General features: G+C 31.1%; 3 protein-coding genes across 3 annotated transcripts; 2 read left to right on the top strand and 1 right to left on the bottom strand.

The window, feature by feature from the left end:
• Positions 1–6,755: 6,755 nt before the first annotated feature.
• On the bottom strand, positions 6,756–7,984 carry LOC114180439 (blue copper protein-like). Its single transcript, XM_028066757.1, has 3 exons — positions 7,810–7,984; positions 7,268–7,684; positions 6,756–7,138 (listed from the first exon to the last, which is right to left on the bottom strand). Exons 1-3 carry the CDS (start codon positions 7,982–7,984, stop codon positions 6,756–6,758), a joined length of 975 nt encoding a protein of 324 aa, XP_027922558.1.
• Positions 7,985–22,377: 14,393 nt separating this feature from the next.
• LOC114182725 (WPP domain-interacting tail-anchored protein 1-like) lies at positions 22,378–27,112 on the top strand. Its single transcript, XM_028069657.1, has 4 exons — positions 22,378–23,201; positions 23,929–25,007; positions 25,831–25,937; positions 26,796–27,112. Exons 1-3 carry the CDS (start codon positions 22,676–22,678, stop codon positions 25,888–25,890), a joined length of 1,665 nt encoding a protein of 554 aa, XP_027925458.1. The 5' UTR covers positions 22,378–22,675; the 3' UTR covers positions 25,891–25,937; positions 26,796–27,112.
• A 22,847-nt stretch (positions 27,113–49,959) lies between these two features.
• Positions 49,960–51,765, top strand: LOC114182357. Its single transcript, XM_028069222.1, has one exon. The coding sequence runs from the start codon at positions 50,172–50,174 to the stop codon at positions 51,318–51,320; it is 1,149 nt and encodes a 382-aa protein (XP_027925023.1). The 5' UTR covers positions 49,960–50,171; the 3' UTR covers positions 51,321–51,765.
• The last annotated feature ends 20,324 nt before the right edge of the window (positions 51,766–72,089 follow it).

Here is a 72,089-nt window from a genome sequence, read left to right on the forward strand (position 1 = left end):
ACCCAATAATATACCACAAAGCATTCAATCAATACCAACGCAGTTGTAATGGCAAGTAGCACTCAGAAACATGCTTTCTACACATCTGGACAACCAAACTCGAATATGTAATCATCCATAGCCTGAAATATAAAAACCCTCATCCCACAACATATTACCCCTACATAATTATGTACCCCAACCTCAAATACTCCAATTCACAATATCAGTACAAACCACACGAATTTCTCAATCAAACAGAAACCAATTGGGCAAAACGCAGCAACATACAACATCGAAATACACACAAGTTCAGCACCCATAACCTGGAATTAGTGATCAAAAATTGAGAAGATAAAATCCTTGATTCGCACTCTCCCTCTTGGTCTAACCCTTGCACACTCACAACTCCACTCACACTCTCCAATTCGTGCTTCTCACTATAGCAGTCCACCACAATGCCCAAAACCCTTCCCTTTACCTAAATTTACATTCATACCACAACTACTAGTTAGCAAAAATAAAGCTTATTCTTTGCCCACCAAGGTTTGAACCTGTGACCTTCCACTCATAAGGCCAAGGCACAACCATTATGCTAATTCACATTTGGTGATACACACAAATCAACATAAGTTTACAATACCAATCACATACTCATACATATCCTTAAAAATCAATAACAAAACAATCACACATAATTGGCATACATAGGACTTGAACCCAAGTCCTTTCACACAATCAAAGTACACTCAACCATTTGAGCTAGCACTTTTCCACATCACATTAAACAGTAATTAATGCCATAAAGGCACTTTCTACCCGCATTTATTAATTAATTAATTATTTAATTAATTAATTTCACAGGTCTTACATTACCCCCACCTTTAAAAGTTTTCACCCTCGAAAATAGGACTTACCAGCAAAGAGGTGAGGATAAGACTTCCTTATGAGGTCCTTCATCTCCCAAGTCATCTCTTGGGTTGCCTCGTCCCAGAGAACCTTCACCGTCTTCAACTCCTTACCTCTCAGTTGCTTGACCTGAGTATCCAATATGCGCACCGGTCCAACTGGCATAGTCAGATCCTCGCGTACTTGCACCTCATCTGACTCCAAAACATGATCTGGACTTGCAATGTATTTCCTCAACTGTGAGACATGAAACACATTATGCAAGTTGGATAGGTGAGGTGGTAAAGCGATTTCATACGCCGTTGTACCTATTCTCCGTGTAATCTGATAAGGCCCTATAAACCTCGGAGTCAACTTCCTTGGTTTAAGAACCCTTCCAATACCTGTGGTTGGCGTCACCCGGAGAAATACATGGTCTCCTTCATCAAACTCAAGTGGCAGTCTCCTCTTATCTGCATAGGACTTTTGCCTACTCTGAGTTGCTCTCATCCGGTCTTGGATCAACTTGACCTTACTGGTCGTCTGTTGTAGAAATTCAGGACCAAGCACAAAGGCTTCACCATCCTGATACCAGCACAAAGGGGTTCTACACCTCCTTCCATACAACGCTTCATAGGACGCCATACCAATACTGGAATGGTAACTATTATTGTAGGTGAACTCCACCAAAGGTAGCACATCATTCCAGTTTCCCATGTGATCCAATACACAAGACCTCAATAAATCCTCTAGAGATTGGAAGGTCCGCTCAGATTGTCCATCCGTCTGAGGGTGATATGCTGAGCTCATCCTCAACTGTGTCCCCAAGGCTGCCTGCAATGATTGCCAAAACCGTGATGTGAATCTAGTGTCCCGATCTGACACTATGCTTTCGGGTACCCCATGCAATCTTACCACCTCTCGCACATACAACTCTGCTAACTTGTTCATCGACCACTTCTGATTCATAGGCAGGAAATGTGCACATTTTGTCAATCAGTCTACTATCACCCAAACTGAATCATGGCCCTTTGTCGACCTCGGGAGATGTGTCACAAAATTCATAGAGATACTATCCCACTTCCACTGAGGTACGTCCAGTGGTTGCAGTGTACCTCCCGGCCTTTGGTGTTCAATTTTGGCCTTTTGACATACCAAACACTGAGCAACAAAGTTTGCTACATCTGCCTTCATACCATTCCACCAAAAGGACTCCTTCAAATCCTTATACATCTTAGTCATACCTGGATGTATGCTAAGACGACTCTGGTGACCCTCTTTCAGTATTTGCCTCCTGAAATGAGGTCCTCCTGGTACACACACTCTACCTTTAAACCGTAGAATGCCATCCCCTCCTATCTTATAATCCTTCCCTTTTTCTGTGCCTAACCACCCCACAAACTGCTGCAGTTCCATATCGTGTCCCTGAGCCACACGAATTTCATTCAAGAATTCATTAGTAACTCTTAGCAAGCTACACTGTATTGAGCCTTGCCCAAACTACATTCCCAAATTCATGTCTCGGAGTTTCTCAATCAACTCCAACTCTTTTATCATCATGCAAGATACGTGTATCTTCTTCCGACTCAGAGCATCGGCTACAACATTTGCCTTGCCCGGATGGTATAGCAATTCAAAGTCGTAGTCTTTCAAATACTTCATCCACCTGCATTGCCTCATATTCAGCTCCTTCTGGTCAAACAAATATTTCAAACTTTTGTGGTCGCTGAATACTCGGAATTGGGAGCCGTATAGATAGTGCCTCCAAGACTTTAGAGCAAACACAATGGAGGCTAGCTCCAAGTCATGAGTCGGGTAATTCTTCTCATGCACCTTCAATTGACGAGAAGCATATGCCACGACCCTATTTTCTTGCATCAATACACACCCCAAACCTTGATATGATGCATCACAGTACACCTCAAACACTTTCTCGGTATCCGGAATCACCAGCACCGGAGCGGTAGTCAAACACTTCTTCATTTCCTCAAAGCACTCTTCACACTGCTCGATCCAAGAGAACGGCTGATCTTTTCTTGTCAGCTGTGTCAATGGGTTCACCTTCTTTGAGAACCCCTCCACAAACATCTTGTAGTAACCTGCTAGGCCCAAGAAACTTCGCACCTCCGTCACTGTCTTAGGCCTTTCCCAGTTAAGCACCGTCTCAATCTTAGCTAGGTCTACTGCAATTCCCTTAGCTGAAATGACATGCCCAAGAAATTGTACCTCCTCTAGCCAAAATTCACACTTGGACAGCTTCCCATACAACTGGTGATCTTTGAGTATCTGTAATACAACCCTCAGGTGATCAGCATGTTCTTCCTGCGTCCTCGAGTAGATAAGAATGTCATCAATGAAGACGAAAACAAACTTATCCAACCAAGTTCGGAAAATTCTATTCATATAATCCATGAATATTGTCGGTGCATTCGTCACTCCAAATGGCATAACCACATATTCGTAGTGGCCGTATCGTGACCTGAATGTCGACTTTTGCACATCCTCTGGCCACACTAGAATCTGGTGGTATCCCGACCTCAAGTCGATTTTGGAGAACACCCATGCGCCCTTCAACTGGTTCAGTAAGTCGTCTATCCTTGGCAATGGATATTTGTTTTTAATAGTCAGCTTATTTAGCTCCCTATAATCCACACATAGTCGCGAGCTCCCGTCCTTCTTTTTCACCAACAAGACTGGAGCTCCCCAAGGCGACGCGCTCGATCGAATGAATTGCTTCTCCAATAATTCCTCAATTTCCTTCTTGAGTTCTGCAAGCTCAGCCGGGGCCATTCTGTATGGAGCCATAGACACTGGTCCTGCACCAGGAATGAGGTCAATAGTGAAGTCAATGTCTCCACTCGGCGGCAACCCTGACACTTCATCCGAAAACACATCTGCATATTCGTTAGCCACCGGTATAGTTTGGATCACCTCCGCCGCACTTTTCTTCTCTGGCTTGGCCACCACCATAAAACACACGACCCCGTCTTGTAGCGCTTTCACGGCTTCCCGAGGTGATATTAATTCCAACCCTTCATGTTCTGGGAATACCAAACTGCGTCGTCCATAATCAATTATGATGTGATTGTTAGACAACCAGTCCATCCCCAATACCACATCCAGTCCCTCCAAGGGCAAGCACACCAAGTTCACCTTGTATCTGTGACCTGCCATCACCATTGAACACCCAACATCTAGTCGCTCAACACTCCAAAACCTCTCGCCTGGGCGAGATGTCGCGCTCAAAGCACCCAAGTTTTCTCGCGACCTCGCCTAGGTGAATCATTCTTGCCCAAGCGAGACTAGGCGTCGCTCAACTCTACACTAAGTCGCCTGAGCGAGCGGCGCGAATCATACCAGAAAAGAGGTTCTACAATTCTCGCTTAGACGAGATAGACTCGCTTGGGCGAGACTTGCAGAGTTCTCCCTCTGTGACACACACGTTTTACCCAAAATAATGCCAAACCAACCCAATAATATACCACAAAGCATTCAATCAATACCAACGCAGTTGTAATGGCAAGTAGCACTCAAAAACACGCTTTCTACACATCTGGACAACCAAACTCGAATATGTAATCATCCATAGCCTGAAATATAAAACCCTCATCCCACAACATATTACACCTACATAATTATGTACCCCAACCTCAAATACTCCAATTCACAATATCAGTACAAACCACACGAATTTCTCAATCAAACAGAAACCAATTGGGCAAAATGCAGCAACATACAACATCGAAATATACACAAGTTCAGCACCCCTAACCTAGAATTAGTGATCAAAAATTGAGAAGATAAAATCCTTGATTCGCACTCTCCCTCTTGGTCCAGCCCTGGCACACTCACAACTCCACTCACACTCTCCAATTCGTGCTTCTTAGTATAGCAGTCCACCACAATGCCCAAAACCCTTCCCTTTACCTAAATTTACATTCATACCACAACTACTAGTTAGCAAAAATAAAGCTTTTTCTTTGCCCACCAAGGTTTGAATCTGTGACCTTCCACTCCTAAGGCCAAAGCACAACCACTATGCCAATTCACATTTGGTGATACACACAAACCAACATAAGTTTACAATACCAATCACATACTCATACATATCCTTAACAATCAATAACAAAACAATCACACATAATTGGCATACATAGGACTTAAACCCAAGTCCTTTCACACAATCAAAGTACACTAAACCATTTGAGCTAGCACTTTTCGACATCACATTAAACAATAATTAATGCCATAAAGGCGCTTTCTACCCGCATTTATTAATTAATTAAATATTTAATTAATTAATTTCACGAGTCTTATACACACTACATCATGTTTTTTGCACTGCTTGTTTATAGAACTCTCAAAAAGTTATTTATAGAAAAATGATGTGTTTTAAAATAATGAAACTCGTTTATAACAATATTTATACGAAAACCTTTTAATATTAAAATAATCGAGTCTCATTATTTTTAAACCGTTATCACTTTTTAAGTCTCATTATTCCAGGGTCTTACATGAATCATGCTTACCTTACTATTTTCTTTTTGTCGTTAAGTTCAGATTTCCAGTTTTTGCCTCTTCTTAAATACTTAGGTTTTATTAGTTTATTTCACTCAAGTGAATCGATCTTGTAAATAGTATAGAAAAAAGAGTAAATTGACTTTTTGCAAATATGTGATAACAAAATAAATAAAATATTTTTCAAATGACTAAAAACCCAACATTTTGGACACAACGAATTAATATTTTAAATAACTCCATAGAGACATTTGAAAAAAAAAATAAAAGAAAAAATTTAAAAGTTCAAATATCAAATGTCAAATGACTAAACAAATAACAATCAAGACACTTATCAACAAAATAAACATGAGTAAGAAAGTAATTTTCCTTGTTCATTCTTTTCTTGTATTATAATTTCTTATATTATAATAAAAGTACCTTCTTTTCTAATATTATATAATAGATGACTGAAAAAAATGATAATTAGGACACTTGTAAAATAAACATGGATAAGAAAGTAATTTTCCTAATATCTTCTTTTCTTATATCATAATAGATTATAATAGAAGTACCTTCTTTTCTTTTATTATAATAGATGACTTAAAAAATAACAATTGGGACACTTATAAAAAAATAAAGATGGATAAGAAACTTATTTTCTTAGTATTTTTTTTATATTATAATAGATAATGATTAGAAATAGTAAAATTTTATACATATATAAATATATATATATATATATAAATATATATATATATATAAATATATATATATATAAATATATATATATATATATATAAATATATATATATAAATATATATATATATATATATATATATATATATATATAAGATCTGAAATTTTGGTATCACTTTTTACAATAATATATATTTTAAAAGTATAGAAAGAGAAAAATATACACTATAATTATTAGAACAAAATATTATTATTTAAAATAAAGATGATTTTATCAACATCTATCTAAAACAAATAATTATACAAAGACTAAAATAAAATTGTAAACCTATTTCAGGACTAAATATATTTAGTATTTTTTTATTTGAATTTTATTCATTTTCAAATGTGCTCTTTAGTTATATTTATAAAAAAGTAATAGTGATGTTTAATTCTTAGTTTGAACATAGTAATTTTATTTGTATGTGATAAACATCGTCTCTACATTGATAGAAAAAGAGAGTTAGAGAGGACAAAGTAATCACAAAGTATTTTATATTTTCTAAAGTGAAATAGTTTCTCTCAGAGAGGACAAAACAAGAAAGGAAAAAAAAAAGAAACAAAATACAATGAAAAAGCGAATTCATGAAATACAATGAAAAAGCGATAAGAATAGTGAGTTCCAAACACGGCTAACTACAAACTCATGTCTCTAATAGAAGAAAGCCGCGACAAGTGAAAGAAGGGTAGCAGAAACTCCAGCAAGTTCGATAGATGCAGCTTCAGAGTTCTGTGGCAGAGGGACGACGAGAGAGCTTGCGGGAGAAGGGGTAGAAGGATTGGTGGTGAGAGAGGGGGAAGGAGAGCTGGCGGTGGTGGCACTGCTACTATTTCCGGTGACATTGATGGCGAGTTTTTGGCCTCCTTGACAGTGCCCTGGAGCTCCACAGATGAAGTAGTGAGCACCAGATTTGTTGAGGGTCACTCTCGCAGGTGGAGTGGTGTAAGTGGCAAGAGGAGAGGTTGAGTTGCAAGAATCAAAATTCTCCTTCGTCACTTCCTCTACGTTGTGTCTGTTAGATCGGTAGTTGAACACTGTAAAACACAAACAATAGAAGATGTCATTAGTTATTTACTTCAAGCATTGATCAAACCATAAATGAGCTATAAATCTCTTAAAATTGTTTAAGTGTTTAATTAATGTAATGATGTATGTTGACTTACCTAGTATGTCTCCAACCCTGAAGGTCTTGTCAGATGCCCAAGATGCGTAAGTTGCAGCACCGTTAGTAGGAACGATCCAGCCTAAGCTCTCTCGAACAATGAAAGTAACTGGTCCAGTTGATGGACCTGGAGGAGGGGCTGGCACAGTGCTTGGTGCTTGTGTTGGTGTGGGGACAGGGCTAGCCCTTGGTGGAGAACCACTCCTACTGGGTCTGTTAACAACGTTAATTGTCAATTTCTGACCAAGGGAACAATGTGATCCGAAGGTGCAAATGTAATATTGTTCCCCTGTCTCGTTCAGCGCCACGGTCGCTGGACCGGAGGTAAGGGTGAAAAGGGTGCTCGCACCGTTGCATGCGTCATAAACTGATTTCGTCACCTTGGCTACGTCGTGATGGCCGTTTGTGAAGTTAAACACTGCAAAATTCACCAATAAAAAAAATTTGAGCTAAATATTCACCTACTGGGTCTGTATCCATTATTCCTTTTCATGACTTATCCGTATTAACGATTAGCGGAAGGATTTTGGGAGATTAACATACCGAGAGTATCACCTACGACGAAGGTTTTGTCGGAAGCCCAGGCGGTGTAGGTTGCAGCACCCCCATAAGGGATGGTCCAGCCGGCGGAATCACCCACCACGTGTCGGGTCTGTGCCATGGAGCCATGAAGCAAGGTGGCTACTGCAAATAGCATGAGAAACAAGCTTCTCGCCATGGATATGTGTTCTTGGAGGTAAGTCGCTCCTCTTTGTTTCTGGACTAGACCTCTGTGTATGCTACGTACTCTTTTCTCCTTCTTTTCCTTGTTCTCCTTCTGGTGATTCAATTGTAATGTGGAATGCCAATGCTTTATGTAGGTATTTATAGCTTTAGAGGAAATTATTCTAAAAGATTATTAAGATATAAGGAGATTATTTAAGATAATATGTAATATGTTAAAAAGATTATATAAGATGATAAGTAGTCTATTAAAAATATTATTTAAGATATAAGTAAATTATTTAGGATAATATATATAGTCTTTTAAAAACACCATTAGATAATATTTCACTAAAAAATTTATAAAAGATAATGTATAGTCTATTAAAAAGATTATTTAAGATAATAGATTATTTCTATTAAGAATAGATTAATTCTTTTTGAAAAGATAACGGGTCCAATTTATAGACGAAATATATTTTCATTTTTAATAAAAAGATAACTTAATTTTTTATGACCTGTATTAATAAATTGATTTAGTTTAGAGTCGTAAAACGGTGAATAGAATGGAAGTGTACTGAGCGGTGGACCTGAACACAGTTAGTTATGATTATTATAAACAAAATAACAAGATTTTAAATAAAGATAATTTTATCAAAAATCTATTTTCTTTAAAAAAATAATAATGAACCTGTTGCGGGGCTAAATATATTTAAAATTTATTTGTTCCTTTATTTGAATTTTAATCATTTTCAAATGTTTTTGTTTAGTTATATTTATTAAGAAAATAATAATGTATATAATTCTTAGTTTGAAAACAACAACTTTATTTTTACTTCATAAACACCACCTAAATATTGATAGAAAAAAAAGAAGAAAAAGAGATAGATAGATAGATGACAAAAGAGAGATCAATTTTTTTATACTTTTTGCGAAGCAAACACAAAAATATTTTATATTCTACAAAAAACTAATTTATCTCGTAGAATTATGGTCCAAATGAAATTGTAAGATTACGATTTCATCTTTGTAAATAAAATTAATTTAAAATAAAATATAATTAGTTTAAATTTTTTTAAAATAAAAAATGAATTATTATTCAAAATAACAAATTTGTAATTAATTGTTAGTGACTGTTTAAATAAAATTAAACTCTATGTTAGAAGTTCACTTAAATTAAAATCTGTTAAAGGTATATGTTTTATTTGATTCCAGTCCTGTGATTCTGGTCAAAGCATGTGCATAAATGCATACATGTATTTCACAGGTGCATATTAGTATGTAAGATATATTTCACATGAAGAGAGAGCAAGGCATGCATGGTCATAATCCGGTTTTTTTAACCAAAATGTGGTACTTTTGTATAAAATTACTTTTAAACATGTGCTTATATGCTAGGATTGATTTCATGTTTGTGTGTTTATTAAAAGAGATATAGAGTTTAAGAAAAGAAATAATAAATATGTTTAAGTTTATGATAAAGTTTTGAATAGAATCAATGTTAAAAATGATTTATAAGTTTAGAAAATCAGCATGTATGTAAAAATAATCAATAATAGGCTTTATAAAGTACAAAACATATGCAAAATTATAGAATAAACATTCTAAAAGTATAAAGGACACTAAAAAAAAAAATTGTAGGTAGACTCGTTAAAACTACGTATTAGTATATGAACAAAGTATAATATATATCATTAGACTCGTCTAATTAGTATATGTACACACTTGTGTAATATATATATATATATATATATATATATATATATATATATATATATATATAAACTCATATAATGTATATTGCAAGACACATTTAATTAGAGAATGGGTAGATGCGTATGATGTGTATTAGTAAACACATCTAACTTGTCCAATGTATACTGCTAAACTCATGTAATCAATATATGAGCAAAGTCATCTAATGTGGGGTAGCAAGACTTGCCTGATTAATGTATGGGCATACTTGTCTATTGTGTATGTTGTAAAATCTGTTTTAATTATTATTGCAAACGTATGAAAGCTGCAAACAATAGTTTTGATTTAGCCATTATTGTTGCAATAGTTTTGATTTGGTAGTTACAACAATAATTTAACCGTTGTTGTCATCTCAACTCCTCCATCCACCTTTAAATAGGTGTCTTATCCTTCCTCCAAAGATATACCTTCACACTCATATTTCTTCTCCTTACTTCTTTTTTATTTCACTCTCTTTTATTATTTTATGAGTTTATGTTCTCTTTATTTAAGATCCTGAGTTTATAGAGTTTATCTTGCTAGTTTCTGTTATCCTCGGAATATATCCGAGATGTTCATGTTGTACCTTGGGGGGTTTGCGCATACACTATGAATAAATCCTTAAGGCAGTGTTACACACCTCAGGAATTTAAGTGTTTGTGTTCTTATCATATTTTTACTATAGTGTATTCTTAGACTCGTCTAATTAATGTGTGGAATGACTCATCTACTAATTTTTGCTATATTCATCTATTCTGTGTATGGATAAACTCATTCAATGTGTATTGTTAGACCTATTTAATATTTTTTGCTATACTCATTTAATCAATGTATGAACAAACTCGTTTAATGTGTATTAAGATTCATTTAATTAGTGAATGAACAATGTTATCTAATGTGTATGGACAAACTCGTCTAATAGGTATTCTGATAACATCCAGTTTTACCTATTTTTGTGTGTTTACTATCATGAATAAATAAACTTTTTCTTAGCTTTTATCTTGTTATATTCTCAAGTTTAATGTATTTTGTTTTGTTTTATATTTTAGTTATTTTATGATTGTTTTACCTCTAATCTCTTTTTGAGTATGTTAAATAAGTTAATAGGAAGCATTTGTGGTGGAGAAAAACAAGCAAGAACTCAATGGAGCATGTTTTGGAAAAGAAAATATCAATTTGAAGCAAATACCCGCATCGGGCGCCACTAAAATCACGCCAGTGCTTCAAATACAAAATGCTATCAAACCTCACAAGGTTGAGTGATAGAAAGTGAGATTGAGCGTCCACAAGGCTAAGCAGTGGAAAGTGAGACTAAGCGCCACAAGGTTGAGCAGTGAAAAAGTAGGGCTTAGCATCATTCAATTCGTAAGACCTATCGCCGAGCGATGGAGGGGTGCCACCAAGCTGTGACTTTCTAGAGTTGCATGTTTCACATTTTACTGATACGACACTTGGCGGTGTTGAGATGGCGTCAAGCGATGACGACGCTGATGTGTCGAAAATGGGTATTTGAACATGTTTCTCGTGAGGGTTTTGGGATTCCTCATTTTGCACAACAGAGAAACACTTTTGGGTACTTGGAGAGCCTCTTGGAGGTTGCTGATAATGTTAATTTTTACCATTATCTAAGCTATATTTCATTAGCAAAATCATCTCTTCCAAAGCATTTAACCTACTTAATCCTCAATTTTACCTTACTTTTGTAAATAAATACATTTTGGGTTACATTGATCTAAATATATCACTAATCCCCATTTTTTGTGTCCTTTTTGTAGATGGGAAGCTTTGTCCAAAAATCCAGATTAATGAGTGACCCGAAATAGCAAGGAGAAGAAGAAAAATGTCAACAGGAAGCGCCTGGCGACACGAAGCAAGCGCCAGGCGGAACAGACCGCCAGTCAAGCGCCAACCAAGCGCCAGCCAGGCGCCCCTGCTACGAACCGCCTGGCGGTAACTGGACACCGCTAGGCGGTAGCTGCCAATTTTTGCCCCTGTTTGCCCGATACCGCATGGCGGTGAGACCCTGCCGCCAGGCGCCATTGTTCGCTGATGTGGCAAGTTGGCTCCTTTTCTTCTGTTTTCGCGAAGGGAAACTCATCTTTGGCATTTTGGAGGCACGAAGAACACATTTGGAGAGCTTGGAGGAGTGCTAGGGCTTGTGGGAACAGCTCCATCTTCCTCTTTGTATTTCTTTCTCTTCCATCTCTTCCATTTTTAAGCTTGAGCTCTCCATGGCAATGGAGAGCTAAACCCATTTTTGTTGGGGTTAGATGTAGCCACGAAACTCTTGTGTAAATGCAAATGTTTTGATTATATATATGACTCTTTCATTAATTGCTAGTCTTCTTATTTCTTCACTTAAAGCTTGCATTGATTTAGTCATCTCTTGCATGATTTTTGGTTCATTGGGTGTGGAAATATCTTTTGAAACCTAGATTTGAAATAAGAAAACTCAATGGAGCTTGTACCTAGGAATGGGGCTTGACCCATTGGTTGTCTTAAGCCCTTGTGCATAAAGCAAATTTGCTTATTAAGAGTTCAAGGAATTGACTTTTAATAAGGAAATTTAGGCTCAATCTTTTAAGGAATTAGGGTTTGAGTAATTTTGTGGGTTGGCATTAGCATATTAATGAAGAGGATGTTAAATTGTAGTTGCATGAGAGCATAGTTGGTGAATTCTAACCCCGGCAATATCAAGTCATATCATTTCTAATCTTTTCCACTCACTAAGTGCCTTTAACTTTCAAAGTTCAATTTTAATTATTTATGCAAAGTTTAATTTCATACATTAAAACTCAAAATATGGATTTATTCATTAGTTTAAATTAGTCACTAATTACGCAATTAATTAGTATACACGAGTCTCTTGGGAAACGATATCCCGGTCTTACCGGTTACTACTTGCGCGACTTGGTACACTTGCCAAAGTCTTTAACAAGTTTTTGGCGCCGTTGCCGGGGACCCGTGTCTAATACTAGACTATTGTGTGATTTTTGACTTATTTAGACTTAAATTCTTTTGTGCATATTTACTGTTTTTGTTTACTTATATACGCACATTATTTTTGGGCTAACTTGTAGTTCGAGCTTGTTTTTGTTGTTGCTCTATAGTTTATGCAGGGTAGGATCCGTACAAGGAGGACTGCATCTTCAGAACCACTCCTTGTTGATCCCGAGATAGAGAAAACTGCCCGCAGAAACAATAGTGCCACAAGGAGAAGACGAGCTCAAGCACAACAAGTTGCCCATTACTCTTCTGATTCAGACACTCTTCCGTCTACTTCTCAGAATCTTGATTCTTTGCCAGAAGAAGAAATGGCTGAAAATCCTCATGGTGATGGTAGGGGTAGTGAAAGACGCACTTTGGAAGATTATGCAGCGTTCACAGGCCATATCAACTTCAACAGTATTGCTAGGCCAACTGTCAATGCCACCAACATGGAGATGAAGCCAGCTCTTATTCATTTGGTGCAGAGTAATCAGTTCAATGGCCTGTCTCATGAGAATCCTTACACTCATCTGGCCACATTCTTAGAGATATGCAATACTGTGAAGATCCATCAAGTTCCTGATGAAGCCATACGACTGAGTCTCTTTCCATTCTCACTAGCAGGACCCGCAAAAGCCTGGCTGAATTCTTTTCCTGAAAATAGCCTCACTAACTGGGATGATGTGGTTGCAAAGTTCTTGAGCAAATATTTTCCCCAGTCCAAGGTTAACAAGGGAAAGCAGGAAATCTCGGCATTTCAACAAGATATGGATGAGTCATTGGGCCAAGCATGGGATAGATTCAAGGGACTGTTGAGGAAGACTCCCATTCATGGGTTTGATCAACCTACACAGCTCACTCTTTTCTTGGCAGGACTTAAATCCCAGTCAAAGCTTATGTTGGATGCCTCTGCCGGTAGGAGTATCAAGTGGAAGACGCCAGAGGAAGCTTATGAGTTAATAGAGAATATGGCCGCCAATGATAATGAAGCTTACACTGAGAGAGCCCATTCTCAAAAGAAGGGTATTCTAGAGCTTCAATCTCAAGATGCTCTATTGGCTCAAAACAAGATTATGACTCAGCAGCTGGAGACCCTCATGAAGAAACTGTCACAACTTCCTCAAGAGCTTCAAAATGCCTCTGTAGCTCAACTCCAACAAGTGCAAAGTTGTGAGTTATGTGGAGGGAACCATACTAATGGGCAATGTGCTATGCTAAGCACATCTCAAGAGGAAGTTAGTTATATGGGCAATCAAGGCCGACCAGGGAACTATAACCAAGGATGGAGACCTCATCAAAGCATGGGCCAAGCTGGACCTTCCAATAGGCCCCCACATCAACAAACTTACCAACATCCTTCTTTGTCTGATAGAACAAGTTTTAGGGAAAGTCAATTTAAAAGCTAAACAAATAAATAAAAGAGTAAAATAAATATCAATGTTAAATAAAACAAATAGATAAAATACTATGCACATTTGACAGCAAAATAAAAATAATTAAAAAAAGTAAATTAGCAATGTTAAATGACTAAAAAATTAACTTTTTAATACTTGTCAACAAAATAGATAATAAAGTAAATTGTGTGATATCTTTTTTTTTATATTATAACATATAATAGATAATAAATAATAGATGACCAAATAATAAGAAATCATAAAATGATAAACTTAAAAATGAAAAAAAAAATAGTATAAGGAAATTAATACTTAAAATATAAGTTATTCTTTAATAATTTATTAAATAATCAATTAATAAAAAATTATAAAAGTATAAAATTAAAAATTAAAACAATAATATAAAAGTAAATTTCAATTTTTAGGACAAATTATTTAAAATAAAATACATAAATTGAGTAAAATAACTTTTATGTGGTAGTAAAATAAATATAAATTAAAAAAATGGAAAATTAATAATTTTAAATAATTAAAATATTAACTTTGTCTACATTTATCAACAAAATAAACACAAATTATAAAATATATTTTTTTAGTATAATAATAAATAATAGATAATAGATATAGATTGAATAGAACAATGTTCACATATAGAGCTGTCAAAATGAGTTGGAATCGGTAATTCAATCCGGCACATCACGGATTCGGGTTGGGTTAAATTTTTTTTACAAATTTCAATACGGGTTAATTTTTGACCCGGCTGATCTAGAACCCGACTCACCCGGGTTGAATCCGTGGTGAGCCGGGGGGTTGGCTCACCAACCCGCAAATAAAAGGGTCACATAAGTGTTTTTTATTAAGTTAGGTTTTACATCTAGGTCATGTAAGGTTGTCTTTTTTTTTAGCCAACACATAAATAATTTGTATTTTTTTTTATTTTGGTTTGTATTTGGATTGTATTAAAGTTTATTTAGATTTTAATTAGAATTATAATTTAATTTTGACTAAAAAAATAAAAAAATTGTATTTTTTTTAATTAAGAGAACCCGTGAGCCAATTTGTTTAACTCGTCAACCCGTGGTGAGTCAGGCCGGATCCAAATTTTTTTGGCTCGCTAAAAAGTGAGTCGGATTGGGTTGGCTCACTAAATGATCAACCAGTGATGGATCAAGCCCGATAGAGCCAAATTATCCGTTTTGACAACTTTAATCACATAGTAAAATAAATTGAATTCTAAATACTATACATGTCTAATACATGCATATGTCCAAATACATGCATGTCATATTAACACACACCTTCTATGCATACACATTTTTTTTCCTTCTACAAAAATTTAAAATAATTGTTGCATGTAAGCATAAACTAGAAAAATTAAAACGTTTAAAAATGTTGAATTTCAAACATTTTTTAAATAACAATAAAGAATATATGTTAATTATAGAAAATACTTGAAATTCTTCAACCTTTTATAAACTAAAGATACAAAGACTAAAACAGATAAATATGTGTAACCTATAATATTGATGACATGATTTTGATAAGGATAATTACCAAATTTTACTGAGTATCGAATTTTCTTATTTATGTTTTCCAGTAATTTCTGTCAATATTAATTATGTCCAAATAAGATAAGGAATATTGAAAGTAAGCTTAAGTGAATCAATCTCATCACTATAAATATGATATATAATATATTTGTGTCACTTTATTTTTTTCATTTATCATATGATATTTTTTATTATATTATATCATTTAACTAAATAATATATCAGAAAAAAAAACCAAAATATTAAAATATATCTATTAATGATTATACAGTTGTATTATAATTAGAGATGACAAATAAACCCGTCTCCGTGGGTATTGCCCGAACACGTTCCCGTTTTGACGGAGAATCCCCATATTGACTGGGTATGGGTATGGGTATGGGTATGGAAAATCCCCGACTTTTTCAATTGGGTATGGGGATGGGTATGGAAATATATATATCCCCGCCATAATACTCGTCCCCGCCACATCTTCCTCCCTATTTAAATTATTAAAATGTTAATTAATTAAGTAACCATATATATATATATATATATATATACTTTCTATTTTTTATTTCTTCAAATTATTTGGTTTGTCATGAAATGCATTAGCATCTCCAATATATTTTTCATCTATAACAATATATAAAGAGGATTCCTCTTTTGTGTCCACATTTCAAAATACCAATTTTACCCTTTAAAATATAATTATTTATTAAATTTTTGAAAATTGACCGTTATTTTTATAACTTTTTTTTCTTTATTTATCAATAATTATTTTCTCATATTTTCTTATATATTTCACTTTATTTTTAATAAATATAATTTTATTTTATATATTAACTTAATAACATTATATTATCATCACCTATTAATATAATATCACGCATATTTAAAAAATGCATACACACATGCGCGATAGCGTTTGTGTGTCTGCTAGTCTTATTATAACATTTATGTAATTATGTTGAAATGATATATGTCAATTTAAAATAAAAAATATGTCTCACATTTGAATATTTCTATTATTTTTTAATATTTTTATTTCTTATATATTTTCCGTTAAGATGAGAATGTTTAATGCTCTCAATTTAATTGTTTAATAGCATAAACCTTTCATTTACCGGTAATATAAAAAAAATATTATTTACTTATTATTATTCATTTTTGTTTCATATGAAGAACTCTTTTATTTCCCTAAAATAATTTTCATTATTTCTCAACTATTGAGTATATATGTTAATATTTGAAAAGTTTTCTTAGATCTCTAAGATATTTTTTTATCTTATTATACCTTTAATTATACATTTGTTTTTCTTTGTGTGATTTCTCTCAATAGTCTCTCAAATTGTTTTTAAGACACACATGTGTTAATTTTTTTTATATTTTTATTTGTTGTTTATTTTCATCATGTAAAATACTATTTCGATATATTTTATCTAATTATTTTTTATTTTCTAACTCATTATCAATCATAATGTAATTTTTTTACTATAATTGTATAAATAACTTTTATTTACTACAAGAAAAATTTAATGTAATTGCTATGAATATTTTTTTAATCACCATCCAACATATATATATATATATATATATATATATATATTGGAGTTCAAAATATACAAGATCTATGTAAAAATTTATTATTATGTTTATTATTTGTTCTTTGCGTCATTTTGATCAAGTGATGTATTATAACTTTTATTAGTGTATAAAAAAAAGATTTATTAGAATTTAAAAAATTGAAGTAAACAAACATTTAAAATATATTTTAATTTGAATATTTGTTTTCCTTTTATATTTTTTTAAAAATATTTTTAAAATTTATCAACTAGGTTTCATTAATGTTTGTAAATTTAATAAATGTTTTAGTTCTTATAAAATTTTATTTGGTATTCTAATCTAAAATGTAAACAATTATAATTTATTTCAAAGTATTTGATATCGAAGAAAGAATCATTCTCCTAATATTGAATATTTGATAATATTATGTTTCCTTTACGTAATTTTTTACTGTTTTATAAAAATTAATTAAAATTAATATTTAGAAAATGGATACGAGATTATACCCGTTACCCGGTGGGGATGGGGATGAGACAAAAGTTTGATACCCGTTGAATTTGGGTATAGGGATGAGGATGAATTTTTTTTACGGAGATGGATATGGGATAGCGAAACCCGTCCCCGTTCCGCCCCGTTGCCATCCCTGATCATAATTTATATTTACTTTAAAAATAATATTTGAATATATCATGTAGGATTAAGTATATAACTCTTTAAACATCACGTCTAGTAATATATTATATTTTATCTTTATGTATACCAGAAACTCTCTTGTTAAAGTTATATTCTTCAATAATTTCTGCAAATAGTGACATATCATGACAAAAAATTTGAAGGGAACAAAATTAATTTTGAAATTATCAAATTTGATCATAGGATAATGCTTTAAAACAATGATTATTTTACTAAACAATTTGATCATTAGTATAATGCTTCAAAATATGTGAAAAAATATAATTTATCTTGTTTTCATCAATATTTTTTTTCCTCATTTTTAAACGATGAATTTATTCTTTTATTCTTTATCAATATACTTTTTTGTAAATAATCTTAACAAATAATTTATCATAATCTAACAAAAAATTTAGGCACATAACTATTAAAAGAAAAATAAATATTATAATCAAGTCACAATTAAAAATCGGTTATGAAAAAACACATGATACATTATTTTTTTTCTATATTCATAAAAAAATGAATAAAAAGCTAATGAGATAAAAAATAATGTTTTTATTATCAAGTGAGACAAGAGACAAGAAAGGAAGAGGATAAATGAGAAATTAAAGCAAAAATAATGAGTTTGTGTATAACTTTTTTTATTTTTCAAAAATAAAAAGAAAACATGTGAGAGTGAGAGATGATTACAATTTGTGAAAAAACTAAAAAGACAATAAGAATGAAAATAAAAATTATATTAATAAATATTTGGTTTAATTACTCTTCTGATTCATGTTTTCGTTTACAAATATTAAATTGGTTCTCTAGTTTTTTTAAGCTCAATTTGATCTCGATTTTTTGAAAAAATAATGCAATTTGGTCTTTTATGATAAAGTTTTTTAAATTTCTTGGAATAGATCAATGATTCTTTCACTAAAATTGAAACTCTTAATATGGATGATTTGCTTTATTAATGTAATTAATATAATCCTAGTATCAATTTTTTGACAAAAAAAAGACCAAAAGAGAAATTAAACCTAAATATTAGAGCTGTCAAAATGGATCACCCGACCCAACCCGGCTCGACCCGCGACGGGTTGGTCACTTAGTGGGTCAACCCAACCCAGCTCACTTATTAGCGAGCCAACAAAATTAGAACCCGACCCGACCCACCACGGGTTGGCGGGTTAAACGGGTTGGCTCATTGGCTCACTTAATTAAAAAAAAACACACAATTTTTTTCTTCAATCTCAAAAAACTAAATTATAATTCCGATTAAAATCTAAATAAACTTCAATACAATCCAAATAAAATCCCAAATTATGTTAAACTCCAAATACAAACCAAAATCACAAAAATATAAATTACTATCTAACATCAAATCATTTTTGTCACTTATTTTTTTAATATATACTTATATAATATATATATATATATATATAATATATATAATATACATATATTCATATAATATATATATATATAATATAATATATAATATATATACATATATAATATATATAATATATACATATAATATATGTATATATAATTATATATATATATATAAAATTTAATGTATATATCAATTTAATATTTAAAATTTATTGGCGGGTTGGTGACCCAACCCAACTCATCACGGGTTCAACCCGAATGAGTCGGGTTCATTTTTAACCCGTACTGAAATTTGTAATTTTTTTTCAACCCAACCCGATCCGAACCTGTGATGTGCCGGGTTGGCTCGCGGGTTATAACCCATTTTGACGGCTCTACTAAATATTTTTATTCTTTATTATCTATTAACATTAAATGGTGTGTTTTATAAAAGAAATAAAAAAATACACAATTTAATTTTCATCAATTATTTAAATATATTGCCTACAATTTTAAAAATTTAATAAATTTCTAATATAATATATATATATATATATATATATATAATTAAAAAAATTCAAAATTGGGAGGGGGACATGGCCCCTCCCTAATGGGGGTAATTTTCTATTAAAATAAGGCAAATTTCAATGAGACCATTATGGATCATTGCATGTAGCTATCCACCTCGGATTGAGGTCAATATCTCTTTGTTCTACTTCTCATATTTTCTTTATGAAGTTGATCATAAGAAATATTTTGTCGAAACCAAAATTGTTGTATTATCCGATCAATTTTATAATTTTGATTATTGGTTCCTTGACTTCATGTCATTGGTGTTGTGATTACATCGAGTTTCAAGCTCTACAACTACCTTGTCCTAATGTAATTGAATTTTCATTTTTATTCATAACCTTTTTTTTATTCATTTTTATTAAATAAAACTAAAAAAATATGAAGTATTAAAAAATTACACTATCTACAACACACTAAAGTCATGCTAAAATCTCACGACTTCAAAAATAAAGAAGTCACAACATTATACAACTTCAACATGTTCTCTAAAGATAAAAGTCATTCCAGTGTGTCATAACTTCAATATATTTCATAACAAAACTGAAATTTTGCCAACATGGTACAACTTCGCTTTTGGCTTAAATGTAATTAACTTTATAATTTTAATTAAAGTCGACTCAAGATGTGATAATTTTATCTTTTGAAGAAGTCATCCAGATTTGACATAACTTCAATTTAATTATAGTAAAAATCGCTTTAACATAATACAACTTATTTATTATGATGTTGTGTCAAGTTGGCACGATGTGTCAATTATTTTTTAAAATTTTCACCCTTTTGGTAATTTTAGAATGAAATTAACTTATTTAAAAAAAAAATCTTTGCTTTTAAGTAGGGATATAACTTTCATTTGCATGCTCCAAAACAATAATGTTTTTACTTAACACATAAAAGCTTTTGAACTTAACTAGTAATTTCACATATCACCGTCATCCTTTTCTTAATTCTTTTTTCTCTATTATTCTATTTGATCAAAACAATAGTGTTCATTATCCCGTATGAATTATTTGAGTTTCATATAATTATTGCTCCTTGAAGGAGGACCTATGTGAAAGAGAGATGTAGAAACAAAAAATATGGACTTGTCTGCTGATTTTTTAAAGCAAAATAATACCAACACACGTTGAAATGTTTGTTTGTCTTGGTATGAATTTATGAGCAATACTTTAACACTTCAAGTTATTGAGTGTTACTCTTACACACGTTTCAATATCTATTTTGTTTAATATACTTGGTATATCTATATAAACAGTTTTTTCTTTTTATCTTTTATTAGAGTGTGGTCATTCTTCAAAACGTATGAGATTTGGGTAAGTGTGAGTATTATAAGATTGACAATTTGGGTAAGTGACCAACTTTTTATTTTTTATTTTAAATAAAATTCATGATTTAAATGATTATTTCATTTATTTATTTTTAAAAATGTCATTTGAAGTGATGACTTCTATTTACTTAAAAAAAAGTATTACTTTAAGTGACGATCTCTATTTCTTTACTTTTTTTTTGTTTTTTATTATATATGTAATATATAAAAAATGAAGAGTTCACTTCAAATGATTTTTCTTTTAAAAAAAAAAGTTATATTATTTTAAGCAAGATTTCCAAATAAAAATGACTCGTTATGTTTTAATAGAAAAACGTCATATTTTATTAGAAAAATTTAGTCATTAATTAAGTAAGTCATTAAAACTGACTTCTTTTTAAAAAAGTAAACTTATCTTAAGCTATAAATATTTTAAAATATTATCCAAATCAATACATCCGGGAAATTATACTACTTTCATGCAAAAACCTATAGAAAACTTCAGGTGATAAAATAAAAATTCAAAACCTAAAGAGAAACATAAAACTACACATTTAATAATAGACTGTATTTGAACCGAAAAATGAAATAAATTAATTTCAACATATCAAAGCATATTTAATAATAAGTTCATATATATATATATATATATATATATATATATATATAGTGAGAGAGAGAGTATAAGTTACAGTATTTTAAAATAGTTAGTTCCAAATTTGTAATTACAATATTATTTTTGTTATTTAATTAGTGGAAACACAGGTGTGATTATGTTTAAATTTTTGTTATGTTTTTTTATAAATAATATATTGCATTATTTTTTATTTTATATAATTTTATTTATTATATGAAAATAAAGTAATTAAATATACTACTTAGTATATATTGTTGAAACTATGTTGTAATACATAACTAATTATTTTAAAAATATATAATTTAATTATACTTAAAATATGAGTATTTAATTTTTTTTTATTTGTGAGAGAGTATTTTTCTATTATTAATGAGTTTCTTTTTATCACCATTTTTTCTACTATATTTTAATGTCTTTTGTTTTAACTTTTTCTTTCTTAAATTAAAGCTTTTTGTAAATTTTATATTTTAATTTAAAAATATTATTAGGAATAAAATGAGAAAAAAAAGTATGTTATAACCATGTAAAAAACTTTATTCTAACTCACTGTAAATAAAAATTAAACTAATTAAATAACCCTCCGGTAGAAAAAAAAAAAACCTGTAACCAGAAAAAGAAACGGGTAACAGTTAACGCAAAAACGCTGCGTTGCAGTTAGGGCGCGGAGCAAGTGTAACTGCCAGTGGAACTTGCAAAATAGCGATCCGATCAACTGTATCATTTAATTTGTTATTCTCTGTGGAACTTTTTAGTTCCTTAAATTCTGATTCTTCCTTCACACACAATTGTTTTAAATCGTGAATTCTTTGGCTCTATTCTGCAATTTCCATTTTTCCAGTTCCTTTCCTCAAATTCAGTGCAGTCAACTTTCTGGCAGCAATTTTAAACTTTTCTTTTTCCTTTTTAGTACTTAACTTCCTTCCCACATTTTTAGAGCAAGTGGGGTGCTACAATGAGCACTGAAAGTGCTGAAAATGATGCCAGTGTTGTTCTTGAAGATGCTGTTGTTTCACTAACCAGTGGGAGTGTGATGGGAGATCTGGGTGATGTTTGCGGCAGAATGCTCACAAGGCTTGATTTGGACGTGGCTGGTTTCTCTGAAAAAGTTTCCAACTTGACCTATTTTGTGATGTATGTGGAAACTATGGAGTGTGAGATTGAGGCCTTGGTTTTGGAAAAGGAGAAGGATCACATTGATTGCTTGGAAAAAGGTTTGCAGTTTGATCTGTTGTCTGTGCTGTTGGATTCAGAGGCGAGAGAGTTGAGGGAAGTCTTGAACACCCTTCAAGGGTGGGTTGGTGAGGCTAGAGAGTGTGTACTTTCTTACACTCATTTGGGCGAGGCTTCTGTTGCAATGCAAGATAAGTTGGTTGATTATGAACAACAGTTGAATCAGTCTGAAGAGGAGTTGAATGACATCAAGATAAAGTCAGCTGGTTTCCAGAGGAGTTTCTCTACTTTTAAGAAGGCAGAAATTGGTATGTAGGAGATCTTATATTGTTCATTTTCTTACATATTTTTTTTTTATGTTTGGACAATATATGATTTTGATCATAAAAGAATCACATGTTTTTAGTTATTACAAAACTTTATTTAGGATCAGTTCCTGTGTTTAACAAAGTGATGTGGTTTTAATTCTTTACTTGGTAATAAATACGTGTAGTGAGGGACTAACATCACTTGATTTTGTTAAATGTTAGGATAAATACTTGTAAAATTTGAGCTTAACTAAGATGTACTAAAAGATTTTCCACTATCAACCAATGAAAAATTATTCTTGGTATGGCTGTTTAGGTAATTGTTAAGGAACTTCATAAATTTACCATACATGATAGTGTGGTTTGATGACAATTCAAAATACTTGTACACTGTAAGTCGCGTATTATTTATGATTTTCTATAAGAACAAAAGAAAAAATCCGTGTTATTTTCTGGACCTTAAGCATATTTTTAATGTTTTGATTAAGTTGTTAGAAAAAGGTCATTTTTTTTATGCGTGTCCTGTTTTCTGGACTTTCTCTTCAACTTGGCTGTGAAATTGGTTGTGTGAGAACAGCCAATACTTCTCTTTTTGGTTACTTTTATCACAAAATTGATACAAAATAAAAGAGGAAGGGAGAAAGAAATAACTATGGAGAACATTGAACTGACTGGCTCAAACTTTCTGCTTCTTGATTTATGAAACAGGGATTTTTTTATGATGCAGGCGAAATCATAAGAGAGGATGATAAATCTTTGAATGCAAAAGCAGAGATAAAACTGCAAACAGTTGAGCAACAAAGAAATATTCTTAGAATGCTGGAGAAATCATTGGCAAAAGAACTGGATCTTGAGAAGGATTTACTTGATTCAAGAGAAATTGAAGAAACTCTAAAACAAAGGATGTTCTTTACAGAACAAGAGCTTGTTAACATGGAGGAAGAAGCAATTGATGTTTGGGAAAGATGGCTTGAGGCAGAGAATGCAAGTGAGGTTCTGTTGGGAATTTCAAGAGGCCTTTTAGGTAGACTCCACATTTCTCAGTTCAATTTGAGAGGTCTTAGTCATCGTGAATCTGAGCTTCGAGCTAATCTGAAAGATGCTGAAGATAAACTAACCCTTGCCAATTCTGAGGTCTTCTCTTTAAGTGACAAGGTGTATTCACTTGAAAAGAAGCTAAAAGAATCTGATGTTCAGTTACTGAATGCAAAGGCCTCCAGTGATGAATATCAGAAGCAGTACAATATTTTGTGTTCTGAAGCAAGAGACATGAGGAGTATCATTGTTGAGCTGAAAGAATCTGTATCTAATGCAGAAAGTAGGGCTAACAGTGCAGAAACAAAGTATAACATACTGACAGAGACAAATTTAAAACTTAATGAGGAGTTGGATCTTTTGAGAGGCACATCTGCAAGAGCAGATTTGCTAGAGAGGCAGTTGAAAGAATCTGCTGTACGATTTCAGAATACGGTAGCATCTGCTAAAGCTAGTCAGGAGAAGCAAAGTAAGTTGTATTCCACAATTAGAGATAAGGAAAACGTGATAAAGGATCTTAAGTCAAAGGTTTTGAAAGCTGAGAGTAGGGCTGACAGTGCAGAGGACAATTGTATCATATTGTCTGAATCCAACGCTGAGTTGAATGAGGAACTCAGCTTTTTGCGGAATAGATTGGAAAGCGTGGAGGAATCCCTTCACCGCGAGGAAGAAATGAAAATGGAAACTGCAAAGGGCATTGGAAAGCAGGCCAAAGTATTCAAAAAATTGATTACACAACTGGCTGTTGAGAGAGAGCGTCTTAAGCAGCAGGTATCCTAAAATGGAGAAATTTTATTTTTAACTGAATCATTAATCTCACATACCATGCCATTTAGCTTTATTCCTCAACCTGTTCAACCTGTTTCTGTAAGATTTCACAAAATTTCATTTATATGTACACACACACACACACACACACACACACACACACATATATATATATATATATATATATATATATATATATACATGTATATGAATACTATAAACAGATTGATTCCTTGGTATGGGATGGTTACCTCAATGTTGCTGCAAACATGCTTGTTTTTACCTTTCCTTTGGAATGAACTTGACTTCTTCCATATTCAAGTGTTCCCTTGTGTGTAAGCATGGTTTGTGTTGAAAATTACACTCTGACCAAGATATGACCAAATTAGAATATGTATGTGGATGTAAATTTTATCCTACAAATTTGTTTAGTAGGGTTGATTTTGACAAAAAATCTATTTGTAAGCGAGGAAGTATGTTGGAAATCTTTAGCTAGAAATATAGTAAAATTATAGTATATTAGTAAGTATAAACCTTATTTTTACTAATTAGTTTTGTAAGATTAAGTTAGATGTAAAATTTACTATCTAGGCGTTTTTTCTTTTAGATTTTCCATTTGCTGTTTAAGATTTTTTTTATAAACTGTGTGATGCAACATGCATTTGGGTTCTTCTAATTTATGTTTAATTTACACGTAAGCCATTTGGATTGAAAATTCATACTAATGAGGTAGAAAAAGATCAACAGACAATAAGACTTTGATATGCTGAAACATAAGACATCTTCCCTCTGTGTGGCTTGCTGAAATTTTGTGTTTTATCTACAGATATCATCCCTAGCTAGTGAGAACAAAATTTTGGTAGTGAAATTAAAGCAGGCAAGTTGAGGATCCTTATTTAAGAAGCCAGTGAGACTTCAGCCACTGGCTATGAGGTTGGTACTTTGAACTTTCTTCATTTGCTTATTGATTGATTTATTACATATGCAAATGTATAATAAATCACAAACCACTGTGTATGATAAATTTGTTAAAGTCATACAAAACCGAATATTCAGAAGCTTTTATGCCGTGTATAACCATGAAATCATTAATATTATGTCTAATGAAAGACTAATACAATATTATCATGTATATCTTTTCTAAGAAGCAAAAACATAGACTTTATTAATATATATTAATATATTCGTACAAAAACAAAGTGTATAAAATTGTTCCACCAATGCATTAGTCTTACATAACTTATTAGGAAGATCTTCTCAGCCTTGCCACTATTAATATACCGAATTGATTTCTCGACCAATAGCATTATTTTATACTAGTGGAAACACTTACACGACAACTAGTGGAAAGGAAACACATACACGACAATGTTTGTTCATGCTTTTGTAAGATGATAGACATTAATTATCATCAGAATGAATAAGTAGTTACCAAAATATTAAAGGTAAGTTTGTATAACAAAATGTGTACACCAAAATCGGTTATTGGAATTGGTTATATTAGTATAGAAATAGAAATAAGTTATATGTAAACCTAGTTTACAAAAAATAAAGATAAAATTGTACAAAAAAAAAAATGTGTATATCAAATGTAGTAATCACTGTCAGAATTGGTATCCTCTTTATCTACTTAGTATAGATGACTTAAAGATTTACTTCTAGAATCAAGACAATAATAAACTTAAGGAAACAGAAAAATAAAAGGATGCATTATGAAGATTCATATTAATATCCCAAAATACCAAAAGAAAATCTTATTATTTCCCTACTTTTTAATTCTTCTTTTACCAGGGTGACAGGAGTCTCAGGACTTCAGAAACAAATCTGCAGCTGCTAATGAAGTCAAACCCACTGATTCAGTACCAAAAGTTAGGAGTGTGAGGAGAACTGATGCAGGAATTCTTGATTTTTCATGTCAATTCATGTTTTACTGGTTCCTCCTCATGAAGTTGTTGTGTCTATGTATCAATAGTTAACATGATTTTTTTTAGTTTCTGTTTATTTACCTTTTTGTTGTTGTATTAATTCATAGAAGGTAACTTAATACAAAGCACATTGGAGTAGTCAAACTTTGTTGTTGAATTCAATGAAGAATAATTTTGAACGAACTTTTGAACATTTTTAAGAATGAAAAATAGGAAGCAAAAATTTTTAAAAAATTATTCACAAAACAACATTTAACTTACATATAAATTAATTGGTACAAACCTCATAATTTCTTTAAATTATTAATTTAATTTACAAGATAATAGTTTTTTTTTTGTTTGTAAGTGTTTAGGAAGAAATTTATAATGTTTTCTTATTATAGATAGACGTAACAGGATTATTTAAGTTGGATACTTACCACTATTAATGATCACGACCAATTTATAGGGTAATTACTAATTAAGGTGTTTTTTCAAGGCATTATAACTATAGTATTCGCAACTCATAAATGGATGTTACAACGGGGCTAAGAAATAATGTTCCACACTTCAGAATGTAAATTTTTCTTTCCTTAACATGAGAATAAGAGTGGCAGAACATTTAGCCCTTAGTTTCAATACTGAGTGCATCATCACACTCACACATTTATTGTTTCAACAAAAGATCAATAAAGGAACTACAACATATTCCAAAAGACAAGTATTAAGTAAGTCTCATCAAATCAAATACTAACTGATGATTACCTTTTGATGATTAATTTTTACTCATTTAGAATATCAAACCTTAACTGTTTTGGAATGTATTTAAGAGTAAAGTCATTCTTTTTAATTATATTTGTTAGAGATATTATCTAAGCTTCAACATAAATTAGTGTGGTAAAAATCAATTTTCAAGTCTAACTAGACAAATCTTACTATAAAGTTCAATTTGTTGAATTTCACTTGACGATTTGACAAATTATATATATGTACTAAGTGACTTTTATGATTGAATGAGTACATGTTCTCTCAATGTTCATGTGTTTTGTGCAACCCGAGAATAAAGTTAAATCACATATTGTCTAGTTAGATGAGTTTCATCAATTGGTCTAGTATGCTAAATTGCGATAGACAAGCTCTGAACGTATTAATAGTGCATTTAATTTGTTAATTCAAATTGAGCAATTTTGTTCAAAAAGTTTGTTATAATCTAATCATAGAAAGAAACGATTAGTCTCAAATTGTGATATATAATATTGATGTCGAGACCTTGGATTTGAGACCAGTTGTTGGATTGAACACTTACTAGTAGGTCAAAAGTTATAGTCATTAGTTAGGATACAACTCTTTTTACTTAAGAATGTAACAATCCAAACGTTACGATTTGATTGTGACCCGGCCCACTTGACCTTTACTACGGGACAATTGATGTTAGTTACAACACAAAATACAAACTAGCTTAAAATATCATCTTAATCATTTCTCATTTCTCATCTAATTCAATCATATATCTCAATTTATACTTATTCATTAAAATCAATATTTATGATCACAATAGAGGTATTGATTGAGCTAGACATCCTTGTTGAAGAAGTCTTTTTCAAGTGGAGAGAAAATTCAGACTAAGTCTCTCACCTAAGTTTGGAAACAACACTTTTTATGGCGTGAGAGTGAATCTTTATTGCTTTAGTGACTAGATGGACACTTAAACAATCATACTTTGTTATATAATTGAATGTCATCACTTCAAACTTGGTCAATTGATCTTTTATCACTTTAGGAATATACCTCAAACATAATTCAATGTGATTCCTAATTAAATTGATAAAGATTTCTTTTTAATTAAAAATATTTTTTTAAACATAATTGTAAGATTCCACATCAATTTAATTAAAACTTTTCAATTTACATTTAGACAAAACTACCCACCACATCCAAGAGTTGTATAAACCATATATATCCATCAATAGACTGACATGTACAAATTTATCTCATCAACATAATTTTAATATTATAATTGGAACTTCCCAAAATTGCATCATCACACAAAATTCAAATAATGTTTGAGTAGAAAAGTATAATAATTTTCAAAAAGACTACATATATTGAAATTCGAATTGTTCTCATTTTAAATTTTTTAATAAAATAACTTGATATTTATCTCATCAACATGATTTTAATATTATAATTAGAATTTCTTAAAATTGCACAATCACATAAAACTCAAATAATGTGAGTAGAAAAGTTTCGTAATTTTCAGAAAGATTATATATATTGAATTTGAATTGTTCTCATTTTAAATTTTAAATTTTAAGAAAAATTTGTTCAACAAAGTAACTTGATATTCATCTCATCATAATAAATTTAATATTATAATTTAAACTTCAACAAAATTGAACAATCACACAAAACTCAAATAATGTTTAAGTAGAAAATGATTTGTAATGTTCAGAAAAACTACATTGAATTTGAATTGTTCTTAATTTAAATTTTTAATTTTAAAATTTTTTGTTTCAATAAAGTTACTTGATATTTTTACCTTTAATTTTTTTTAATAAAATATTTTAATTATTACGTTAGCCTATAGATATCAACAACACAGAATAATCTCAACAGATTTTAATTGAAAATTTTTTATTAACATCTAAAAAAAATAGTATAACTTACATTAGTTGAGAAAACTTCGGCATACTTCAATTGAGTACATCAATTGAGAAATAGATTTGGTTTAATGTTGAAGAATAAAGGTTATATTATGACTTTATTCTCATTCTTGTTGAAAAATATTAATTTGGTCTTCTTCTTTTTTTTTCTTACTTTAATTTCTATTTTGGAAAATTTGATATAATTAGATCATTTCTATCAATGGGACCATAATAATAATGTTAAAGAAGTGTCATGTGTTAATTTGTGTGTTTTTTTAATTTAATTTAATTTTTTTTAAAAGTAAAAAATTTGCCATGGGTCAAAGTGCTGGCGTGCCACATGATAGTAACAATGTTTATGTCAATGCAGTGCCACATGTCATTGTCACGCTAGATGTTATTGTCTCAATCTCAATATGATCCATGTATTTTTATTTTTTCCAATTTAGGCTCATTTTTTAAAAAACTAAACAATTTTGTTCCTCTCAAAATGGAAACAAAATTTAATTTCTATATACATGTTATACAAATATTTTTATTAATTAGAACTAAATTGAAATCAGGAGCATACAACCTACCACTTGCATCTTGTCACTTATACAAAAGTCCACGTTCCATATTCCAGTAAGAACAATAAATATTCATGAAAACTTTGATCCAAATGAAACATTCATCAACCTTGACAAACCAATTACATTTCAACCGAAGTGAAATCGATGATATATCAAGTAGGTTAAACCAAAGAGAGAATATGAAAATAGTATGAAAAATATCATATTCTTACTTTTTTTTATGAGAAATTTGAAACTATATATACGATTTTAATTAATGAATTTACTTTTCTAAATTTCTATAATTTAATTTTCAACAATAACCAAATAACATATTTTATCATAAAATATATGTTTTTTAATAAAAGTAAATTATCTCTAAAGTTCTCTATCCAAACACATTTATATATGCTTTTTCTTCTTGTTCAATAAAACTTATATATGAATATAAAACAATCCATTCCACATTAGCTCATCCACATATATCTAACCTAAGTATTAAAGGTGTCAATTTGGCTCAATCCACAGGACTTGGCCCTGACCCATGTGGGCTAGGGTCAAAAAAGCCCACATTAAAAAAAAGCCCATTGGGTCAAAAACCCCACAAAAGCCATGTGGGTTAAGGCTAGCCCATGGACTTTCTTCTTAAACATGAAAATTATATTATTTTTTAAAATTATTATTAAACTTTCCGACGACCTAAACGTGTATGACAACCCGAATTGGCCGAGGGGGCCCAACAACCCGGACAACATGATGACCCGGACAAGCCAAACGACATGATGATCCGAATGGGCCTAACGACTTAGACGGACCCGATGACCCAGAAATGTTTGACTTCCTAAACAAACCCGACTTTCCAAACAGGCCCTACGATCCAGACGGACCTGATCACTCAAACGTGCCCAACGACTCAAATAGTCCCGACGATACGAATGAGCCCAATGACCCAAAATCGGCCGACAACCCGGATGGGTCGGATAAACCTAATGGTCCCAACAATCCCAACAGGCCAGACGAACGGGACGGGCCCGCCAATCTAGATGAACCCAATGACCCAAACGTGCCCAACAACTCAAACAGTCCTGACGATACGAATAGGCCTGATGACCCGAAATCGATCGACGACCCGGAAGGGCCGGGCGAACCTAATGGTTCCAACAATCCCAACAAGTTGGACAACCAAGATGAACCTTCGACCCGGATAGGGTTGTCGAGTCTATCAAACTTGTTCGGGTACTGGGGCCTGTCTGGTTCTTCGAGCCTATCAGGGTCGTCGGGTTGTCAGGGTCGTCGGGTTGTTCGGGCCGTCGAGCCCATTTGAATCATCTTGCATGTCCGGGTAGTATGTCCCGTCCAAGTTGTGTGGCCCGTTCAAGTTGTTCCTCTGGTCCTTGTCGTCGTTATGGCCGTTCAGGTCTTCAGGCCCGTCCTGGTCATCAGGCTCCTCCTCCTCGTCGGGCTGGTCTTGATCATAGGGTCTGTCCGGATCTTCGACCCCATCGGGGTCGTTAGGCCATCCGGGTCCTCGGTCTCGTCGGACCCATTTGGGTCGTCGGTCTTGTCGGGTCTTAGGACTCGTCCGAGTCGTTGGACTTGATCTTTGACTCTGGCTTAATATAGCATTTTAAGAAGGCCTAACCCACCTTAGCCATGATCCTAACCTACTAGAGAGGGGGTTTTGGGGGCTTTGGGGGCTGGGGCTCTTGTTTGACCCCCTCATTTGGGGGCCTCCTAAAAGGGGGCTTAATGAAGAGTGAGTCAAGACTAGCCCATGGACTAGGGCCCAAATTGACAGCTCTACTAAGTATTAAATTCACCTTAATTATAGTCATAAACTTTTTAACTTCCCTTACTTAATATGCTCTTCAAGTCAAATATTTGTATGAAAAATATTAAAGAACGTCAAAATTATTTCCAAGAAACCTAATTAAAGAATCAAATATATTATTACACCACTAGAATAACCAATACTCACTTTTTTCTATCGTATTTCACCATAAATATTCCTAGCTCATACATACAAAACCAAAAGACAAATATAGGAGGAAAAAACCTTACTCAATAAAATATAAGTTTAATTATATTTTGAGTACCTGCTAAATTTTGAAACTTTCAATTGAGTTCATATTAAATTTTTGTGTGATGTATTTAGTCCTCAAAATACTAAAACATTTTAATTGTCGCATGTCATGTAACAGTTATATGTTATCATCCTACTTCAATGTTGCCACATAATACCAAAAAAATGTAATGATGAAGATCTACCTCAAAAATTTACTGTATTTAAGAAAAATTACTTTTAAAACAAATTAAAATTATAAAATATTAAATTAAAAGATAAAAATATATAAAATTATAAAATATAAATTTAGATAATAATAAAATTATTAAATTATTAAATATAAAATAAAAAATATAATTTCATAATTTTTTAATTATCTAATTATCTAAGTTTACAACTTATACTTTTTTATTATGCAATTTCATAATTTCATAATTTATAATATCATAATTTCAAAATTTATAATTTTTTATCATATAATTTCGTAATTTCTTTATTCTTGTAATTTTACAATTTTACAATTTCATAATTATATAATTATATAATTTTATAAATTTATAATGGTTTAATTATAGAATATAAAAATATTAATTATAAAATTAGATAATTTAAAAATTTTTAAAATATAAAATTATAATTATAAAATCATACTTTTTTATTTTATATTTAATAATTTAATAATTTCATTATTAACTAATTATCTAATTTAATATCTTATAGATTTTTTTTAATTTAATAATTTAATTTGCTTTAAGAATAATTGTCGTTAAATACAAGAAACCCTTGATTGAGATCTCTTCATTTAAATATCTTATAGTAAAATATTATGTGACAACATTTAAATAGAATGATAGTGTAAAGTAATTGTTACATCATACAATTAACTATGAAATCTAACTACATATACTTCATTCAAAGTTTAAAACGTTTGAGGACTTAATAGACCATAAAAATTTACACAGACACAGACACAAACATATGCACAAACACAAACATACACACACACACACAAACACGGACACAAACACACATAGATACACACACAAACACAAACACAGACACACACACACAAACACAAACACAAACATAGACACACATAGACATAGATACACATAGACACAGACACAAATACAGACACAAACACAGACATACACAAACATAGACACACACACAGACAAAAACACACACACAACACAAACACAGACACACACACACACACACACACATACACAGACACATACATACACACACAAACACAAACACAAACCACATAGACACAGACACAAACACAAACACACACAAACACACACAGACACACACACACACACACTTAACTTATAATAATCACAGATAGACACACAAACATAGATACACACACACACTCTTAACTTATAATAATCAAATATTTATTTTTCATCTGTTTTAAACCTTCCCATGTATATTAGGTTAAACATTGAAAATGTGAGTTAAATAAAGACATTCAAAATAAAAAAAAGCGAGAAATATTTTTATAATATGATGCACTGATACAATATGTGTATTGGATACAACATGTGTCCAATATGCCAATACGTTTATTTTAAAAATAATATGATATGATATGTGATATATATACATTGAAAAGTGTATAGTAATTCTTAAAAACATTATAAAAATATAATTGTTATTATGTGAATCCAAATTAAAATTATATGTATTATTGTCAACATAAAAATACTTCTGTTTTATAGATTAAATCTTTTATTGTTAAATATCGGTAAAGAATTTTAAAGTATCAAATACAAATACGTTTCAGACACATATACGTGATCCAAATTAAAGTATTGGTGCATCATATACATTAACTTAACTTTTTTTTTTGTGAAATAAATTTTAACATCCTGAAGTATTTTGTATCGTTAACTAAAAATGCACCATCAATTAGATATTTTTTTTTTATAACTGACATAAACTTTCTTAATGTCAATAATGTTTACGTTAATTGTAAGGAAAGGGTAATATTTATTATTATTAATGTCTACTTAATGTAATTAATAAAGTAGTTTCGAGTTTATTTAATAACTTATAAGTTAGTTTGATTAATAAAGTATATTAAAATATTTTATTTTAAGAGTTTATAACTTATAACTTATTAACTACTTTAGTTAGCTTCACACTTGTAACTTTTCTAATTTTCTTCTATTACCCACTACAAAAATAATTATTTTTAGTTGGGGTTGTTTTTGGCGTTTACGGGGGTTTTAACCCCCACTAATGGCTTTACCCGAGGTTTCCTCTTCCCCTAGAAAAACCACCGTAGCTAAGAGGTTACTGGGGTTTTTAACAACCCCTGGTATTAGCGCAACTTACTGGGGGTTTTCAAAATCCCTGGTAATGACTGGGGTTTTAAAACCCCTAGTAGTGGCTGGGGTTTACAAAACCCTGGTAATGACCAGGGTTTACAAAACCCCTGGTAATGACTAGGGTTTGAGACCCGTTCTCTCTACAATTTTTTCAAAGGGTTTTAAATCCACCTTATGTTTGTTACTTTTTTTTAATTATACATAAATCTTAAAATAAATGAAAAATATAAAAGACAAAAGTTTTAAGTTTTTTGTATTTATAATTTTCCTATAACATTCGTAAAAGGATAAAAAGAAATCTACAATTTTAAATAAAATCTACAAAAGAGTGAATAATACAAGTTGAGTTTTGTTTCTTCAACCACATTTCATAGTATTGTTAACACAAGCATCTTCTAAGATCGCAACACCTAAAGCATCTTCTAAGATGTATTGTTAACAAAGCAGCAGCTGTTGAATATTAGGAGCATTGGTTGTGGTGTGCATATATTGTTGTTACAAGCACCAGCATGAAGTCATACTAAATTCTGCAAGGTTCATAAAATGACAATTAAAACCTTGAGCCAGATGAAGTTGGATGATGCAAAGAATTCATGTGATTAGGTAGCTACCTTGAGACACACTACTTTTCTAATGGCTAATAGCAAGCCTGTCATAAGACACTACACATATGTGATATCATGCTTGGTAGAGTAAACCTGCAACAAGGGACTTGATGGTCAAACAAATACTATAATAATGCTTCCTAGTCAAGATTGAATGGAATCAGTTCAATTTATAGAGACCATGTGAACACTAACACAACAAGTTAAAAAACCCATGCTCACAGAGTCTTAACCCCTGGTCACAAAGCAAACTTGTAGATTTTCTTATGCCAAAAACATAATGCTACTCAGCAGTGATAATGTACCTCAATTTAAGCACTGCTTCCTTTCGATGATGTAATCAATCTAGTTCTTGAATCATACACCAGTTTAGTCTCACAACTTAGCAATACAAAAACCTAGTCAAATATGAAGATTTAAAGTTCTCATAAAGACTAAAAGAACCTGGAACTGATTCTTGTACACATCTACAACAATTGCATGAGAAAGTAGTAGAGTATGTGTAACTATATAAGGTTCTGTTCTTGAATCACCACCAAGGCAAGTTGGATCTTACCATTCAGAGCATCGACCTGGTGCAACGAAAAAAAATGGTGGTGGAAGCACCAAAATAAATTTTTTTTATTATTGATAGATTTTGAAAATCTAGCAATAATCAGTATTTTGAACTTGTGTATGGTATATACGAGGTGAAAGAAAGAAATTTCACAATCAACAATACACATTTCAAATTAACTTCAAGATAATTTACTAAAATTCGACGTGGAAGATACCTCAAGTAACTGAAACATGGATTTCATGTCAACTAAACTCTGTACAGTCTCACGAAAAATACAACCAAGGAAATTAAGTGGAAGTGATAATTGGAAGAGAAGCCCATTCACCATTACCTGCATATTGAATTTAGAATAATTTAAGAAAAGAAGATATTCATTATGACAGTAAGAAGATAACTACAAAGAGATTGGAGGATAAAGAATCCTTTGTCCATGAAAGCAAACATAATCATTAAAGAACAAATAAAAGCTTCAATGGAGCAAAGCTACCCAAGCCTCATACTAGAACTAAATTTAAGAAAACTTTACCAAATCACCAACAGTCATCATTCCATCCATGATCCCATGAGAGCACAACACCATTGTCGATGAAAGAACAACACTAAATATAAAATTTTGACCAAAATTCAATACAGCAAGACTTTGTTGGGTTTTCAGAGCATCATCCTCATATCCTAGACAATGATATTACAAACTGCAGCAGGACAAGCAAAATCAATTATAAAAAAGAATTAAGAGAAGCACAAATAAAACTGGAGAAGCAAGCAACATCAATTATAAAAGAGAATTATGTTAATAAAGTCAAGAAGCACCTAATCTTGAAACTCAAAAGCTAACTTAAGCAAGATTATATGCTCTCTTAAGTGAGTTTAAAGGCAACAACGTGAAGGCTCATTACTAACTTAAGTGAGAGACGTCCATACAGACCTATGAAATAATGGTCATACAAATAGGCCAAGAACAATATATGAGCAATAAGAATATACAAAATAACTAGTGCCATTTTACACACCCAACTTAACAAGGAAAATTGATCACTTACTCTTTAGGTACTTGTCATAATTATCAGCTTCATAAACTTCATTATTAAAATATTAAACAGTCTGTAAACCAAGAAAAAATAAGTGATAAAAAAACACTAAATCGAAGATAACATTAAAAAACTGGCATTAATGACTGAAATGCTCACCTCATAATTAATAAGTGAGTCAATAACCCTTGTACTAGCATCATTATCAGCCATGTTCATGGTTTCCCTGAACTTAGTCCTCCATTTAAAAAAAAAGAAAACATAACAGTTCATGACTACTATAATCAATTAATTTTCAACAAATCCATTGCATCATACTAAAATCCATTTATCCCACCAAGTCATTAGTTGGCCAACAAAAAACAAATTATTTGTTACAGAGAACTGAAACTTTATTTCATATAAAAGAAAACTGCAAAATTACTGAATGTGATATTTGGAGGAATATTTTTTAAAGGGCAATTCACTTTTATAGAAAATTTGAAATGTTTTATGACAAAGAGTTGTTAGCATGGATAATTTCAAAAGAAATTGAAATTTCAAAAATTTACTAGCAATTTAATACCTTAACATTAGAGAATTTAAAATTCTACCTATAAACTTTTTAGTAAAAGGTGAAAACTTGAAATCTTTTTTCAACTAGTGTCTACAAGATTTCTTTCAGGTTAAAGCTTCTCATAGTTACTTTTGGTCACTACCATCAAGGTTATATTTTGCCGACATAGGCCCGCATTATTTCTATTATTGATAAACTTGAAACCAAAAAAAGTAATGCCTTTGTTCATGAGAGATGGAAGTATTAGATCCTCCATTATAATTATATATTTTTGTAGTGTAATTACCCAATATTAGTTCAAATAGCTTCGTGAAAGATGATTATTTGACGTATAAGATGCTTACCAAAAGAAGATCCTCATCAGTGCCAAAGGCTTTGCGAGCTTTTTCTAAAGACTTTAAAGAAATCCTCTTGTGCTTCCTGCATATAATTCACAGAATTTTGAATTTGTAAATTTTTAAAGATGATCAACAACTCTTATTTTAGGATTAAAAAAAAAAGAATTGGTAACTATTTATCCACTTAAATTATATGCATATGCTTGTCATATTCCAACATATATAGTTTTTTAATGAAAACTAATAATATAAAAATTGGCTATTTGACATTGGCTATGTGAAGAGAAATAGAGCTAGGATAACGAGACATACCACACAATTTAAAGAATATTCTCGAATGGTTTTCATTATCTAAGGCATGTATAAATAATGATTTATCCAATAAAACAGAAGGGTTAACAAATGATGAAATAATAAAAATTGAACCATTATCGGTATCATTAAAAATCTATTGACTAGGTAAATTGCATCGACATTGGAACTAGAAAGCACATAAATATGAATGTTTAATAGAGCAAATACAACCCTTATTAAGAAACAATGAATAAGTGAGTAGATAGAAAATAAACTTTATTCAAAGACTCATGCGACAAAAAATTACATCTAGAATTAATAGGTTGCCTTGAAAAAATAAGTAGTATGACTTGCAAGAACTCTACTTTAACATATTTTTTCTTGTTCGTTTCATTGGAAAACTCTATCATAGAAAGTTTTTTCTCCAAGATATTACCTAAATTTTTAGATTTAGGTATTAAAAATTATTGTTTGATTCATATAATACAAGACTGTAAAACTTTTGTTCAATGTTGTCTTCAAATGACAGTATGCAATATCTATGTAATGCACTTAGTTTTTGCTTCACTTTAATTTTGGAAAAGTTCATTTGGATAATGAGGATTGATTGATTGTGTGAGCTGATAGTTTTTCAGATACACCAGATATTCATCATGGTCCCTTTGGATGAATTTTCCTAATTGATGAGTGTGGAAAGATAGAAAAGAGTAATGTTTTCCTAATTTTCCTAATTCATCATAGTCTTTCAAGGAATTTGACAGTAATGTCTGAAAAGATCATCAACAGAGGTGCAATTCTAAACTAGATATATTGGTCTATCAATCTTACTTACCATGAACCTTATCATTCTTTTCCATCCAAGTATGATATACACTTAACATAACATGTATGTGGAAAGGTGTGGAACTGTGGTTTTCGGATCCAAAGTTACAACTTAAGAACATTGATCTTTCAAGTAATAATGCAACAAAGTAGTCCTTGTAGCTCAAAGGCAAGAAGGTATGTTGCAACTTCCTTATGATATTCCTTATTTTTATTATTAATGACTGAATTAAATTCTTCAAATCACATTACTTCTTTTGCTTACACTTGTTTTTTATGCACCCATATATACTTTAGGAGCAATCTTTTTTAGTTTATATGTTCATTTCAGGATCTCTGAGAAACTTTTTCTATGGTCCACACTTCTCTTATACCATAGTTACTAAATTCTACTCAAATGCAATGATTACTATAATTTTTCTAAACAGTTTTCGGTTCACTCTCGAATTCACAAAAATTTGAGAAAATTGATTAGTACCATTAGAAAACATGGTTAACAGAAAACCTTAGTCTTTAAGCATATAATTAGATAAGAACAAAATCTAAGAGTACAAAATCAGAGATGAAGCTGCAAAAAGCAAAGAGGAGCACCTGAACAGAACTAGGGATCACACTGTTACAATGGCTGCAGTTGTTGTGGAATCACACTCCGATTGCAGTAGCTATGGCAGTGTCAGAGCTACTACTTGATGGTGGAAAAATAATCAGTGAGATAGGGCATAAGTAAGAGAGATGAAATTGAAAGAGGAAAACGAAATCGAAAGCAACAATACAAGAAAACGAAATCAAAAGCAATGATGTAGGGAACAAAATCGAAATTGAAATGAGACGAAATAGAAAATAGGAGATGAAATCGAAAGAGAAAGAGCAATAAAAAGCAAGGAGATGAAATTGAAAGCAAGATAACGATCTTCATTACCTTAAACTTCAAGCAAAAACGGTGAAGCTACGGTGAGGCTTAGTGGAGACATAGTGGAGGCACGGTAAGGCTCGGTGGAGACATAGTGGAGGCACGCACGAGAAGAGTTTATTTTCTTACTATTAGGGTAAAACAAAGTGAAAGAAAAGATGAAAGGGTAATGGGTCAAGTAATTAAAAATTATGAAAAAGGAGAAAAAAAATAAAGAGACATTCCTTGGGTTTCTTAAGAAAACCCCAGATAGTTAAACGGGGCTTTTAAAACCTCCACAATGTGTATGTTTTACTAGAGGTTATAATAACCCCAAGTAATAAACCCCATCTAAAAATCATTATTTTTGTAGTGACCGTCTCTTATATTTTAGTACAATACTTTTCTTGCTTTTAATCTTTTGTTACTTATTGTTATCTATTTTAATTTAAAAAGATGTTTAATTATAATACTATTTGTTGAATTAAATTTTAACTTTTGATGCAGTTCTAATTAAAAAATATTTCTCATTATAAATTGAAATAAGGTTTAATTCATATTAAATTTATTAAATACAACAATGTCATAATAATATATAAGCACTAACTTCGAGTATTAATAGAGGTTTTTGAAACTCCAGACATTAATGAGAGTTTTTAGAACCCCGAGATAACAAGGGTTTTCAAAACCCTAGGCACTAACATTAACGGGGTTTTTTCAGAACCCAAGCATTAATGGGATTTTCAGAACCCCAAGCATTAACGAAGGTTTTTAAAATCCCATGAATTAACGGGGGTTTTTGAAATCCTAGGTATTAATGGAGGTTTTCGAAACTCTCGGTAAGTTGCGCTAGTTCAAAGGGTTGCTAAAAATCCTGGTAATTGATTAGTCATGCTTGCTCTTCCAAGGATTTTCCCTGGTAAAACCATTAGTGGGGGGTAAAACCCAAAAAACGCCAAATATGACCCACTAAAAACAATTATTTTTTGTAGTGTATGCATAATAAAAATTGTAAAAGATAAATATAATATAATAATAATTTAAATTGTAAAATAACAAAATTAAAAATTAAATTTAATTAATAGTCATTATATAAACTCATTTAAATATTAAAAAGTTTATAATACTTTTACCAACTAAATAAAAATATTAAAAGTTCAATAAAAAATTAACTATTTAAAAAACCCAAAATTATACTTACATAAAAATATATTATCATCTAAATATAATTTTAGATTTATAAATTTTATTTATCATCATAATATTATTTTTATATTATGGGTTAAATATGTTTTGGTCCCTCAAATTTTAGTGAAATTTGAAATTAGTCCCTATTCAAAACTTTTGACCAATTTAACATTTCATCTTTAGAAATGTATGAATTTAGTCTTTTTAACAAAATTTTATTAAGTTTATCTGCGTTTCAAATGCATTTCATGATAGTATTTGAATTGTTTACACCACTTGACACATTTTCGCTTTAATGTTAACTCAAATATTATCATAAAATGTGTTTGAAATGTCAAATAAACTTAAATAAATTGGGTTAAAAGGACTAAATTGGTAAAACGTTTCGAAGAGGGACTAATTCCAAATTTTATTGAAACTTGAGGGATCAAAAACATATTTAACCCTTATATTATTTACCAACAACTAATTTCATCAAATATTTCTAATCTAGTAATATATTTTATAAACTTCAAATTTATATATTAGAAATTTGTCAATTAATACTTAACATAATAAATATTAGCTAACAGTTAACTTATAAGATAATTTTATCAAAATCACATTTAATATTCATATAGAAATCTTAAACTTTAAATAAACACTTTAGTTATATATAATTAGGGGTGTCAAAAAAATTCGTATATGCGTATATTGGTGGATAAAACCTGCAACGAGTAGAAAATGGATATTTGCGGATAATGAGTACGGGTAGTTTTTATACCCGCATGTTAACGGAACGGGTATGAGTATCATAGTATATGTACCCGTGGATATTTGTACCTGCTATAGTCTAATTTAAATTTAAAAAAATAAAAGAGCATGATTAAAATATTAACACATTGATTTTGAATGAGTTATTTTTTATCAATTGGTTTTGAAAAACTTCTTCTCTTTGTAAATTGTCACTCAACACTATTTAAATAAGTTGTTTGGACTTTTTTTGAAATTTATAAATGTTATGTATTGTATTTTATTTGAACTTATGGTTAAAATATGTTGTTAAATATTTTTTTTGGTAAATACCTATGGGTACCCATGAATATTCGTGGATATTAAAAATATATGCGAGTATAACGGATACCTGCACGAATATGGGGACAAATATGAGACGAATATTTATCTAGTGATAAGTGTTTGCATAACATCCAATTTGCATAACAAATTAGACACTTATCTAAGGTTGAAAAGTACTTTTCTCAAGGAAACATGTCTTATTTTGTCCAAACATCATGCCTCCAACTTCTGGATGATAAATGAGGAATCTTAATAACATCACTCTTTTGTAGAAGAACAAAGGAAAAAGGTATCTAGCGGCTGAGCCATGCCAACCCAACTTAACCACAACAATTGAAAATACAGAACATAGTCAAACGTCCTGCTACTGAGCCAAAGGAATGTTGCTAAGCCACAAACTTGGAAGTGGACCAAAGATGAAAATGAACTAATGAATTCAATGACAAATGTATCTCAACACTGATCTGGACTTAGGGCTAAGCTCAAACAAAAAGGAAATCTAGGATATGAAGATTATGTGACTAAGCCTAGGAAAACTGGCTGAGCACCGCCCACACCAGCCTATAAAACAGTGACTCATCCTTCTGCTGAAGGCAAGCAGATCTGTAGAGAATAGGCCTCTCTTTTACTCTTTCTTCCTAAAATTTCTATAGATCAATTGTATAGGGGAAAAGAGGAATGGATAGTTGTAATTGGAGAAGATCCATGCTCACCATGAGTGGCTAAGACATTCAAGAGGTAAGGTTGTTTGTAATTGAATTCCCTTTTCTTTTCTTTTATCACAAGTTTTTCGTCTAAATTATCCTTTACTGTTTAAGATTATTTGGCTGCAAGTTATTTAGTTAAATTGTGATATTTTAACTGGTTTAAACTAAGTTGGGAAACTAGTTTGAATTGAGGTCCAACAAGCTTGTCAGACCTGTACTGGTACTAATTCAGTATCTAGAGAAGATGTTGTGTGGGGAAAAGCTAAAGCAGTAATGAAGGAGTTTAGGCTGCCAAGAGTTGAGAAATCACCTTTGGTTTAAATCCCCTAGGTTCTAGATAGTAGAGATGCATCTAGATCCACCTAAGAGAGTGCTTCCAGAGCAAGGATGTTGAGAAGTTCGAGATAAAAGAAGGAAAACTATAACTAACAAGGAGGAGAAAACAAAGGCAAACAACCTTGTCCTCTAATCTAATACTCAAACTGTATAAAATCTAATTAAAACTCGAGTCATAAAAGTGTTATAATTGTGATCTAATTATTGATAAACCTTTGCAAGTCACTATGGAGACGAGTAGTTGTAATAGTTGTAACAGTACACTTGTTGTAAATAGGATTGTGAATAAAACCTCATCATCCAACGTTGACATCCCTGTCTATAACATTAAGTTCTTAAATTATCTTGGATCCCTTCACATAAATTTTGACACATTTTTATTGTGTTTGCATTTGACACTTGTCACACTTTTTTACAATGAGAGCAATGAGATCACAAGATCCTTTTTCTTTTTAGACAAAAAATTGGTTGTGATCTTTCTTATTTTTTAGATCATACCCTAATTTAGATTTATTTGACGTATGCTTGAAAGTTGAAAATAAAAGATTTAGAGCTTTAGAACACTTTTCAAAATTATGCTTACATTATGTTATGCTTCCTTTCAAATTTTTAATTTTTTTCTACATTTGATGATACAATATGTTTCAAGGTAAATGCTTTCTTATTTTATGTAATCTTATCTGGTTTTAGCTTTTCATTCTCCAGAAGCAACACTTTAATCTTATATGTGAAATTGTAATTGTTAGAAAATTCTTGTAAGAGATATTATTCTCATTTTCGTTAGATGGCAAAAAGATGAGTCAAAGATAGAAAGAAAATCGCAAATTGGATTAGAGTATGCCTCTTTGTCTTAGTTAATCATCAAACATATATTAACCTATTGTCTAAGCTATAGTCTGACCTAAAGTCTAAATCTTTCATTTAGCCATCAAACTCACCTTGAACTTTGACTTCCTTTTCAACTTCTTTAGGTTACAAGCCTTTGTAATGGTTGTTTTCTTAGGCTTCCAAATCTTAGGCATGCTATCCAAAAAGTTTAGATTTATTTGAGTTGTGGAGAAGTTATGTCTAAGAGTTTCTAGCCTATTTAGAAGAATTTGCATTCTTCCAAACATATTATTCACTCTTTTGTAATCTTTCTTAGTGAAAAGACTTGTATCGGTGGGTGAAGGTGACAACTTTTGTAAGTTGCACGTCTTCATGATCTTGGTAGTTAATGATTAAGGAGTCCCAGATCACCTTGGTTATTTTCAACCCAAAAACCTTTTTATACTCATTTTTTAAATAAGGAATAGAATTAAATGTACTACATCTGGTTGAACTCTTCCTTTTTCTTAGTCCTCCTCTAGGGATGAGGTCTCTACATCACCATAGATGTGTTACAACTGATAATGTGTGGACTTTACATAACTCTCAATCATGTCTTTCTGAGTCTATCGAGGGGAAAATTCATTGAGGAAATATAACACCAATGAGACCTGAGTCCCACCTACATAAGGGTTTGACATCACTTCTAGGGGTGTCAAAACGGGCGAGCCCGACCAGTTTTGGCCCGCCAAAAACGAGTCGGGCCAGGTTGGCCCACCACAACAAAATGAGTTGAATTTTGTAACCCGCCTTGTCTAAGGGCAGGCCGGCGGGTTAGGCCACCACTTTTTTTTTAATTTTCTTTTAACTTTTTTAAATTTTTTGTTTATAAATTATATATATATATATATATATATATATATATATATTTGTTTATATAATATAAAAAATTATTTACTTTTAATTTTTAAATATAAAAAATAAAAAAGGGTTGGCAGGCCAGGACGGGCGGGGCCGCTTTTGATAGGTTAGGCGGGCCGGGCCACGACAGGCCTGGCCCGCTTTGACATGCCTAATCACTTGCAGTCTAAAACCTTAAGCTAATGGGTTTATGAAAATTCTACCTTATATGTTGCTCAACTTTATCATTTATATCCCATGTGAGATTTAGACTCACTTGGATTCCCAAAAATCTCCCTCTAAAGAGTGTTTCCCTTCCACACACTAGTACACTCTTCCTTGAGCAAAATCATTCCCAATCACAAGTACCCATTTCGTACCGTTGTTCATTTTAACAGGACACACTTATCTTAACCCTTTTGTCAAGAAGACTTTCGATACATGGACCATATTGTACTTGTATGAGCTGGTCACAAAGACTAATAATCAATTATAATACCACTGATAGGTCTTTAAGAGGGGGTTCATTTGGGGGACTCAACACCAATGAAACCTAAGCCTAACCCACGTAAGGGATTGACACCACCTTTAACCCAAAACCTTAAGGCAATGATTTATGATTCTTAATCCTTATATAGTGCTCAACTTTTTCACCTTTATCCAATGTGAGACTTAGACTCGAACTTGTATTCCCAACACTTTCTAATAAGGACAATCTTCTCCTAAGAACACAAGATCCTAGAGAGGGGAGCTCCTTCACAACAAGTTGTGGTTCCATGCCTACCACGTTGGATATTTTCCTCTGGTCACGGTAAGGCACTCAACCCTTTAGAGGTTAAGCTCTAATACCACTTTAGATAAACAAGTAAATCACAACAAGAAAGGGTTGAAATGCGTTTTAATTTTTTTTTTTTGTTTTTCGTAGGTATCGTCTGAATATGTGTAGTGTTTATACGGTTTGATGAACTGATAAAGATTTTCAATAATTGAGTTTAAAAACTTCATCTTCTTAAGTTAATGCATGGGTTATAACATGCAATATAACAAGGTAAGGAAGAGAAGAAATTACTTAAGATGTTTTTATACCGGTTCGTCAAATAGCACATGCTACGTCCGATTTTCAATCAACTATTGAGTTTTACTAAATAAACTACCGATGCAAGATATAAGTGAGTATTGTTTTGACTTGTAGTCCCCCTAGCTAACCTATGCAAGCATTATTTCTGAATGTAATCACTCCTTGCTATCCCACCAAGTATCTTGTAACATCTAGTCACTTTTGGTTAAAAATTAAGTATTCCTTTACAATATACCATTATTGGATAAGAAAAAAATTTTTTAGGTTGTGATAAAAAATGTCACAAGGATTTCTCACTAAAGAGGTTGGGTTGTTTGACGTTTACAAGGTTAAGCACTCTCTTTTAATTTGCTAAAAGAACACAATAATGTTCTTACAAAGCTATTTTGGGGCACCATTTTTCTTTTTTTTTTTTTTTTGTTGCAACATTGGAGCACCTACAAATAATGAATTAATATTATTCTACTCTTCTATTGAAAGGAGAGTTATATATAGGCATCGAAGAAGAGAGCTGCAACAAATCCTCTTTTGATCGTTGAGCAACTTCAAACTCACTTGAACATTCTTCTTTGTATATAAGCAACTTGGATGTAGGAGATGTATTAAATGCACTCTATGCATCCATTAAAAACTTAACATCTCAATAGTTAGTGTAACACTCCAATTTTTCGCTTTCTAAAATCTAGATTAATACAAATTACATAATTTAAAATAAATTTCATTCCTACTTTGTTGAAAATCTTAATAAAAAAAATTGTACATTGTTTTACAAATATACTTTGTTGAAAAGGAAAAACATAAGACTAAAAGATTATCCTAAATATATCTCGATATTAGTCGCTCTCTCTAATGCTATGTATCTTCCTCAATACCTATACAATCATCTGCTCCCATATAAAAACGATCATCGCAAGTGGAAACCACAACCACCAAAATAGAAGGGTGAGTTAACATAGTAAAGCCAAAACATTTTCTTTAAAAAAATATAACTTTTCCTTTAAGGAACCAATGAAATAAATAAATAAATACTAAATTCTTTTCACATTGAAGCACACATAACGCCCTAAAATAGTAGCCTCCTCGGCCAAAAGTGAAACAATCGCCCCAACGAACAACTTCCTCGACAATGATGGTAGAAAATGACGTGAAAGGCCAGCCTCCCTTTCTTATATAACCCATCTCTCTTTCCGAGCAATCACTTCCGAGCAGCCTCCCTGGCTATGATGGAATACATTCACAAACACATAGAAACTTTCAAAAATATGTCTTCACGAAACCCATCTTTTTAACCCATTTATCCCAAATACCCATGCAATTTCATAAAATCTCACCCTCATAACTTTAAAAAACGAATTGAAAATACCCATCAATAGTGGCGGACCTTAGAAGGTCTATAAGGGGGCCAGGGCCCCCCAAAATTTTTCATTTTTTTTAACTATTTTTAAATTTTTTAGATTGAATTTTATTTTTTTATAAAATATAATATTTAATATTAATAAATAATAAAATAAAAATTAAACATAATAAAGAATAATAAAATTTAATGAGATATTTTTTTCTCTCATTTTAAGTTTCTCACATGTTGTATTCATTTATTACTTTTGTATATCTTTTTTTTGTTTTTTGTTTTAAAAAAGAAATAGAAAGTTAAACATAAATTCATTTTCTCACCCTCAGTTCTCATCTATTCTCTTTTAAGATCAAAAAAAGATAACTCTCCCATTTCTCTTGATAGGAAAATAATAGTTTAATATTTAGTTTTTTTTTTCATCTTCTTAGTTTTTTGTATATTTATTTTTTATGAATATAAAAACAAAAGTTATGTACTATATGTTTTTTCATAACCATTTCTTAAATGTGACTTGATTATCATATTTGTTTTTTTTTAGTAATTACGTCTCTCAATCTTTGACTAGATTTCGATAAATTATTTTTTAGTCTTAATTTTTTTAAATATGTATATTGATGAAAAATAAAATAATAGATTCATTTTTTTTAAAAGTGATAAAAGAAGATACTCTTGAAGATGAAAACAATATAAATTCACTTCTTCACCTATTTTCAAACATGCTAGGAATTCAATTGTTGAATTAGAGAACCATTTCTTAATATTCAAAGAATTATAAGTGTGAAGTTTCATATTAATTCTTTTAAATTATAGACAGAATATTTTAGAATAATTCTTTGGAACTTTTTATAAGAAAACATTCTCAAATATGGAAACATATAGGGGAAAAGATGAAATTAGAAAATCTTATTTAAAGTGAGTTTCATATCAAATGCAATTTCAAAACTATAATTTTTTTAAGGAAAACATACAAGATTTCAATATTAAATTATATATACTTTTGTTATATTAGTAATAATAATTAAATATATAAAATTTGAATATATTATTTTGGCCTCTTCAAACTTTCTTATCAAGATCTACCATTACCCATCAAACCTCTAGTGGCGGAACTTCATGCAATATGTTGGGGTGCCAAAATTTTGGTTAAATTATTCTTTAGTCCATTTGTTTATATAAACTAGTCAAAACATTGTATTTACTTTTTTTATGATAATAAAAAATAATAAAATTACAATTATTATTATTATAATTATAAAATTAGATATAAATAATTTTTATAGTTTTAGTATAATTAATTTTCATTTATAATGGTTCAATTTTAAAAAATAAAAATGATTAAATTAAATAAATAACCATTTAAAAAATAATATTAATAAAATAATTATTTTTATTTAAAAAATGTTTAAAAGATTAAATTGAAAAATAAATGTGAAAAAGAAAACTTTTTCATATATATATATATATATATATATATAAATGTGTAAATATTTATTAAAATATTAAATTTGAAAAAATTTATTTAAAATCATATATTAAATTATATAAATGTAAAAAAAAAAAAAAATTTGCGGGGGCCATGGCTCCCCTTAGTTGTTTTTCTACTATTACAAACCTCTAACCATCATTATTCTTAAATTCAAAACACATACATACAAGAAAACAAAAATGTTTGCTATCTCTACTTCTTTCTATTCATTTCTTTCTTCATCCCTTTCGAAACTCAATATTTAAAACATTTTTCATTCTTCGTATCTTTGAACCTTACTTATACTTTTCCTCCAAATCTCGTCAGTCACGTTTATTTATTTTTACCCAAGTGTAACATTCACTCACTTGTTTAGTATATATATATATATATATATATATATATATATATATATATATATATATATTTATGAGCTTCGCTCTCACTCTTAAAACCCTCGATACTCTTAAAATATTTTAGGTGATCTTTCTAATAACCATAAAATATTAAATATATTTTTCCTACCTTTAGGTTTTTATTTCTTTAAAAATCTCTATAAATCTTTTTTATATAATGAAAATATAATAAATCTTATATTTTTTTATCAATCTATTTAAGAAATAACCATCATACGTAACTTGCTTATATATTTATCTCTTATTGAACAAAGTATTTTTAGTTGAAAGTGTGTAAACTACACAACGTACAAAACAAATAGTCTTTTTTAGGTTTTACAATACTAACGCTGAGACGTTGTTGAAACAAAACAACTTTAGGTGATTTTCCAAGATTCCTTTTATATATATAATACATGCTTTGCATGTTAATGATCTTGGCCATATGCATGAATCAAACATTCCTTGGAACATATATAAAACATATAAATATTTATGAAGTACTATGTTAACTTAAAGACCACGTGTGTATCATTTCAGCATTACAATGCTTATTAAACATAAAAATAAGACTATATAATATTGTAATAATTGATAGACAAAATACTTATATCTTACATAATCTATTATTAAATAAACACTTATATCTTACGTATCAAACACAGCCGTAATTTATATTTTATTATTTTTAACACGTAAAGTTATAGAAATTGAACTTTTTTATAACATTCATTTTATAATAGTTGTGTTAATTTATCACACACACACACACACATATATATATATATATATATATATATATATATATATATATATATATATATATTACCTTTTTTCCTATCGTCACCATAAAATATTTCAGTAATAATTTTCTCACAATCATTACCTCTTATTCTCTTAAACAATGAAAAAAATGTTCTAATAAAGTTAGTTCTTTTGACATTAAAAAGATTTGATCCACGTTAATACAAATTTACAATTAAAATGAACTTAAATTCCTTATCCTAACAATATTCATTTCATTTTCTCTTTAAAAAAAAATCTACATCCAGAGTAAAAAAGAATTCTACGTTCTCTCATCTTCGCACTCTCTCGTTGCTCTGTTATAACTCTTCAGCAACAACAACAACGTTTAAAATCACACGCAACATACCACAAACAAGAAGCTCAAATTTTTTTACAAACCTCAAAATCTTTGTCGTGTATTCCAAACACAACACAACACAGAACAAAACGAAAGAGATTCATAGAATCGAATTGAATTCGTTTTTGTAACATATCATAACATGTCTGGTCATGATCACCATCACCAACATCTTTCTTCCAATCCCTTCGCGCTCCTCTCCACTCACTCCGATTCCGATTCCGATTCCGACTCAGTGAGTTGCTTCGTCACCGATCTATTCGAGACTAGCTCGCGCCTCTGTTCCTGCGACGACACTGACATTAACCCTTTCTCCGGCGCCGTCTGCGACGTCCATCGCTCCGAACACGTGCTAGGGTTAGGGTTAGGGTTTGGCGTTGACATTGATTCCCAAACGCGGGACAACGATGATAATAATAGCGATAGACTTTTCAATTTTGCGTTGGGGGATGGTTCGGGAGGGCTTAGGGTTGTAGCGTTCGGTTCGGATTCGGATGATTCGAGTGGCGGGGAGGGCGGGGTTCGTGATGAGGGTGGTGGGTTTGACGATTTCGATGTTCGGTTTTGTTGGGATAGTCTCTGTTTGGATGATCAGAGGACACTGAATGATGGTTTTGAATGGGAGGAAGTTGAGCAGAGGGTGAATGATAGGGAGGATTCGGGTTTGGTGGTTGATGAGGTTGAAGTTGAAGTTGAAGATGATGGAGATGGTGATTCGGTGGGGTTTACTAATGCCGACGAGGAAGAGGAAGAGGAAGAGGAGGAGGATGGTGGTGAAGAGGCGCTGAGGTACCTTGAGTGGGAGATTCTCTTGGCGGTTAACAATTCGGAGAGGAATGTTAACAATGGTGATGGTTTGGAGCATGAGGGTGTAGCTGGTGCTGCTGATTTGCTGACAATTCGAGATGGTTATGTGTATGCGGCGGAGTATGATGTTTTATTTGGGCAGTTTCTCGAGAATGAGAGTGTCTTGAAGGGAAGTCCTCCCGCCGCAAAGAGTGTTGTGGAGAGTCTTCCATTGGTGGAGTTGTCGAAGGAGGAGCTGTTGCAGGGGAAGAACTTGGCATGCGCCATTTGCAAAGATGAGATTTTGTTGGAGGAGAAGGTCAGGAGGTTGCCTTGTTCCCACTGTTACCATGGCGATTGCATTTTGCCATGGTTGGAAATTCGCAACACATGCCCAGTTTGTCGGTTTGAGCTGCCTACAGATGATCCGGACTATGAACAGAGGAAGGTTCACAGGGCTGCTCATGATCTGTTGGAGCTTGCAACGGCAGGGATGCAATTTTGACTTGTTGTTGCTTCAGGTTATACACCCGGTCTTGTGTAAATAGCAGGTTGCTTTGTCTCACGTCAAACTGATGATGAGAACAAATCTTTTGTAAGTAGTCTGTTGTGGTGATTTTGGAATAAGTTTCATACCATGTTGCATGCCCTTGATATACCTGAAACGAGTGCCTATTAATACTCAGTTTATATTGAAAAGGTTAATGTGTACCGTGGGAAGGATCATGTTGTTGGTTTAGCGTTTCTTTTGAAAGAACTTATGTTATAATTTTGGGATTTCTGCAACTGTGTTCAGCATCATGATGTATATATAAAGTGTTGGTTTTCTGAATATCTACACTTTAGTTTGCCTTGTGCTGATCCTTCCTCCAAAGAGTCGCTTTTCTAAGGAAAAGGAAAAAAGTTGTATTTTCTATCTATAGTTGACTGTTATTCTAAATTTTCTGTAAGCTAACATGATTTGTATTCACAGACTTACGCACATACATACACACATAAAAACACATATATATATCCCTTTATTATTTTCATTTTGTGTAATGAAGATTACTCCTTCCCTATGTTTTCAGGGGTTTTGCCTTCTTGTTATTGTGCCTGCTTAGTTCTCTTGGATAAACATGTTAAGATGTCTCTGTCTGGCATGGAAAACACGCCAGGCCATGAATTTGGTTATTAGGGTTTCTGCAGCAGACAGCTGTTAGTGATTATTGTCATACTTTAGTCAGTCGTAGTTGTATATATTAGTGCCAAATAGAGGTGCTATCTCAGAGTTGTCTTCGAGCAGCCAGAGTACCCTACAGAATTTGAACAGGGTTATGGCTAAATAATGGAAAACTGTAGCTGGGGAAGGCGCTATTGGAGTGGGCCAAAATATACATTTTTGAACTGTAAAATAGCGTGATTCAGAGCTGCTTATGAGGGGAAAATTTTGGATTTTTCCTTCCTCCTTGGAATCAGAACCAAAACCCTACTCTCAGTCACTTGTGCACATTCTGAGATGATAGCAACCTCTGTTTTTCGTCTGACATATAGCCACCCTCTGGCTTCTTTACCAGCATTTTCAAGTGTTCTCATTTTCTGGCTAATAGTTACATTTTTCGGCCATCCCTCACCTCTGGCCATTTTCTGGTGAACCTGTCACTTTTTTGAACTATCTGCGAGTTTGTGACCCATACATCTTATGTTTGGTCTCTGCTGGGTTTTATTTTTACTCTCTTCAAAACTGGTCTTTCATCTCATTGTTTTTTTCACTTCTAAGTTTTAGTTTATTTTTTTATTCTGATTGGTCAGAATAGGCATACCGACCATGTATGCACCTACCTGCTATCCTACTATAACAATATTTGGAGTTGGCCACTGCCACTATTTAGAATTGACTACTGAATTGTAATGTGGATCCGGCAACTCCATAACCGGCTTAGGTAGTTGATGAATAGCAAGATGACCACTAAATAGAAATATATTATGCATATAAATTGTAATTCATTAGAAGCTTAAATAATATTTAATATAGAAGTATACAATAGCGAGAAAACTAGATCACAAATTGAATCTCATCCTTGCCTTAAACCATGAAATGAATTCATGAAAGGCTTTAATCAATGATTCAATAAACACAATAACAACATTGATGAACTAAGAACAGGATAAGAGTATAAGAATTGTACTAAATATGACAAAACATGATATCGGCCAAATATGATATGAAATAAGTGTGATATACGAAATGAAGAAGAAGAAAATTGGACAAGAACATAAGAATAAGAACAAAACAAAGGAGATGGAAAAACATGTCACTTGAGGTTGAATCTTCATCTTCAAGATAAGTGACATGAGGTTGAATCTTTATCATCAAGATAATACCATGGACAATCACCACTTGACTCCGAAGAAATCAAGACAAGACTCAAGGAAGTGAATCACTCATTAGTGTCTCAAAACTCTCATATTTCATATTTGAGTAAAGAGATTTACAATGGGTGATGATGACTATTTATAGCCTACTTGGCCGATTTTATCAGTGGCCAAATTAAAGGAAAATTCAAATTTAAATATCGTAGACCTAGATCAATGACCAAGATTAATCTCATACTTCCTATGCTTGTGTCACACCTTCAATGTTTGAGTCAAACTTCCAATGTTGTTGTCACACTTCTCTTGCCTATTCTTCTCTACCTTGGCTGAACTTGATGAGATATAATTGGGCTTGAACAAGTCTTCAATTGAATTCCAATATATCTCTTCTACAAATCTAATTAAAGTCCAAATTCAAATTTGCAAATTATGAGCCCAGGAAATGGAAAATAAAGAAATATTTTGGCGAGGACTTCCTTTAGCCTATCAAATTTCTTGCTCCAGCCCATGAAAAGCCTTCAAAAAATTATTTCCGTAATAGAAGAGGAGTGATAGTCTACCGGAAAAAAATTTTCGAATTTGGTTTAATGTGTTCCGGAAAATGAACTCCTGAATGGTAGGGTGTTGGGATATGTTGCAGGAATGTTATACTCCGTGTCCCTCTTCTTGAATATATTCTCGTTCAAAACAGTTATTGATATTAGATAGTAGATAATATCGGTGACCCAAAATTTTTTATGAAGTTATAACGGAAATCATAATAGGTTATGATAGAAATAATGCAGTAAAGAAAATATAATACCTCTACATATAATTTTAATACAAAAATAATGATATTGAAGTATTATAATCATTAGCAATTATTTTTGTTGGAAAATTGGTATATTTTTTTTTTGCAAAATAATTATAGTGAAAATAGAGAAGTAGAAAAAATATTGAGAAAAGAAATGGTGGCTGGCAGTTACAAGAGTTGATACTTGATGTTGGAAAGTAATGTTGAGAAGGGAAAGGTTAAAACGAGATTTACTTCTTAGTAACTTGGGTAAAAGAATGTGTTTTAAGTTAAGAGAATTTTATTGCTGCAGTAACTTAGGGTAAAAAAAGAAAATAAGAGTAGAAGAGTAGGTAAGGTTAATTAAACAAAGTTTTAGTGGGTCTGGCCCATTTTTTAAAGCCTTAGAACCCCAATACAATTAGGGTTCTCTGTATCCTTCTTTCTCTCACTTTCTCCCACACCCTTCTTTCTCCTACTTTCTCCCATGCTGCTACTGCACTTCCATCTACCATTTCTTCTCTTTTTGTTCAAGTTCCTGGCTTTTTCCTTTTTTTAGCCCGATTTTTATGCCATGACCGTTCCGCCACCGCTACCCGCCATGTCTAAAGCAGTCGCCATGGACTGTCACGGGAAATCCGATTCGCCTCCGCCTTATTGTGGTGGCAGGCCGGGAAACCGCTACCAGTTTCCGTCATGGTGCCACCATGGCCGAAATTCAACATGAATCCATGTTTGAAAGAGTTTTGAACCCTATCTATTGAAAAGGTTGGGAATGAAAAGACTACCTCCCCAAAAGTGGACAAACAACAGTTTAGAGCAAAGATGTTCTTTTAAGCTCATTATTAATTTTAGTAGCAACAGGCGTAAATTAGCAAAATTTGGGCATGGAAGCAAACATTCTACAAGAATAGGATACAACAACTTCTCCAGAATGGCTATATTCTACAATGCTACACTACTTGTAGGCGTGATGGAAATGAAATATTTGAATGTGGCTTTTGAATAATTCTTTTTTTTTCTTTTGTCAAGTTATTGTGCTCTTATCTCACCCTTTTTCCATATCTATTTTTCTTTCACATATTTTATATGTTCCTAGTATTGGTAAATAATTTGATATTCTTGTATAAACTATTCATTTTTGCATTGAGTAATGCGTATATGGGTTATTGATTTTCGTTTTCTTTCTTTTGTGGCTGTTATGTGAATTTGCATCATGATAACTTTATCATCTGTATCTTTTGTACGTTTGACATGTTAGTGCGTCATTAACATTTAACATCTAAAATCATTTTGTTATTTAACCTCGATCTTGTATAGCATGTTCAATTTAGCTTAACCTTAGGGAAAATCATGTATTTTTTGAACGATCTCTCAAGGAGCTGAACAAAATTATTTGTTTGAAATAAACTGATGCAAACATGTACTAGCTGAGTTGCCTACTCAACTTGTCGTTATGCTTCTTATTTTGTTTGTATGTATAGTCTGATATTGTGACTCATTTTTTGTGTTGGACAGATATGTTTATGCTCAAGTATTTATCCAATGTCATTAGCTTTTTCTTTTATTGAGCATTGTTTTCTTAGTGTTCCACAACAGAGAAATTTTTTTGTAGTTTCTGTACATCCTTATACTGTTTGATTTCATGCATATTTAGCATTGGGGTATTACTCATTATTTGGTGATATTTTGATTCATGCGCATCAGATTGTAAACATTCTATTCAAGAGGACTTTGCCTTTATTCTTTTGAAACCTTTTATTTTTGAATTCAATTTCTCTCAAGTTTTTTTTTTCTATAGTGTTTTCACCTTATCGGTTGGAAATGTTTTGAGATTGATCCTTTAAAAGAGGAAGGTACGATTTAGGCCCTTATGCTTTCATATTTATCTATATTATGTTCTATATCCCCTTTTACTAATGGTAAGCCCAAGCGTAACGATGAAGTTGTGCTTTGGTCTTGATTTCGTAAACAACCTCTTTGTATATGCATGGGAAGTCTGTGAACAATTTGCCTTCCTCGTACCTTTGTGAAGTGAGGAGCATCTATCACTAGGGTTCTTTAGTTTCTCCCCCATATTTTCCAAGACTTTCAGTAATGAATGCAAATGAGTAGAGGGAAAATAAGCAAAAATAAAGTTGTAAAATAGTGAGGTAGTGAACCGGGTGGTAAAAGATTGGTGTGATGTGGGAAGAAAGGCGAGTGAGAGAATTAAAATAACAAACTCACATCCCAACCAGTACATTTGGAGAGAAAAATAATATACAATCTTTTATTGTTGTGGAAAGGTGTGGATGGATCTATCATCTTTCTTTTTTCTTCCTCACTTTGGCTTGATTATATTACTTATTACTAGTTTTTTCTTTGTAACCCTATATCTCCTATAGATTCATTTTCCTTGTAAGAAATCCCTTACTAGTTCATAATACATTATAAAGATCTTTCTATTTTATATTTTGTTATCTTTTATACGTAACACATTGGTGTTTTCGATCATCATGGCTGCAAAAACCTGCTTGAAGGAACTTTCTACCGTCATGAAACATTGGAGAGGTGAGAAAATGACTACTCTATGTTGTTTGAGATGATCGAATACTCTATTGGGTTTGTGAGATCAAATTTGTTGTGGAACATTGATGAACCACATTACTATTATGTGTTTTCCTAGTTTTGGACAACCTTTTTAGGTTCGAAACATTAAGTTGTATTTCCCTTATTTTGTACTAATGTTTTACAATGGATATTCAAAGCAGAACAATTATTACAGAAAACTAGACAACCAACGTCTATTATCGCAGTTCACTTGGATAAGGAGGTAGTTTCCTGGTTCCAAATGATGTCTCATAATGCTTCATTTCCATCGTGACTTGGATTTACTCAAGCTTTAGATTTGAAATTTGCTCCATTTCCCTATGATTGTCCATGATCTCGTCCATTTAAGCTTATTCAAAAATCTAAACGTTCATGAATATTATGTCCAATTTATTATGCTTTTCCTAATAGAGTCCACGGTATCACATCTGATGCATTTTTGGTTTGCTTCATAGGAGTTCTAAAACCAAATATCTAAAGGGATATGATCACTCAAGCTTCTACAACCGTAATTTCTTTAGCATCTATACTTAAATTGTATGAAGGAAAATGCATGGTCACAACCAAATCCTCTAATTTGAGTTGTTTCTGAAATATCAACAACCCTACACTACGCAAACCTCAAAACTACTAACCTTCCTCCATATCCAAATCTTATTCCCAACCTAGATAATAATCGACCCAACCGTGTCAAAGTTGAGATCTTACTTAAAATGGAAAAGGAAAATATAAATCATAAATCTAAATGTTGTAACATGAGTCGTAAGATCCTATAATTTTTATAAAATTTATATAGCACACTTAAAATTCATAATTGAACTTCATCATATATAAAGCAATACTTCCTTAAACACCACATCCTAGTTAGATAAGTGTAACACTTTCCTAGTTACAGAATAGAAAATAGTAACAAAATAATACTCCATCTAAGCTAAATAATATTCCAAGTTAAATTCATAATATGTATAACGACCTTTAACTACAATCCATGTTAACAATCATCAAGTTTATTTTAGTTGAGTTGTTTTGTCTACTTCTTAGTTAATTTTAAGTTAGCCACAACAAAAATAATAGCATTTATTTATTTTTCTTTGTTGTAGTATAGTTTTTCTCTTTTTGTGGTTCTAAACAAATGCAAAGACAAATACAATATGCAAATAGTAGACTAATAATTCTATAATATGCAAATAGTAGACTAATAGTTCTATGATATGCAAATAGTAGACTAATAATTCTATTGTAGGAATATATTTTAACATTAACTTACCATATAAAAGGAACTTTAAATAGGCTCATATAGGAACTACATATCAAACGCAATATGTAAATGCCATATTTTTGGAGTACTAAATGATCACCACGGTAAGACTCCTACCAATTTATTGACCTAGAAGTCAAGCAACAACCAAAATATTTAGCTCACTTTTTGAAGTAATCAATTTGAACATCAATAAAAGTTTGTTGATGCTCATTCTCTAGCATCCTGGTTAGACATTGCATTAGACCTTATTTCACTTCCAAACCTATGAAATTGGTTGTCCCACCTTTCATCAATGATGTTTCATAAAGGCAAATAACTTACCAAAATATGGCATTGAGTTAGTTTTCATTTATTTTTTGGTTGTTTTGAATTTCAAAATCACTAGCTTAATAGACAAATATATAGATGGTTAGATTGAAATCCTCTTTTTATAACATTGACAGCCTTTTGTATCTTCTTCTAGCTTGGTCCAAGTTTTTCATAAGTTTTTTATCTGAATCAACCAATTGAAACACTTCAATTAGAGGCAATATTATGATTTATCTCAAAAATCTTTATATAAAACCACATTTTCAACTATTTTTTCATCATTTCTTTTAGCAAACCTACTAGACCTTCATTCATTACTAGTAAACATTCTAATTAAAGTTTCCTTGTTTTCATGAAGACACCTTATGTCAAATAACATGTAACAAAGTGAATAATTCTCGAGCTTACCATATTTCTTCCTTTTGTGAAATGTTGTAATAGAGAGATTAAAGAAGTTTTTAATCTTTTTTTGCTTTTTGAAATTGTCTTCTCATGAATTGGGATCTTCTTCTCATAATGCTCTAACATTCATTAAACACAATATGAAACACAAGGTTCCATACCTTTTTCCTAGACCAATAACTTTATAGTTTGTTACATTATCTATCACAACTTAAAAAACATTGTCTTTTCCCACCATTTCAATGATGTTATCCATCATTTAAAAAGCTTTTTCAATTGTTTTAGATATAACATATGTATCCATGGACTTTAGAAACACAATTCCTTTGGGTTGTTCAACAAGAAGTTGATTATTGTCTTTCTTTTCTTATGATTCCAACCATTAGTCGTAATCAACATTTTATTTTCTTCCACTCATCCTTATGTTATTGTTAAACAAGTGATGCATTTTAAACTTCCTCTTTTAAATATTTGACTCTTTCTCATCATAGGATAAGGGTTTAAATTCAAAGCCATGTCTTAACATTAAATTAAACATAATAATGAATTCTTCTTGTTTGCCACATTGAAAGGTATAATGTTGTTATAGGAAAACCTAGTAATTGCTTGATGTGCTTCCTCTTTCATATCTTTCTTAAACATGTTGATAGGTATCTTGTGTACTAACTACTTTCTAAAAGATGTTTATAGGACCATTGCTTGATGCTTCACTACATTTCTTTTCTCACTACCTTCCATTTCCACCTCTATTTTAAGTCTTGATTCTCGTTTAAATTTTTTTTGCAAACTAACAACAATTTCCCATATTTTCTTTTCACTTCATTGGTAATGCTCTTGCAAGCTCCAACATCCTTTCGAGTGGTAGCTAAGTGATGCTTCAACTAATAAATTATACTTATTATTTCCTTTTGACAGTAGTTGCATTGGAAATTTTTGGTATTCCAAATAGTTAAAATACAATGCTTCCAAGCTATATTACTCATATTTCTTAAAGCATTTTCTTAGAGCCATGGGTATAAAGGAGTTTTATGTTGGATTTGAAATCATTTTAATTATTTGGAGAGTAGATTGAGTGCAACATGGCGAGAAAAAAATAGAAGGATTATTTGAATTTCACTTTGGGTGCAGTGCAATTTGGTTTACTATAAAGGAAGAATAAGTGTGATATAATGTAGTGGAAAATATAGAGAAAAATCGATTAAAGTGCACATTGGGAGGAATGCATTTTGGTTTATTGTAAAGGATAACAGAGTGGTGGGGTGCGTGAAAAATTGCAAGGAGAAAGAAAGATTGGAATGATAGTAATTAGAGCTAGGACCAAAGAAAGAATGGAAAATTAGTGTTTTAGAGAAGAGATAGTGACAATTGTGAATTTTTTAACTAAGGGAGAGCATGGTAGTTAGAATTGTATGAATCGCATGATACGTATCACGATTTGGTTCAAAAAATTCCTTCCACGATACATATCTGTAGGTGAATTGGTTTTTGACTTGAATCATGACATGAATCGAATGAATTGTATTGGAATCGAATGATCTGCGATTGAGTTCCATTACACTTGATTCTGTGACATATACACTTCACGAAGTGACACACACTGCATATGCTTCATGAGGTGATACACGTTGAAAATGAAAAATCCCAACAACCTGAAGAGTCAGACACGATTGAATTATTTGTCTATAAATTGCTAAGGGAAAGAAAGATGAGAAGGATAAGAAGATGGAGAAGAAATAAAGTAGAATTAGTGATAAATTACTTTTGAAAAATACGGGGGAGCATAAGCATAAAGAAGAAGAGAAAAGAATAAGCTTACAAGAGAGAATAAAATAAAATCAAAGCAAAGGAGCTTACTGTCCCAGAAGAATAATTGGTAACACCATTTGAGACAACAAGTTGGAGAAGAGAATAGGTTTACATGTCCCGCTCATTGACTTAAACATATACTAATAAATTCAAACTGAGAGACATATTTTAAATCTATTTCAGCAAAACACTTACGCAATATTTTAATCTCTTACTTTTAAAAACGTTACATTAAGATTTTAATAATATTTAATTCATTCTGAAATAGTACATCACATCAACTGTAATTGTACATTTTCTTAAACCTGTAAACTTTATCCCACTTTTTCTGAAACATCCAAAATGTAGATCACATGATCTTTTATTTTAGCTTTATATCTATTTGTTTTTTATATGAAACTTTATATTTTTATATATGACTATTCCTTGCATTTGTTAACTATATTTTTTGTTTTTCCCTTTTAAGTTTTGCTTTTCTAGGAAAAAATTTCAGTTGTTTGAATTTATTTGTAGAAGTAATGAGTTAGACAAAGAGAAATAAATAAATATTTTAGTCAAATGTAAGTATTGTTCACATGCTTGTTGAGGTGGTTTTGCAAGAATGAAACATCATCTTGCTAGAACAAAGGAGAACACAATTGCTTGTACATCTATTCCTTATGATGTTAGGGAAATATTTTTAAGTTATTAGAGGATAATGAAAAAAAAAATCAAAGAAGCAAATACGGTAGACTATTTTGAAGAAACAAATATTCAATGTAATAGTAAAAAAACATTGGAGTCATTTGCTAAGAAAGGGAAATAAGGAGTTACAAAGCAATAAACCATAAATGAAATGTTTAAAGAGAGAGTCATGAATCAAGATATTTTACCATGCATATATGGGAGAAGAGGGAACAAAAGACACCTAATAGGACTAATGTTATTCAAGATTCAAATGGGTAACCTATTGATGAATAGCTAACACAACTTCTATCCAATAGAATTTTAGAATAAAAATTTACAAAAAGAAGATTCTAAATACTTCCAAAGAAATGAAGATTCTTCCTTTTCTCAACCTAATTTAATTTGTGAAATGTTAACACATGTTAGTTCATGAACAATACTACCACGAGATAAAAATTTGAAGAATTCACAATTCACATATTTAGTGTAATTACCGTACCCAATTCTTTTAATGTTTTTTTCTAAATTGATTTTGGTTAAGAAATAAGTTCTAAAATAGGTTCTCAAACTTCAAAGTGAGTTAAATGGAATGGAAAATAACTCATTTTGTTACTAATGGGATAGGATATAAAATGATAATTTGATAGTTGACAATATTACAATTGAAAGACTCAATTGACTTTTTGGTAAACAAACTAGGGAACAAGGATTTGATAAGGTGAATGAGGAATGTCTAAGTCTTTTATATGGAAACTATTTCTTAGAACTTGTCCATGTTTACTATGTTGCTTATTGGCTTATGAACTTTGTTTCATTTTGGTCCTTGGACTCTAATAGATAAATCCTACTATATTTTCTATAAACTAAAATCGTCTTTCTCGTGACAAGGTCTTGAGGTACAAGAGAAAAGTTAATGAACAATTCAATCATTTTATAAGTTTTTGTACAAAGATAAAACTATTGGTTGGTAGTAGGACATTTAAAACATAATTTACTATAATAATTAATTCTAAAGTTATATTCCTGGATCCACATATAAGTATGCTATCACCCTTTGAAATCGAAGAGCATAGGAAATGGAGTCATGTGACTAGTTGTTCTTAAATGAAGAATCCAAACACTTGAGACTTAAGGCCAATAATATTAAATAAACTCTTACCTTTTATGGACAAAATACACAATCTAAAAAACGTACTCATTAATTCAATAATTGTTCTTAGAAGATCATAGATTTTCATATATGGATTTGGTTGAGGTAGAAAACTAAGTTGACATGTTTCTTCATGTTTTGAGGTATTATTATTGGTCCATTTCTATGAAGTTCCTTTCTTACTTACCATATACTCTAGGAATTTATTACTTCATTGAAGTTTGGAGCATGTTTCCTTAGTACACCTATATCTTTTATGGTATGAATAATATTATCCATGGTTTGCATTATATATTACACTTTATCTAGTGTTTGACCACTTAAAGACTTTTTTTCCTACTCTCATGATGAAGCTTGTGTTGTAAATTCTTCTATTATTCAGGACAACCCTCTAAGTTCCTTCTCCCATTACAATAAAAATAATTGTGACAAAGTAGAAATTTTTTATTTTCTTAAGATTTGTATCCTAATTCTATTCATGGTTCAAATCATGTAGGAATTTAAAGATCTCCCCTCCTTCCACATCTTCAACATGTGCGACGATATTTGTTTTTCAAATAATCAAATTTTGATATTAATATAGTTTGATCCATTAACCATTCAAAATTTCATGATGTTCTGATATAGATAAAACCATATTTAGTATTAAACACCATATTCTAAATGTCATAACATACAACAAAAGTATTCTTCAGAATATTTTATCTCTTTAGCACAAAAATAAAACATATAGTTTTGACTTATATCATAAGCTATGGAATACCGCATCCAACTCATAATCAATGAATTCATTGTCCCACATAAAATTAGAGTCATTCACTTGGACAATAGAGGATGGTTTAAATAATCACACCAAACTCTTTAAAAGAAGTTATGCTTAAATAAATTAAAGGATTTTAAAGATATTTTCTCTTATGAAGATATTAAACAATTTAATGTTATTTAAACAAAAAATATTTTGTGATGATGTTGAGTATTTTAGTAATTAAATTGTAGCATAGTATATTAGTAGGTGATTACATTCTTTATTTTTTCTTTTGGTATTATTATTTTGAAATATATTTTTATCCTAAAATTATGATAACTAATTAAGTTCTAGGTCCCGTACATGCAATTTTAGTTGCATTAAATAATCTTTGCCTCACATTATTATGAAATTCAAGACATCAAGTATTGGTTAGGAATGTATGTTGGTAGCTTGAACTCGATCTATGTTTATGAAGGTGTGCAAAGAGATGATATTTTATTTCAATATTTACTTTGTAATTCTGTATATTTATGAAGGTGTACAAAGAGATGATACTTTATTTCAATATTTACTTTGTAATTCTGTTTAAGGCATTGAGAAACAAATTGAACCGAAGGGTTGAGAAAAGTGAATTCATGTATGGAAATTGAAAGGAGTAAAATGATGCAAGTAAAAGATGAGTGTATCAAGATGCAAAAAGTCGAGAACAATATCGAGGAAAATGTAATCAAGACATGATTGATAAAAGGTGTGATCGAGATAGGGTTTCAAAACTAGATCAAAAGAAAGTTATTTATAATAATTGCGCACCTCACATAACGTGGACAATTTTCACTCGTTACGATTTTAATATAATTTTTCCTTTATTTTTTTTTACATTAACGATCAAAAAAGGAGGAAAAAATATAAATAGGTAATTCAAATGTAAAATGAGGGTGACAAATTGTGGTTATAATACAAACACTTTGAGAACACCACAAACAATAGAAATGACAAGTTCAATGACGATTCTTGTAATTTGGGTCACCACTTTCATAAATTTTCTTTCAATTCTTGTTTTATCATTTGCAATTTAATTACCACAATTTACATTCTTTCAAACCTTCATCTTCATTCTCTTCTTTATCTACTTTCTTCTCCATTTTTATTTATTTTTCTCTACCCACCATTTCATCTCTAAATATGAACAAAAAAAAATTATTGTTGGAAAGAAATATATGAATTCCTGATTGAAATGCACATTAAAAGAGAATTAAGGGACTTAAAGATAATTGTGACTTTAATCTACGGCATAAGTGAATTATTCATCAAGTTCATTTTAATAATGGAATCATAAAAATCAATACGATCTAATCCAGATTGAAAAACTTTAGTTTGCTCACCCAATTGATTGAAGAATTCATATCGAGTTGATTTGGTTCAATTACAATTACATTACATCTTATCGAACCAAAATTCTCGAGAAACAATTTCATATAATATATTTTCAATATTATTATGCATTTATGTCAAATATAATCACCATAATTTTCATACATAAACATTTCTTTATAAATTTTAACTCAAATGTTGAATCCATATTTTATCTTACCAATTGTTCAACCAAAACGCAAAATATTTATTTGTAATCAAAATACATATTTTATATTTTGGATGGAACAATCTAAAATATAAAATATCTTAACTATCCAATTTTCGAAGAAAAAAAACACGAAAATCGATGCAATATTTCATAAATTATAATACATGCTTTCAACTCAAAACTTTAAGAGAATAAGTTTATGGGTATTCTACTTTATAAGGTGTTCAATTTTCTTATTTTTACTTAATGTAAAACTTAGACTCACACTTATATTTTCACCTAAAAATAATAAAATATAAGAGTGCATTAAGCAAGTGCCATATATTTAGAATATTGGAAAAGATTGGTGCAATAACATACATTAGATTTGGAATTTGTTTTAAAAGCCACATCTATTACTTTGTATGTACTAACTAATTTAAGGTCATTCATTACACAAGATTCTTAATAACATGGTGTGATATCTATATGAAACAAATTATCAACATGAAAGGTTAAAAGTCATTTTAAAATTCATTTTAAAGATTCTTTAATTAATGTTAAATTTTAATTTGAAACTTTATACATTTTCAAGGACGAAATAACTTAACAATTTTACCAATTCGACCTATAAATCTATATTGAGATGAGTTGAAATAATAATAATTTTACCCACTCAAAAGAATTAATTACATTAATCAGTTTGTAGGGTTATAAACTTGGCATCTTATGAATTCTTTAGACTCTTCTTTTATTTTGGAATGTAAATTTTTATATTTAACAATATTAATTCCAAAATGAAAGCCATTCAAGAATAAGTAAATGTTGCATATTTTAAACAACTTATGAATGTTTTTTTTTTCAGAAAATATAAAATATATCAAAAAGTGTGAATTGACTTGCCCACTCCATAATTAAAATTATACGCGCAAAAGAAAAAGAAAATTTCACTCTAGTTTGTGATGAAGAAATCTGTAGTATTATTTCTTTACTCCCACCATGTTACAAATATATTCAAAACCTAATATCTATCTAACAATCACTTTACTTCCGATATCACTATAAGAAAATTTCTCATTAACAACTAATTTTAAAGACTAAAAGTTGTTAATCACTATAGTGACAAATTTTGTAAGGCCCATTTATATTGTAGCCCCAATGTTTAAGGGCTGCCCCAAATCAGTTGGGCCTAGGGCTGACCCATAGGGAGCCAAAGACCCAAAACTGCCCTAACACCCTCATTCACTTCACTTTCAGAAAAGCAGTCTCTCTCTCTTAGAACATCAACATTTCTCTGCTAGGGTTTGAGTTCATTCAAGTTCAAGTTAGCTCGACCTCATTTATACTCACGTAAGTTGTTCGTCAACCCATACTATTCTGCTTTGGTTTAGTTTTTGTGGTCACTGTTAGGGTTCACCGTAGTAACCATGTTATTCTTTCTGTGCCACTATTCTCAGCCCTCGAGTTTGCTCCTGGAGCTGTTGGGTTTGTTAATTGGCTTAAGTGTCGAAGTCTGTTTTAGCTCTTTCCGGGTAAGGGAAGCTAGATCCTTTTTGTGTTTTTGAAGTATGTGGTTTTTTTCTGTTTGTTTCATGTTCAAAATGATTTGGAAGGTGTTGGCATTTGTGTGTGAATGATCTGTATGGAAGTGCTTGGTTGTTTCTGGTCTTACAAGCGTGGAACAGTGAGGGAGAACTGCTATTTTCGTCCAAGCAAGCTCGTCTCGCCAAGGCGAGAGTAGCAAAAGCTCGCCCAGGGGTTTTAGCTCGAACACTCGCTCATGCAGAAAAATTGAGTTTTGAGAGAAAAACCATCTCGCTCAAGCGAGATGGCCTCGCCTAAGCGAGAGTTCGCAAAACCCCCAAGACCTTTGTTTGCAGTCTCGCCTAAGCGAGAGCACTCATCTCGCCTGAGCGAGGGCTCCTAACTTCAGCGAGATCTGACGTAGATTGCATTATTTTCTCACATGCTTGTTATTGATGGTATGATTGGATGGTTTACTCTAATTAAAGTGAGAGACATGCAAGTATGTATGAAATCTTTTATGTTATGGGTTATAATAATGAGTTTGACATGATCTTGGCATGTAACATGTATGGGATGATTGGTTATCTACGTTGGTATGGAATTGGCATGAACAATGGTTTTATATTGGTTGATGGGACATGATATTGGTGTGGTCAGGACGTAATTCCATGATAGTTTCATGGTGGTGCCTCATTGGTCAGGACGTAATTCCTTGAATCTCTAGGTGAGATCTCATGGTGGTAGGATGACCTTGTGTGTGGTAGGATGAGACCTACTAACAATTAGCTCGGTAGAGCAGTAGAGGCCACCACAAGTGCAAGCATCCAGTAAATCCAACTAATTATATGTATCCAGATAAGTCGTGTCTTGAGTCTTAGTGTATGGTTTGTGAGTCATAACATGATTGGTTGATATATGTATCTTGGACTATGAATGTGTATGAAACTGTATGATAAATCCTTTTCTACTCTAGCTTACCCTTTCTGCTTGTATGTTTTGTGTGTGTGTGGTTTTCTCTTCTTGCGATGACCATCAATTTATTGATGTGAGCATATGCGAGAACTCCTCGTGGTCAACAGGGAAATGGTGATTCCATTGCATAGCCTATCTGGGTTGGATTCCGCTCATTTATGTTGTCTTTTAGGGTTGTGGCCCATGTATTTCCTTATCCTAGAACTTTATTTTGAATACTTTAGATCCCTTACTCTATTTTGTTACTGGCATCGTGGTGTGTCTTAGTTTCTTTCCTGTTTACTTCTGGACAACTGTAAGGAGTAGTGTTTATACTCCATGACTTTGCTTCTTATATTCATTTGTGTGACATTTCATTTAATTAAGGTTATTATTTAAATGGGGTGTTACAAATTTAGATTCTAATTTATAAAATAAAAAGTTATTAGTTACTAAAATAGTCACTATTATGAATAAAAAAATTATAATTGGTCTCTAAATTGGTTTCTAAAATTTAACTTTCAAGGTTTCAACTACCAAAGGAAATTGGTCACTAAACTTTAGATACCAAAGAAATTATTTTGTAAATTAGTCTTTAATTAATTAATGACCAATTATAATTTTTTATTCATAATAGTTACTAGTTTGTAATCAATAATTTTTTATTTTGTAAATTGATATTTGAATTGGTCATTACAATGACTAACAACTTTTGGTTAATAAAATTGGTTGTTAATGAGACAGTATGGTTATTAAGTAATTTTTATTGTATTTATTATATTATCTTTGTAGTTTAATACTTTATTATTAAAATATAGTTGTTTGGTGGGATGTATATTAATTATTGTCTAATTACTATGACTAAAATAACTATGATAAGTATCAAAAGGGTACCTATCATAATAAAAGGGTCAAGATAGGTGAGTGATCATTTTCAATCTTTTAGGTTTTTGTTTATTTTGTGGCATTTGGGTGTGATGATGTCTATTTTCTCAAAAGAGTAATGCTGTTTTAACAACACTTTTCCACATTTCACAACAGAGAAAGATGTAAGAAGAAAAAAGAAAGAAGCATGGAATAAAAAATATGTGGTGCCATGAAGAGAAATAAAGAAGAATTGAAAACAATGTTATAAATTTCCTTCTTTTTTTTCTGAGAATGACACTATTCTTTTTAAAAAGGTTCTGAAAGTTGAGAAAGTGACATAATAATAATATTAGTAGTGCCTTCACTTTAACCTTGTTTAATTTCAAAATCTTTTTGACCTAAGGTTTAGGTTTAGTTAATTCTATTTAATTTAAAAGTAGATATTAATTTAAATTTTATTGTATGAGTTGTTAATAATATATATAATTCATAAAGGCAAAATTAAAGTGTTCCTTTTTATTATTTATGTACTTAAGGACAAAATATGAGATGAACATTCCATTTTCATTCACTGGAAATGCATAACTCTAATTAGACATTAATTAGGTTAAAGCCACAATCATTGTTACTGGTCATTGATCAGCTAGAAAAGGATTTCCAATTTCACATTCATGGTTTTCAGAAAAGGAATAATATACTTTTTCTAAATCCAAGTGCTATTGTAAAAAATAAAATAAAATATTAACAAGTGTTTTAAAATTACTGAATAAGAGTTACCATGTGTATTTTAATTGGTTTTCCAAATCTAACCTACCTAATAATAGAAATATATTTGGCTATGAAGAAGGCATTTTTTGGTAAGTATTTTTTTTGAAAAAAAAAATATATGATATTCTCAATATATTAAAATTAACTTAAGTTAATCTATAAAAACTCTTTCCTATTGACTTTTTTGAAAACACAATCTTTAACTTAAGTGTTTATGAAAAAACATTACCTAAATATTCCGTTTTAACCTAAGGAAAATCCAAATATAGCACAAAGCATCTTCAAAAAATTTCTGCATAAGTTAATATCCGTTAAAATTGTTCATAATAGTTTTTAAAAGTAAAAATAAAATAAAATAAAACTACTATTAAAAGAGTAATTTGCCAATCACTCGAGAATGATAATATTAATTTATTTTTAAATACAAAAAGGAGAATGAAAATTAATAACTAAATTTAGAGAAGTATATTAATATGTTTTTCATCTTGACAAACTAAATGATGTTAATTTTATCCTTTTGGAAATACAAAAGATATTTGTTGTATTTGGAAACATAAGTACAAAAACAAATCATTTTGGCCAAAAGAAATCCAACATATAAAAAGTAGAACAAACATAAACAAATGGTCTTGTCTTTATAGTGACAACTTGCAGCTATTGGTGGAAGCATTGAACAGTGAAAACAATTTTATGTTTTTGTAAAATAAGTGAATAGTAGTGTACTGTGTTAAAACAATGATTGGCATTAGGCCAATTGTTATCTCCAATGTTTTGTTGAACATAGTGCAAATGAAATTCTAGCCATAAATTTAAACCCTAACACCAATAACTTTGGTTAGTTATTAGTAATGATGAATTTAAAGTTTTGATCTTTAATGACATGTGATGACTTTAAATAGGCCATGTATCTCCAAATTGAAGTTGGTTTAACCACATCTTTTGGGTGAGAAATCATGTGAGTTGAACTTGTAGGAAATACTTACAAATTTTATAATTTTGTAGGAAATAATTATCCACGAAAGAATTACCTGTCAATTCAACTTCTAGGAAAAATAGTAGGAAAAAGTCTTTTCTTGCAAATTCTTTTAACAAATTTGCAAGAAAATTCTTAGGTAATATGAGAATTTTATTAATAACCAAGGTTTTGGCTACCAAAAAATTGATCTCCAAATTAATCTCTAAATTAATCAATAAAATTGGTCATTATTTAAAATTTTTCCTGCAGTGATATTTTAATTTATTAAAAAACATTTTCTTCTATTATTTTCTTATCCTATTAGTGTTTATGTATTCAAATAAATCTTATATTAAAAATATCTTTAAGTATCGAACATATATTAAGATGTTTAATTCCTAGGTCAATTTTTATCTTTTCATTATTATAATTCTTTATCTATTTTATTAATACTATAAAAAAGATATGCATATGATAGTTTATTGCACTTACATAAGATAATTATGATATTCAAAATATTGAAATTTTCAAATACAATTGAAAATAAATGTCGGTGGATGTGAACCAACCTTACTTTATAAGTTATAAGTTAGTTTTGTAAGATTGAGTTAAATTTAAAGTTTACTTTTTAAGAGAATATCATAGTCATTCAAAACTTATCCTAACTAGATTTCACTCATTATCGGACAACTATCGAACCACCCTTCAATGTATTGTTCCACACTTGAGATATATATGCCTTGACTAGAGTTGTCAAATGGGTTGGAACCTATGAGTTAACCCAGCCCACTACGGGTTAAGGTTTGGTTGGGTTGAAATTTTTTTACAAATTTAAATAGGGTTAATTTTGACTCGGCTCACCTAGAACCCGGCTCACCCGGATTGAACCCGTGGTGAGCCGAGTTGGTGAGCCAACCCGCAAATAAAGGATCACACAAGTGTTTTTTATTAAGTTGGGCTTTGCATTTAGGTAAATTTAGGTTGTTTTCTTTAGCCACACATAGATAATTTGTATTTTTGTGATTTTGGTTTGTATTTCGATTGTATTAAAGTTTATTTAAATTTTAACTAGAATTATAATTTAGTTTTGACTGAAAAAAAATAAAAAAATTGTATTTTTTTTAATTAAGTGAGCCAGTGAGCCAACTCGTTTAACCTACCAACTCGTAGTGGGTCGGGTCGGGTTAAAAAAATTTTGACTTGCTAATAAGTGAATCGGGTTGAGTTGACTAACTAAATTATCAATCCGTGATGAGTCGAGCCGAATCAGACCGAATTACCCGTTTTGACCGCTCTAACCTTGACATGAGAAAGTGTGTTAAAAATTCCTCATTGAGTAAACATTCAAATATATATATATATATATATATATATATATATATATATATATATATATATATATATATATATATATATATATATTGACGTAAAGAATGTACTGTAAAGTTAAATTGTGATTAGAGTTAACTTTTTAAGTGTTTATTGGAAAATTTAAAGTTTTTTTTTAGAATAAAACTAATATAGATCTACCTAGACTCGTCGATCATTCCTCATTCTATATAAATGCAAGAATTTACATAATTTATGTACTAAAATAACGTAAAAGGTTTTTACATTGTTTTCCATTCCAAACTACACTATAACCTTCTTCACAAAAACCACATTAAAAAGTTATACTAATATTATTTTATCGATATAATACGGGGCAGAGAAATTAAGCTCTACAAGAAATGTGGTGATGCTAATCTACCTAATGGTCGAGGAAAAGCCCAAATTTTTGCATGGCAAGAGTGGAAAAAGAGTCCAACTTTTTGTTCCATGAATGGATATGGAGTGAGTGATTAGATGGTCAAAATTATCATGTTGTGAGAGATGATGAGGTTATACAAAAAGAGAAAAAAATAAAAAAATAATAATAAAGCAGGAAAGAAAGCAACAAGCGTGTGATAAAGAGCAATAAAAAAGATGGTGACAAAAGGGCATTGAACTCACTCCTTCAGTCAAAAGAAATCTAATGCATGATCCCTCTTTCTGACCCCACCATTTTTTTCTTTTCAACAACACACAATTTGCATTATTTGAGTATCAAATAATTCACATCTTCCATCACAACAAGTATCACAAGAAGTGTATAAAATCATTCTTCCTTTCTTGCTTTTTATCTTTCTTATACACATCTTAGGGTACTTTCCTAAACCAAAGGAGAGAGCAAAAGTTGTCCCATTCTCTTCTTGTACACAAAAAGCATTGAAGATATACTTAACATCACTTTTGCACTTTTTTTTTTTTTTTTCATTTGAGGTTGCAAGATTTTGGCAAGGAAAGATTCTTTGTATTTCAAGGCAAATTAAAGACTAAAAACCACTAACTTCAACTAAATCTTTTTCCTAAAAAAGAGTGTGTAGTTGAATTAGCAAGAAATTGGAGACAAAAACCATACATAAGAAAAAGATATGATATGATATGATATGATATTTTTTTAGAGACAAGATTTGGCCTTATTATCCATTTATAAATATTTTTAAACATATCTTAGTGGAGATATAAGCATTAGGTATATGTGTAAAAAAATAATAGAATTAGT

This window comes from Vigna unguiculata, chromosome 4, assembly GCF_004118075.2.
Source record: "Vigna unguiculata cultivar IT97K-499-35 chromosome 4, ASM411807v1, whole genome shotgun sequence".
Classification (NCBI taxonomy): domain Eukaryota; kingdom Viridiplantae; phylum Streptophyta; class Magnoliopsida; order Fabales; family Fabaceae; genus Vigna; species Vigna unguiculata.

Bases quoted from the DNA above. Each gene is read 5' to 3' on its own strand.
- LOC114180439 (XM_028066757.1), bottom strand. From the start codon at position 7,984: ATGGCGAGAAGCTTGTTTCTCATGCTATTTGCAGTAGCCACCTTGCTT. The intron at 7,685-7,809 runs GTATGTTAATCT...TGAATTTTGCAG, and splicing joins CGTCGTAGGTGATACTCTCG to TGTTTAACTTCACAAACGGC. The intron at 7,139-7,267 runs GTAAGTCAACAT...TGTGTTTTACAG, and splicing joins CAGGGTTGGAGACATACTAG to TGTTCAACTACCGATCTAAC.
- LOC114182725 (XM_028069657.1), top strand. From the start codon at position 22,676: ATGAGCACTGAAAGTGCTGAAAATGATGCCAGTGTTGTTCTTGAAGAT. The intron at 23,202-23,928 runs GTATGTAGGAGA...TTTATGATGCAG, and splicing joins TTTTAAGAAGGCAGAAATTG to GCGAAATCATAAGAGAGGAT. The intron at 25,008-25,830 runs GTATCCTAAAAT...TTTTATCTACAG, and splicing joins GAGAGCGTCTTAAGCAGCAG to ATATCATCCCTAGCTAGTGA.
- LOC114182357 (XM_028069222.1), top strand. From the start codon at position 50,172: ATGTCTGGTCATGATCACCATCACCAACATCTTTCTTCCAATCCCTTC.